The sequence below is a fragment of the Zosterops lateralis genome (genome assembly GCF_965231275.1).
Source record: "Zosterops lateralis genome assembly, chromosome: 8".
Taxonomy (NCBI): Eukaryota; Metazoa; Chordata; class Aves; order Passeriformes; family Zosteropidae; genus Zosterops; species Zosterops lateralis.
Window position 1 is genome coordinate 22,230,129 of NC_139768.1, and position 72,089 is coordinate 22,302,217.

At 38.2% G+C, this 72,089-nt stretch overlaps 1 protein-coding gene across 2 annotated transcripts; it reads right to left on the reverse strand.

Annotated features, from left to right (window-relative positions):
* Positions 1-24,079: 24,079 nt before the first annotated feature.
* Positions 24,080-56,553, reverse strand: RAB11FIP2 (RAB11 family interacting protein 2). Of its 2 annotated transcripts, XR_014590602.1 has the most exons (6): positions 56,040-56,553; positions 44,711-45,153; positions 43,583-44,042; positions 42,617-42,642; positions 32,292-32,337; positions 28,659-28,676 (listed from the first exon to the last, which is right to left on the reverse strand). XR_014590602.1 is itself a non-coding variant. In XM_083865992.1 (5 exons), the coding sequence occupies exons 1-5, from the start codon at positions 56,390-56,392 to the stop codon at positions 28,449-28,451; spliced, it is 1,530 nt and encodes a 509-aa protein (XP_083722118.1). In that variant the 5' UTR covers positions 56,393-56,553; the 3' UTR covers positions 24,080-28,448. The 2 variants fall into 2 exon arrangements, 1 of the variants encoding a protein (XP_083722118.1); XM_083865992.1 differs by lacking the exon at positions 42,617-42,642 and having other exon boundaries at positions 24,080-28,676.
* Positions 56,554-72,089: the final 15,536 nt, after the last annotated feature.

Here is a 72,089-nt window from a genome sequence, read left to right on the forward strand (position 1 = left end):
CATGGTTGTTCTGGCTGTGGATAGGTAGGATGGCTTTATGACAACACCAAAACCAAGTCTAAAAGTGGGATAAGGGCTTCAAGTGAGCTTAAAATATAAATTCTTTTAAATTGCTACTGGGAAAATTTTACACTAATATACATGTTTGCATAAACTCTGGAAGAAGAAAGAAAAAAACAAACCAAAAAGGAGGAGATATGGTGCATATTTAAATGCCAGTGAGGTTATAGAAGGATCATAAATATCTGTAAACATTTTGGTATACTATGAACCATAGCATCACAAATGCTCCTATTAATAGATTGGAGCTTTGATTCTGCCATAAATTGGAAACCAAATAAAAAGCCACATTCTTATACTTCCAGAAACAGCAATAAACAGGATTTCTGCTAAAAGTCAGAGCGGTGCCCTTTGCCTCAAGAGAAGGATGCAGCCTCCTCATGCCTTGCTGGGCTCAGGCTCTGTGTCCCTGTCTCTGTCTCTGCTCTCTGCTGGTTGTGTTGGGAAGGGCTGGGTGTTTGTCCCTCTGTTCCCCACCTGCTGCTGGGAGCTGTTGTCTCCCTGTGCCACGGGCAGCGAGGAGGGAAGAACCCAGCAGGGATTATAATCTGCCCTCTAGTGATCCATCCAGTTAACATTTGGCAACATTCAACGGTTTTTTATGCATTACATAATTACACGTTCATTACATAATCGTTTCATTATGCAACAGTGACTGTGCTCCTGCTTTACACCTTTCCAAGAGGCTCTTGAATGCAATCAATGGACTGAGCATCCAGCAGATTGCTGATAATGATGGGAAGTGATCATTAATAACTCCTTCTAGTGATAGGTTTATAGGCATATAAGACACAAATCATGCCTATCGTCCTGGGACAGCTACTGTTGCACAAAGCCATCTGCAAGCACAGACTGAGGTTGTGCAAAACAACTTCCAGTTGCTTCACTCCAGTGCCTGGGGCCAGTGTTTTCAGTGGTGCTGTTGAGCAATAATGCCCAGATCCTCTCCTGAGAGGCCGAGTAGAATTTTCTGACCAATTTAATGAAGCAGGGCTGAAACACACCTTGGCATCTTTGGCCACAAAGACATTTGTGGTTTGGAGGGAAGGGCATGGTGCCCAAGTTTTAGTCTTGTAAGTACTCTTTGATGAGTAAAAGGCTTTGTATGTGTTACTGTACCTCGATTTAGGACAGTCCTTGAGGTTCTTTATCAGGAATTAATTGCTTTGTGCCAGAAAAACCCAACAGTGCATCATGGCAGTGGTCTACTGCCCATGACAAGTTCTGCTGCAGGAATCATGAAGAGCTCCCACGGTGATCCTGCTGATTCAGCTGGGCAGAAACAGGAGGTAAAGGCTCAGGAGGGCCTTGGTCCTTCTTTCTATGGGGTACACAGGTCCATGAGTAGAAATAGGAGAACAAATCCCACAATGATGTGCCTCCAAGAACACAATCAAAAGGAACATTTTCCACTCCCACCTGAACCCAGAGGAGCTCTGTGTGCTTTGGCACCAGGTTCCATCTCTCCCAGTCAGCTCTGACTGCAGTCTCTCTCAGTACAGCTCTGCAAACCTCATTCAATAGTCACTTTATTCTTGCAAATAAAACACTTCTGGGCTGGCTTGATCATTTTATCTTCCCTATCATCTGGGAAATGCATTTGGATAAAGGGACATTTATTGAACTGTCTTTTATCACACAAGTATTTCTACCAAAGAAAGATTTCCGAGATTCAACTCTGTGTATTTAAAATGCAAAATTCAAAGAAGTTTTATTGCCAGACTTTCACTTCTCAATAATTATGTCTTAATTGTTCTGCAAGTTTGCATTACAATTTGTAATACGTTCAATGAATTAGCATTAGAAGTCCACCTTCCTTCTGCTTAATAAATCAAGAACTTGTATTTTAAATGCTGCTTTTTAAATGCAGCCATGCTCTTGCATTCTCCATAGGTTTTTAAGTAGGTAAATACTACACTGGGCTGTTTGCAAGAAGAAAAAAAAAAAGATTAAAGAGAGATGAGATTGTTGGGGGAAAGAAAAGTGTAATCTTTTCCACATAGCAAGTCAGATAGCAAATATAGTCAGCTAAGTAAAAGAAGATCAGACACTGAATTCAATTTTTATTGTATTATATTTGAAATACCACTTCACTTCATTCCCATGAGAGACTTTTATGCAATCTTTCACACTGTACTTCTGCAAGAGCCATTTGCAACCATGCTGCCTATGGCTTTTCAAGACCTAAATTTCCAGCGTAGGGAGGTAAATTTTTCCAGTATGTCATCAGTCAGAGTGCACCCACCCACTGAATCCTGAACATTTCCTGCAGCAGCTTTAAGATAAAGATTTCCTGATACCTGCAAGCCTTGTAAGAATAATAGTATTTACAAATGACAAATTCTGGTGCCTGATGCAAATGCAATGTGCAGGCAATGCAAAGTGTCAGATCTTCCATCTCCACATAATTCCATGTTTCCATGTGTTAAGTTTTTTCATTATTTAAGAGCAGGTAGGAAAGCAAGACAATAAATATTCATAAAATGTCAGACATTCTCCAAAGGGCTGTTTGAGTTAACACAGGCCATAAAGATCTCACTTTTATTAGGTTTGAAAATGATAGTTATTTGAAGGAAATTATGTCACCACTTAAAATATTTTACCAGAAGAAACTGCTTAGCACCATATCTTTAAACCACCAAGAAAGAAATTCCAGAGAGTTTCCACTACACCACAGCCTCTTGTCAACTCTTGTTAGTGTTGCAAGGCAATGCAGGTAAAATAAGGAGTTATCTTCCCATCCTGGGTCAAGAGTACCAAGGCCATCAACACTATTTTCGCTCAGGACCTGCTGCAGATGATGTGCTCCAAAGCTCCTTGGTGATTACCCATATTGCTGCTAGCCCTATTTATGAAGTCCTTTGCAACCCTTCATCTACTTTGAGGATTCTTTGGAGTACATGAGGAGAGCAGGGTCAGCTGAAGGTTAGCTCACTTCCAAACACAGAGCCAAGGTGAGTGCATGTGACAGGTGACTTGAGATTGAACAAAGAGCAAGGATCAGGAAGCAGAAATCATGTTAAATGTGTTCCTGCTCCTGGTAAGATGTGGGTGTAAAACCAGAATCAATCTCCCTGGGTTTGGATGCAGCATGGGCTCCCGTGCCTGCCAGAATTTTGGGTCTGTGACAAACACTTGCAGAGTGTATTTTTTTGAAGTCTGCAGATCAAAGTCAGTGCATAAACCACGCTGTCACTTATACCTTCACAAAATTCCCAAGCTACTGAAGAACCCACATGGCTGGTGCAAGAAGAAAAAAAATTCTCTGAAACCGCTGAAAACTCCCTGTACCTCTGGATTTCACAGTGACATAAATAGATGTAACTTACCTGTATAGCTTTACAACACCAGCAAGGACTGTTCACCTCTTGGTGGAGGATTCTTGCTATTTGTACAGGTGCATTTTAAAATAGGATGCACTGCTATCCATGTTTCTGACCTCTCAGCCTAGGGTCAGAAATCAGCTGCACCACATAGGGTATTAGCTAATTAAGAGGTGGAAAGGGACATCCATTCTGTGTGGTGTATTATATTTTTTTCTGAGCAGGGGCAATCTAACAAAACCTCTCTATCTGTTATTATAAAATATTCTGAATTAGCAAATAAATTCTGCAGCAGAGAATATTTGCAGCATGTTTGTTCAAGTATGCCATCAAAATTGTTGGTGACACACTGGTTGTGGTAAAGCTGACGGTTTGTCTTTCTGACTTTTGCTGGTTCCTTCAACACAGTCACTCTGAAGGCCCCAGATGTTCAGTCTAACAACTCACAGGCCTTATTTGTGTCACAAGCCCCTCACTCCTCAGGACGGCTGTGCTTATTCCTGTAACGACAAAGTAGGTATTTCTTTCAATAACATTCACTTGCCATTAGAAAAATGTCCTAATTATGAATTCAGAAGTGACAGATTGTGAGATTCAGTTTGCAAAGATGATGTCACTGGTGGGGAATTGGTGGGTAACCTCCAATTACCTCCTTGAATAAAGACATCAGTGTTGTATCTCGAGAAATAATGGCTAATGATATGTCTTCCAAAAGGAAATAGTGTTATTAATTACCTTACTGTGAACACACCACTTATTGACAGCTTTGAAGGCCATTCATCCAATTAAGTATAATGACTAAAAGCTTCATTTGGCCTTCATGGTTATACAGATGGGCTAAGAACAGAGAGCAAGATTCTGATTTCATTTATAACCTTCATAAATATTCAGAGAAAGTCACAAACACCCATGGAGCTCCCCTGGTTTCTATTGCTGTGATTAGAGTCAGACTGTGGCAGGTAATGATGGCATAGAAAGCGCTGTAAATTGATACCTCTAATACCTTGAAGACTTATTGTTGTGCAATAATACAATCTGTCATCTCTTCTGATTGTTACTAAGCACTTTGCTTCCAAGTACTTTCCTATCAACATTTAGAGGGTTTTTCTTTCCCCAGCTATCATCCAGGCCTGCTTACATTTCAGTGACAGATGATTTAGTTGCAAACACCTCCCTATATAAGTTACTAACAGCGATTTCCCTTTCTTCCCCTCCCTCAGGTTGATCTGACAATCATTCTAAAAATCATTCATTCACATTATACTTTCCCTCAGTTCTACAGATCTGCTTCTGATTGTATTCATAGGCTGTTGTTAAGAGTAATGCAACTGAAGCCAACAGAATTTCTTTGGAGAAGAGAATCTGGCCTCATGAATAAAGGATCATTTTCACGGACCCATCTAGGCAGCTCTAAAGTCCTCATTAATGTGGCATTTTGCTAATTATTTTAATGGGTGGCAGGAAAAATCCTAGTGCACAGCACAGCTCAGGTAATGTGTCTCTAGGACAGCAGTTCACATTGCTTCTGCCACCACTGACTTTTATCTTTGAGCAGCAACAGGTTGCTAATGACATGTGGTTATCATCTTCACATTTTGGAACATCAAAAATGCTGGCAGACTAAGGTGGCAACAGTTTGCAAGCACTCAGGTAGAACATCAAAGGCCTTACTAAAGGTTTAATACACACCAGCACCAGCAACAGTTTTAGATCTACCTGTACCACGGGTCTAATCGCTCAGAAATCTGATACTGATGCTCACATGACATCCAAGAATTGCTTTTTTTGTTAAATGGAAAGCAACATTACAGCCAAATGGCAAAGTGTCTGCAAGTGCTTTGTTTCTATGCAACACTGAGGAGCCAAGAGATTCACAACCTTGTAACAGCTGACATTGTAGAATAACTTAATGCTGCCAACAGGTCTTGGGAGAATGCAGAATTATATGTAAATATATCAAGTAAATGTTTTTAAGCGATAGGTCTTCACCTTGTGCAAACAAGTTGCAACAGCAGTATTTATCAAAAGGGTGCCTGATGCAAAGGAGTCAGATTAATTGTTTATGCAGAGAAGCATTCAGTCTGCATTGCAATGAGTACAAGCACAGAAAAAAAATGTTTCTAGAAACCACCTCCTTCATGGGAACAACTGTGAATGAAGTAAACATGGTGGCAGCAATTTTAAGCATGATTTTAATACCTTCTGCCACTTTGCATCGGCTGTGTTCATATGTATTGGGTGTATTTAGAGCTGACACGAAGAAGGGAGAAAAATTGCTACTAAGCAGGTCAGAAATGTGACCACTTTGTAGATAAGCCTCACACAGGAAGGTACCAAATTGTGGAAAAGCACACTCTGGCCTGAGGAGGCCTGGAAACCTGTCAACTCAGGGGCAAAATTCTTGTTTTGAGCTTGAAGCCAGTAGATATTAATCTGTTTCTGCTGTGTTAACTTATTTCTACTACTAATACTGTGTCAGACAATGCTACCTGCAAGATGGGCAAGGATCCCAGGGGTTGGCCCACTTTGCTATTCCTGTCTATACTTCAGAAGCTGCATCTGGCCCCAGAATTTCCAAGGCAGGGCAACTATTTCTGCTAGTAAGTAAACGAGATGTGGGGATGGATAATCAAAATACAAATGAAACACAAAGGAAGCAGATGGGCCCAAGTGATAATCTGGATGTTGGAGCCTTGCAGTGCTGCAGGGCTGGTTCCACAGCAGGGCTTTGCAACCTGGCCAGCATGGATGGAGATTCACACTCAGTTGTGGTGCCAGAATTCAGGGTTTGTTTGTCTGAGACATCTTCATTTATGAAAGCAGGAGAAAATGTCTACCCTGAAACCTTCTCTGAGATTTGAAACTAATTAAGCAACAGGCCTGTCAAGTGACTTCATTGCCACCACCCCATGTGCCAAACAACAACATGAAATTGAGACTGGTCAGAGCCAGAGAATAAAGTAGGGATTTATTGAAAGGCCTCCAGGATCCACCTTGGGCAGGACAGGCCTGACCAGGGCTACACCCAAGGTGGACTAAGAATGGTCACAAAATGGACAGCTGGTCACAAGATCTTACATTTTTATAAGTTTTGGTCCATTTGCATATTGGGGTTTAACTATCCAATTCCAGCTGCAGGTTGTGAGGTCCCATCCTTCTGGTTCCTCCCTTCAGCCACCCTTGTTTGTGCTTTTGGGCCTGAAAGTTGTCCTTGGTGTGCAGCAGGAAAAGGATTTGTTTTGTGTCCCTGCTCTGTGAGGAGAACTTACTGGCACTGAATGTGAGCTCAGAACTGCACCTCTGGGCAACACAGAATCTGAAATACATGAAAGCTAAAACTTAAGGCAGCGCAGTGACTGTCAACAGTGGGGAGACATCTTCTAGCCCTGTGTGGAGATCCATAATGGATCTTGGACACCAAAACCAGACAGAACAAATGAGACATCGCCTTACCTCAGCTGGTTGACACTGAAAGCTGAAAAACAAGTCTAATCAGCATGACTGGCCCCCCAGGGCAAACAGAAATGTCCTGACCTCTCCATGTGTTCACAGAATCACTGGGTTGGAAGAGATCTTCAAGATCATTGAGTCCAACCCAGCCCCAACACCTCAACTAAACCATGGCATTGAGTGCCACATCCAGTCTTTTCTCAAACACATCCAGGGATGGTGACTCCACCACATTCCCAAGCAGATAATTCCAGTACTTTATCACTCTTTCTGTAAAAAACTTTTTCCTATATCCAACCTATATTTCCCTTGGCACAGCTTGAGACTGTGTCCTCTCACTCTGTCAGCTGCTGCCTGGAGAAAGAGACTGACACACCTGAGCACAGCCACTTTTCAGGGAGTTGTAGAGAGTGATAAGGTCACTCGTGAGTCTCTTCTCCAGGCTAAACAACCCTAGTTCCCTCAGCCTTTTCTCACAGGGTTTGTGTTCCCAGCCCCTCACCAGCCTTGGTGTTATCCTGCTGCCCCAACTCTTTTCACTCAGGAATATCAGAGGAAACTGAGGAAAACACCAATGACATCATTTCATCAGCACTGTGCCACCTTCAGCATTCACTTCTCTGATTCTCTGTTTAACTCAGAGTAAAACAAAGCCAATGACACCATTCCTCATCTTAAATATCACAGGATGGCAAAGCTCACACCTGAGCTACAATAAGTTGGGAGATGCAAATTTTAATCATCCTGGAGAAAACTTGAAGAGGACAAGGTCACTGTGCTCCAGAACTTGTGCTCTAAGCAAAACTGTCTCTAGATCCTGAAACTGGTTATATGTCAGTAGCTACACATAATGAGGAAAAAGGTTTCAAAAGCCTCATAAAATCACTAGGAGAACCACTTTAAATGGACCATGTTCATAAAATGCAAATCAAAACTTATTCACAAAATGTAAACAAAAAAATATTTTCCAACAAGGTCTCTAATTATGACAGCTACCATGATGAGTAAAATAAAAGAACATTGCCAATTAAAATCTATTTTCTCTACAGTATCTTAATAAAGGGCCTCATTTTATAAGCCTTTTTAATATTGAAATAGTGGTGCCAATTTCACGTTTCCTTTTTTTGCTATTAAAGGTAATCATAAATACAAGCTTTTTTCAGGAGCAGAATTTAAAGCTAGCAAATACATGATAAAATTTAGGGCTGTCTCCACAGTACAAAGAGAAGAGTGTAATAACTCTTCACCTTCCACAGTCCACAATATTAAGGTAAGCTTTATGTAGGCTTTCAATTTCTTAAACCAAGTCACTATCAAAGTGCCTTTGTAGCAAAAAGGGATGGATTTGAAGAATATATTTTAAGTGCCAATGTGCATGAAAAGAAATCATTGATAACAGCAATGCTGCCAACCAAAAATTACTCAACTCAGTCTCTATGCACAAAGACCTCTATCTAAAAATAAAGTTAGAAGCAAAGCATAGGAGAAAGAATCACATTTCATGTTATACCAGTGCATGGCGTATTTATCTTCCATGGCAGGTGTTAAAGCGTGGCTGAAACAATAGTGTTGAAAATATATTCCAATAAATCATCTCTACTGCATCACTGAGGCAGAAATTAAAATGAAAAAAGAGAGACAAAATTAAAAAATTTGTCAGAAACACATTAAAAATAAAATAAAATCAGTGTTCTGTTTAATGTTTTTGCCCTGAGAAAATCTCCCAGTGGAGTCAATGAGAGATTATCTTGGGCAGGGAGTACTGAGCTGGCCTGAACACATTAAAAGATAAATCATATATAGCTGGTGCAAGTCGGGGGGGAAAATGTTACGGGAAATGTTTATCTTTTCCAAATCTTTCTTGAGGGCAGTGTTAAAAAAAGGTTGATGTGATTGAAGCACAATGTCATTGCTTGCCAGAGGAAATGCAGGATGTTAAGAGGCTGATTAACCTGCCTTCACAGCACAAGCATGTGGCCCTAAATTTGTATCATATTAACTTTTTGTCTTCTGAAGTTCTCCAACTGCAAATACAGGTAAACTCAAAAGGTGCAGCCACTGCAAGTAGATGGTGGGATAGGAGCTGTGGGACACATTAAAACTAGAGCTCAGCTGAATTTCTTGCTAACACAAGGAGGGTCAGCTCAAGAATTTCATTTAGCTCCATCCTTAGCTAAAGGTAACTGAGGGAAAATTATGGCCCCTTCAGCCAGAGAAACTTCAGAGCAATATTGCTTTTGTCAATATTGCTTGGGCAATATTGCTTGGGCTTGCACTGAACTTCTTGATGTGGAGAACAGAAGCTGATCTAAAACATGCACATTTATAATCTGCTCTCAATGAACTGTGTGTATAATTTTTTTATGTTCCAGGATAGACCTACTGCTAAATAACTCTTTTTCTGCTCTGTAACTAACACTTTTCCTTGGTTTACAAAACAAAGTTCTCATCCTTGGTTGTCAGGGCTTTCTATTTCAGGCTGGGGCAGCACTCCTGGATTGCAGCAGAGCACGATTGGGTGCTGCACCTTTGCTCCATGCAGGGAAGAGTTTCCCAGGAGCAGCACCCAGAGGTTTGAGGAGAGCCCGACTGCTCCAGCATGAAGCACCAGAGGCAAATACATGCTTGCCAGCTCATGCCTCTTAAAACTGTAAGAACAGGCTGTTCCAGACATATATCATGAGATTCTCAACCTTGCTGACACCTCAATGCTTGTTGGAACACCAATGAATAGCATTATTACTCTTAAATTCATTAATAAGGTCACTTACTCTAGGGTGACTGAAAAGGTGTGAGCTTACCAACCTGCATTAGAGAGTCCATAACTTCTCCCAGTGCCAGGGGGAAACAGCATTATGGCAAAATTACATCAAATTTTTGATCAATAGATGTTAAGAATATAAGTTTATAAAGTCAAATGCTCCAAAGCTGAGAAATAACAAAATTAGTGTTGTCTCATCATTCACATCTGACTTTTCCCACTAGATGTACTGTGAAAGCAAGAGCTGAAGTTACATTTCTTGCCCCACCTCTCTCAGTTGGCAGGAGGAGATGAGCTTTAAAGACTCATTTCTTAGAGACATTTATAGGCTCTCAGCTGTCTCAGTGTTTCATACTCCTTAACTATCTTACAACATCCACAAGAGTTGAAGTGGTGCCTGTGCCTCAGCAGTGGATGTGGAAGCTCAAACCCACAGTCTGTGTGGATGGATGGATGAGCAAACAGATTTTGTAGGGAAAGGAAAAAGGTGTGGCACATTTTTGGAGACTATCCCACTGGGAGAGCATGGGTCTTGAGCCAGGTGACTCAGACTGCAGAGCACATTTGAATTTTATTTTACTTCCCCCAGTCCCCATGGCTATAACCTCTCCAAGGCACCTGTCAGTGTCCCTACAGGCTTCTCTGCCCTTTGGACATGCAGATTCTCACCACACCCGTTTATAAACACTTGCTTGGGCACACCAGTGGGTCCTAATTAAGCCTTTTAATGTTCTCCATTACAGAGTCCCTGAGATCTGTAATGGAGAGGATAACTTACAAACAAACCTGATCCTCTTCACAGGGACCATCCAGAACAGAACAGCAGGGCCAGAGGATGATTTGCTAATTATGTCCCCAGCCTGAAAGATGATGGCTTTGACTCAGTTTTCCTTCTTCATTACCATTTTCTGCATGATTTGTGGCAAATCCCCAAAGCCATCGCCTGCCAAAGGATGCAAGTGCAAAAAGCAAGAGAAGAATAAAATGTAGGCACAGAAGTTTGACTCCTCAGGTCACACATGCAGCCATGTTTTCACAGAGAGAAATCTTCCATGTTTTCAGCCCAGCACCACCATCACCCTCTGAGGGTTCAGGGCCCAGCTCTAATACTGCTAAAACATGGGTGGCATTGCCTTTAGCACTGAACATTCAGCAGCAGCTCTTGCAGCTTGAAGGCATCAAATATCATCACTGCATTAGAGAACTGGGCCCCTGCCTCCTGCCTTTGCCAGCTCTGTACTTTGTGTGATTTCTGCAGTGCTGGAAAATCTTTTGCTACAAAGTGGAGAGTCCTTGTACCCAAGACTGCAACAGCCAGTGGCAAAAGCCTCTTCCTGGGAAGCAGATGGTTTGGACCCCAATATAGTCATGCAGAACAGGACAGAGAACCTGAATTTCTTACAGCTTGGCCAAGGCTTCTAATCACTAATGTGGTTTTTATCCTCCTCACATTTCCCTTTCCCTTCATTAAAATTAAGCTTTAAAAAGGCCAGTGTAACTTCCATATTTAAAAGGAAATACAGAACCATCTTAATTAGAGAAGAAAATCTAGCTGCATTAATTAATCTAGCTGCTTGGGTAATTATACACAAAATACTAATACACACACATACACATTATTTTGGCCAAATCAATCAAAATGCCAGCTTCAACATCTCATACTGTCTTTAGATTCATTTGCATCAATGAATAGTCTGCAGTGTATTGCAAAAGCACTTTTCCCCATAAGCCAGTGAATGTAAGAAAACTCAATAACCACAAACAAACTGTGTGGTGCCAATTAAATATTTTTAAAGTGAATCTAGAGAAACAGAACTGGTGTAATTTTCGTGCTACAGGGTACATTTATGTTACTTGATTATCAAACCCTTTATTCCATTTGCTGTAACAAAGGTTCCAAAATTGGAGTGCACCCATGGGAGCACCGTTTACAAGATTCATTCAGAGATGTATCAACAGTTCAAGTCCACGAGGTACAGGAGAACATTGTGGAACATTCACAGTTCATAAACCCTAATACAACAACTGCCAAGCCCTATAATATCTTGCTTTCAGAAGAACAATTCACTCCTTTATACATCAAACAGCAATTTTCCTAACTGCAGTAATTTTATATGCAATGATAAATTTGTGTGGAAATTAGCCCGATAGTTTCTCAGGAAATGTAATGCAAAGAAACTCCCTAAACTTACTGCACCTTTTTCAATATGCATGTATTATTTAAATACTTAACTATAATTGCATTTCTTTGGAAAGACTGGGTACTTGTGCTCTCGACACCAGCACAGGTCTTTTTCTCCCAGGATTAGTCTCAGTGTGGTTTGCAGGATTTACCATGACTACTTATAATCACTGGTTGAAAAATTGACAGGCAAAGTATTTTTCCAAGAAAAGTACTTTGTAGGGCTTAAGAAATAGATATCTTGGTAATCGAATTCAGAAAGGGAATGCTCATACACGTAAAGAAAGGTCATTGTTGGCTGAAGTGTGACAGACCCGGTCTGTATTAATTTATACTGACTTGATGAAAATCCATGACTTCCCCGAATTTTGGACTGACTCCTGACAATTGCAGATCCCAGCCAAATATAACAGGCTTTTAGCACGGTGACTTTCAGGTTGACCCGTTTGGGATAATAAGCTTCACAAAAAGTGAGAATGTAAAACTTACGAGTTCTTCCTGACTTAAACAGCTCCAAGGAACGGGACCAGTAGAAATTTGAGCCCTGGTTTTGCATGAGACTTTGTGATATCTTGCAGAATCAAAATAAATCCTCAAATTTTTTAATTACTGTAACCCTAAGTGCCCTAAGTCTTCCTTAGGAAAAAAAAAATTAGTCCATCAAACCCCAACTACATAGAGTCCATTTCAGAAGGAGCCCATTTTTATTGGACTCTAATGATTAAGGGAAGCCCCAAAAGCTGGATTAGGTATCTTAAATTTAATATTCTTTCTTTTGTTTTCCACTTACCCACTATAAGTTGGGATGAGTAATAAAAGTAATTTAAAAATGTTAGATTTTTAAAAAGTCTTTCAAAAATAATTACATTTACTAAACTCATAATATTTTTAAAATATAAAATTAGGAAATAGTCACACAAGTGTTATTTAAACTTTGAGAAAAAGTTAGGCTACTAAGTTATTTGAAGTCCTGGCTAAATATCTGTATCAGTTAGTCAAAGTCTAATCCACATTTTGACAACACTATGCTTTTCTATTGTATAAAAATGCCTTCCTTTTACCTCCATTTATTCCACTAGTTCTGATTAGCAATTAGCTCATCCACAGCTGAGAAAAAAAAAATCAAACAAGAATTGCAAAATGGAAGAGATATTATTTTCTTCTTTCTGTCTGTGTATAACAATACAGTGTAAGAGGGAGAGATTTATCATCTCTAAAATTATGACAGATAAGGATGAATGTAAGTAAATTGATTCCATTTTCTAATTAAATAAAATATTCCCTTTGTTTAATAATTGAATTTAGATGAATTTATATTGTTTTCTTATATATCTAGTATATCCAGGATAATTTATTTCAGTAGCATTAAGATTAATTCCTAGATTTTATATCCATTGGAATTATAATTTATACATAAATGAGGATATAAACATAATCCAGCCCATAATAAATGCAAATAGAAACAAATCTATACAAGAGCCTAAATAATAAATACAAGATAAAATATGGCCTATATATAAGCAAGTTACTGCAGCCTTAAAGCTTGTTTATCAATATTACTTAAATCAATTTCTTATTATTTTGGTTTAAATCGACTGAGCATGGCTTGGTCTTTCCAGGCTGCATTGCAAGCCTCTAATAGCACATCTCCATTCTTACCACAAGATTGGGCTGGAGGAGCCTCAGAGCTCCCAGTGTGCTGAACTCAACATTTTGCTTCTGTTCCCGTTGCAGAATTTTCCATTTTCCCCTCCTTAATCTCATTATCTATCATACTTTAACTATGCTATTCACACTTCTTTAACAGGCATTTGTGCATCAAATTTGGGGATTGGTTCATAAGAGTTTGATAATAATATTCCCATATAAATTTTATATGCTTATGATTTTTGCTAGTCTAAGGAATGCATTGCTTATCTCACACCCCATCCAGAGCTTTAGGGGATACCAGAATATGATTGTCCAACTTGCCTCCTGAATTTACTCATTCACTTGTGTTCAAATAGATTTTAGTTCCGTCAGCTCAGCTCCATTTGTATCCTCTGACTCTTGGGTGAACACCAATTACATGCAAACCTCATAACATTTTAAATTACTTCCCAAATTCCAGATTATTATAATTCCTATCTCTCTAATATCAGTAGGTCAATCAATCAATTGAATATTTCATGTTGTATTCTACAACTAAATCTATTTATAAGCCCTAGGTAACTTTCAATTTCTTGTCCATTATTGTTAATGAGAACTTCATTTGACAGTATACTTAAAGTTGTATCCTTTTTACAAGTTTCCCTTTCTAACCTGAACCTTGAAGAACACAGAATCCTACAGGATTGTGTTATTTTTTATAAACTTTTTATCTTTACTGCTATAGTAATAATTTTGGTGCTAATATTGCTTGACTATTTTTCATCAGAATAAAACGTAAAACTCAGTATTACCTGTTTTTAGAATCCATGTTAGCTTTTATTAAGGTTTGCTCTTAGATTTCTGGAAGTAGTAGTCACTTTTAACCTCAGCATAGAGACAATACCTACTTTTACACATACAAAGTTTGGTTTGAGTTCATTATTGAGTTCATTAGTATCAGCTTCCATTCCCATTCCTGGCAAACATAGTCCTGTTAACATAAATAGGTCATTATAAAAGTATAATGGATTGCAAGGGAATTTTTTTTTTTTGGTTGGTTGGTTTGTTTATTTGTTTTCAAATCTTAAAATACATTACGCAGTGCAATTCTGCATTTTGAGATTAAAAAACCATGAGAGCTGGTTATGTTCCTGTGAAGAAACTATTTAATTAGCACAGATTTCCTGGAAAGGTGATGTTGCCTGAGGGTATGGCAAGCTGGAATAGATGATCCAGTCTGAGGTCCCTTCCATCCTGAAGTATTCTGTGGTAGACATCCCATCACAGTGAGTCACCAGATATTTTTAAAACTGACTGGGAACTTCTTTACCCCGAGTGCTTTGGCCATGAAGAAATTCTTCAGCTCTCTTGGTTAGACTTGCTAATGGCCCTGTTGCACAAACTGTTTCTTCTACAGGGGACATGAAGAAGAGAGATGCTTAAATTCAGCTATTTCTCCTGTCTAGGGCTGGGTCCTTGTCTTCCCAGGGGCAACCTTCCCAAATGTCTCACCAGAGTGACTCCACACGAGGCACAGGGAGTAGAGGGAAGTGCTTTTGACATGAAGGAAAAGGAAAGAGGAAGGAAAAGCTGCTGATGTAGGAACAGCTTACACCAAAGTCCACTTGCAAGCTGTGGAAGGCAGAGGAGATGTCTCAGGGGCTAAACAACATCCAGAGATGAGAGAAGGTCTCAAAGGGTGACAGAAGGAGTCAGGGTTTGAATTTATTTCCTTTGCCAATGATTCAAAGGAATATAAGCAATATTTACAAATAGACTTTCCTTGCATAAGAAAAGGTAAGTGTTTGGTGAAGTAGAACTCTTGCAGGATTAACTGGACAGCAAATTCCCAGGCACTCAGCTGAATATACAGATGCACAAGTCTTTCCTTCCAGGTTTCTCAGCCCTGCTTGGTAGGAAGCATCACTGTCAAAAACACTTGAACAATTCCTGTAGCAAATTTGTCAGTTTTGAAACTCAGCTTCTGGCTTTTCTGAAAGAGAAATGCTCTGCAAAAGTAACACATCAGTTTTTTGATCTCATCCTTAAGATATTTACAATAATTTACTATTTGTTTAAATGGCAAAAATCCCTTTTAATTACATATATTTTCTGAAAAACTTCAGAGCTACACTAGTTTTATGAGTCATTTGTTAGAAAAGACTGAGGTTTTTAAGAGGATCCAGCTGTAACTTGCCCTGAGCACTGTATAAATTCTTCAGTAAGTACTTGTGTCTGAGTGATTGAAAAAAAATACCCAGTAGTTTTGTTTATCAATGCAAAAACTTGTTTAAACATATCTAGAAATGTGTTTCTGCTTTTGTTGAACATAATCTCTCTGTTTCTCTTTTTAAGGATGCTTTCATACAAACTATCAAAATTATGAAACCGTACCCCTCAGATTCACAGAGAACTGGAGAAAATGTAATGGTGTTAAATTTTGATGTCTTCTGAAGTAAGAGGACTACAATATCTCTCTACAGTGTTTTGCTTGGGGATAAGTTCTTTAAAAGCACAGCACATGATGTTCTTTCACTCAGACAAAAAAAGAGGTAAAATAGACATTTTTTGGCAAAATAATAACCATCCCAACTTCCACACAAATCATCCAAATAAACCAAGTCTGATCTCTTCATTCCCAGCCTTTCTGGGAGTCACCACTTGGCACCACTGTGTGCTTGTGCTTTCCAATTACTGGAAGGAAAAGATAAATTAAAAATGAGGGAAAGTTAAGATCTTCTTTTAAGATCTTCTAAAGAAACACCTAGCTGTGATGGTGCTTGGTTTAAATATCAAGAACACAAACAGTAAAATCTGCCCTGTTTTAGTGGGTCACTTGATGTGCCTCAACTGATTTATTTCTGGATTCACAGATGTCTCAATGCTCTGCCTGTGCAAACCAATAAAATGCAGCAAGGTGCTAAATGTCTCCCAAGCCTCATGCTAGGTTTGCTGCCCTCACTGAAATACACTTACTAAACATTCCTGGGATAAGAGCTTTCCTTTGCAGCTACTCACCTCAAAAGGAAAGCTGTTTGCATTGTTCTCTCTCAAGATAAAGAGAGAAACAAAAGAAAACCCCCCTGAAATTCCTCTGATATTTTTACCCAGGCAACCTCCCAGGTCCCAGTGGAGACTCGAGGCTGTAACTCAACACATGATTTTGCATAATTCGACCCATCTTAAATTGCTGTCTCCTCGTGTTGCTAACCCTGGAGTCTGACCTTGGCTTTAAATTTTAAAAGTTTACTTTGCTGACGCTTCTCCTTCTCAGCTTCAGTGATACTCAAAACAATGACAGAACAGCTAATAACTACAAAGTGGGCAAACAACAGAGCAATCATCAAACTTTTTTGTTCTCAGATCCCATTTTAGACACCAGAGATATTAGGAACAGAGCAGGATTTAAATGTGCTTTGACATGGGAGATGATACCGGGGAAGATAAATGTTTTAAATCAAACTCTGTTTAAGATAAGCACAGCATACAAAGTAGGTACTTGACTCTTGATTTAGAAGTGCAGTTATTCTGATACATACTTAAATATACAGAACTGTCTCTGGAAAATAACTCCAATGAGCTATTACATGAGTAATGAAAATACAACATGCTTGGGCTGAATGCCATTTTATTTATTATTATTCTTCAACTAATTTTTACAACTTGCCCAATTTCGTGCTCTGTACTTATTTGAAGCCAAATACAGGTACAGGTGCACCAATATGTACAAGTGTTATCAAATAGCTGAAGGAAAAGTTTATATTCACAACTGAAGCTGTGGCAAATCAACATCTTTGCCTGCTTAGCTGTGCGCCAGAAGAGGAAAAGACTCAGAAAGCAACAGACTGATGCTATTGCCAACTCATAGAAATCCTGGGCTATAAACACATTCTATTTTGTGCAATTTTAATATCAGACAAGCGAAAATATTTCATTCCCAAGGACCAGGATTTATGTTTAGCCCTAAACTTTCCTCTTTGTCAGCAAAGCTAATTGGTCCTTTGAAAACAGGTGGGGAAAGGGTCCAGCTTCCCTGGATCTAATATAGCCATTAAAACAGGCAAAGTGGGAAAAACTCTTAATATTGGGATTTAGTAGCCTTTTAAGCTCTTTTTGACCTGGTATAATGCCAAATTTGTGTACTAATGCCAAAGTTTGAAACAAAATAATTACATTTATTAAGGACTCCACAACTTTATACTTAGTGAGGGTCTGGAGACAAAAAAAAAAAAAAAAAAGAAATTTTGCACAGAACTGAGCCTCCTGAGTTTTGCTGCTCATGAGTAGTGGTCTGATAAAAAGAGATTCATGTTTTTCAGCAGATATGCTGCCAGCTTTTCTTGGAGGAAGCAACAGGCATTGTAACCTCCAGAGCCACATCAAAATAAACACATTTTATACCTGTGGGAAGCAGGGAGGTTCACAGTTCCAATAGCCTAAATAATTAATATCCAGTAGTTGAGGGAGTTGACAGATTAGGTATTAGGAAGAAATTGTTCCCTGTGAGGATGGTGAGGCGCTGGCACAGGTTGCCCAGAGCTGGGGCTGCCCCATCCCTGGAGGTGCTCGAGGCCAGTTGGTCTAGAGGAGGGTTGGAAGTAGAGGATCTTTGAGGTCCCTTCCAACCCAACCCATTCAGTGTTCCTGTAATAGAAGCTGTTCTAATGCACAGATAACAATAATCCAAGTGTCATGCTGAGATTCTCTGCTGTGCAAACTACAAGGGCTGCAAATTGCTTAAACGTTTTCAGACACTGAGTGTCCTAGGTTAGCAATGAGAAAAATATCAAATCCTGCATATTTTAAAACATGATTATGATCTTATCCCTCAGTAATTCTCAACGTGCTCTAATGAGAAAGCATTGCCTTCTAAAATACTTCAGGGAAAGCACCACTTTGTACCTGGGACTGCAGGGAGTGGTTATTCCAGCTGGCCAGCATCATGCCAGTAACTCTTCCAAAGCTAGAATGTCAGCTGCTGTGTATGGGGATGTATTGAGGGAAGGACAGTCCCTAGGCACTCCTGGCAGAAGACCAGCGTTGCACTGAAAGATTTTAATTGTAATAATAACAACTCTGCTAACCTGACATCTCCTCTTTAGAACTGCATTACCCTTTGCTTTTATGTCAGTCTTTGAATAACTCCTTTAGCATTTAGTCAGACTAAAATCCACTTTTTTTCTTTCCAAGTCAAAGGTAGAATCAAATAAAGAAGAAAATATTTAATTTTTTTTTTTTTGTATCTGCTATTGTCCAAGGGCTTGTGCTCGAAACAGTTTACTTTGGAAGAGAATTTGTGTGATTTTTTCCCAAGCACTAGGAAAATCTGAGAAACCTGTTACTGTTTGTGTTCACAGCATCCATCGCTCTCCTGAAGAGCGATACTTTACTGCAGCCAGCCAGTTATTGCCTCCTGGAAGGAAGCAGTTATTGCTTCTCATCCCCTGCCCCTGGAAAACTCAAGCTCATTCTCCACCTTTTATACTCTGAGAGAGCTGCTACAGCTACCTTATACATCAGCATTTGATCAATCTTTAACACAACCACCCAAACCCCTCCTTGCCCTCTAAAATTAACATTTCTCTTTCCAGCTCCCAATTGCTACAGACCACCGTTGCTGAATGGTTTTCTCCAGCTATTTCTAAACATCTTAAAGTCTTGTGACTTTGAGAGATGCCATGATTGTGAGAGAGGCTTAGGTTTCTCACAGAACTTTCTTTTTTCCAATGCCAGCTTTTTAAAACATGCTCTCAACCACAAAGCACAGCCTTCTACGCAGTTACAGCAGCTGTTTTTTTCAAGTCTGCATGTTTCTGTGAAGGATTCAGGGAAATTCTCCTTATTCAGGTCTCCTCTTTATTCACATGAACTGCCTAAAACTAATGAATCAGAGCTGAATGTTCTCACAGTTCTAAGTCAGCTGAGGAAGACACTGTGTGTATTTAACAGAACACTCCCTCAGACTTGGCAACTTTTCAAGCAAGTCAGTGATGTCCCACATGACACGATCAGCAATTACCTTTCATTTTGAATGCTCTCTGGCTAACACACTTCTGTGTAGTTAACCCAGACAGGAATTGCAAAGGTTTGTGGGCTTGCAGACAAAGAACATCCTGAGCAATGACGTTTGAAATTATTATCATCCTGACTGATATTTGAAATTTCAGCTGCTAATTTGCTTCCTTTCCCCCTAGGACTGAAGTGACTTTCTGGTCTTCAGGGGACACATACCTTATTCAAGAAATCTGTTCTCACCTTGCCGTTTATTTCACTGTGGTTTGCTCTGTTCAGAATGTGGCTTTGAGTCATCCTTCCAAAAGTTCAGGATAGTTTTCCAATGAGCTCCTCAGAAAGTTGCTTTGATCCCAGTTTTGGCAGTCAGCTCTCGTCACATATTTCATTTGTTACTTTAGACGTAAGTCCCCGTCCAAACCAGCCCAAGAGCAAAGAAGAGGAACAGCCTCCAAATATGGTCAGAGCTAAGCCAGTTTCTGGAGTAGTTTAACACATGGGCGTGGGTAAGAATGAAGAGAACTGGAACAAGTTTTAAATAATGCTCTAAATAGACTGCGGTGAAATGTTCAGCACTTAAAACTGAACAGAAAATCCTGAAACAGATAAAAGAATAACCATGAGCCTGTCAGCAAATGTAACTGTGGTGATCAACTCCAGCAATAAAACTCTGCTTAAACCCTCTGAAATCATATCCAAGGAAACAAAGGTTAAGCAAAAGACTCTTATTGAGTATTTGGTTTATAAAGAGCTAATAAAGTTTATACCACTAAATACAACAGATGCGTTTTTTCCAAAGCAATTATACCGGACAGTTATAATAAAAATACTTACCAGAAAAACTACTCTTTGGTATCCACCAACTGAATCTTAATTCAGATCACAAAATTATTTTGCTTTTAATTAGGAGTATTTGATTTCTCCCCACTTTTGATGGATGTTCTTTCATCGGTCTCTCAACTTCAAATTCACACTCTTTACAGTACTCTCTCCGTGGATTATGAGGCCAATTACAAGAGGGTCTCAAATAGCAGCCACATTAATCAAGTGAAATGTTACATGCATTGTAGCCAAATATAATCTGGCCACTAAAAAAAAATTCATAGAAGTTTTTAAATCTGAAAATATAAGAAAGTGGGAAGTTTTCTATCTGATCCTGGAAACATAAACAAGCCTGATACTCATGTGCCAAGGGTAAAAACACCAAAAAGCCAATTCCACACCTCACAAAGCATCCATGTTTTGTTACTTGGTCCTTACAAGTACCCAGCACCTGCAGCAAACAGATTCCCACTCTCCTCCTTGAGTTATTAAGGAAAAAAAGGAAATTTGATGTTATCCTGTTGGATAAAGGAGTGCCTGAAGCTACATCCCCAAATCAAGCTGCACTACAGTTCAACACAAAGGCTTGTGCAAATTTTGAGGAAAACCTTACTTTTCCTAGAGCTCACTTTTAACTTTTACAAAAGAGTCTATCAGATACTCTGGCTTTGTGTACTTTGAAAAATAATAATTTGAAGTCTAACAATATATCCTTACCATTTAAAATATGTAACTGTGGTAGTTTTGAATCATAACTATAAAATATTGGAGCACATATCTATAAAGGAATTAAACTATAAATTGCATGAACACTTCAAATTGTTTCTTGTTATAGAAATTTAATTATTTAGTTTAAAATAGCATGTAAAAACTCCTTAAAATAGCATATTTAAAATGCTTATTCAAATGTAATTGCTATGCACAAGGCAAGACTTTTCTTTTAAAAAAACCAACTCTGACATTTTGTATTTTGTGCTTCAGTGTTCCTTAAAAATAAGAACTAAGTAATCTACAATTAGCAAAATATAAGCATATTTAAGCTATGAATTATAAGTTAATGAAATAAGCTGCTTTAATAGGAAAACATTTTATTAGGAAATGGAAAATACTCATAGCTGGAGAGTCAGCAGTTGCTTTTAAAGGATGCAATTAAGCTGCCATTATTTTGGCAAAGCTCTGGTCTCAAAGAGGCAGATTTTCCTAATGCATTGTAGAAGTCCTTGGCAAATTACACAATATTCATTAAATTTAAATGGAGACCCTTGATGTCTCCTGTAAAGATGTCCCAGGGAGTCAATTTTCAAGGAATTCATAATGTGAGCAGCAAGTTATCGGAGAAGGAGACATTCAGCACCTCGGAAGGCCCCAGATGAATGATTTAGAGGAGGTGATACGACACATTTTGGCCACTCCACAATACCCTGAGCCAGACACCCACTTCAAGTAACAGCAGAGGAAACCTGGCCAGCCACATGCTGCATACCCCAGATTTCCTCAGACACTTCCTAACTTTCCTAGGAATGTGGTTTGTTCAATCCCTGAATTAAATACCAAGTGTCGGCAGGGCTGAAGAAGCAGAAGTGGCAGCGCTGCTTCTGCCCAACACCTGTCCCACACCTACAACTTTGAGAATCCATCCCTGTTAAACTCCCACTTTTAGGGGGTTTTCAGCCTGCCAATAATCTTGTTAGCAAGGGATGCTGTGTTACCTCTTCCTGTTACAAACAGAACCAGCCACATGCTGCCAAATAGATCCCTTAAAATCAGACTCCTAACCCTACTAAGCTTTTCTTCTTGTTGGGTTTTTTGGATCCCAGCAATGGAATCTCTCCAGTGCTGTTTCTACTCATTCCCTGCATGTCACACAGCAGACACTGTTTGGGCTGAAACAGACAAAATACATCCCACAAAGTTTCTCCCCTTTTTAGTATTCAGCTTAATTTAAACGTTGCATGGCCCTAAAACCTTTCTAAGCTGCTTACTTTTAAAGTATAAACACGTCAGTGTTTAGCCACGGAGGGTACTTTTCTGTCCTAAATCATCATCCACTTATCAAAGACCAATCTACATTACTAAATGCTGTAAAAACACATTATAAATACATTGCAATAATCCCCATGTAATAGCCACTGGCTTCCAGCACTGAAAATACTGATATTTATATAAACATTACACAATCAATGCCACAGTTTCCAGGTTGGGCTGCACTCAGTGTGGTAGCCTTCTCTCATAATTACTCAATAAGTAGCACAGAAAAGAGAAAACAGATTCCTTTTAGTAGATAGTCCTATTCCAATATCTTATAAAATGGCACTATTGCAAAACAATCCAACAAAATAATCCAACTTTTAATTCATTAATCCAGAAGAAGAGATGTGGTTTTTTATCATCATTATTTATAACTTTACAAACATGCCCAGTGTTACACAAAAGGGCAACATATCCCAAGTGAGCTGCAGCCAGAACTTGCACAACACACCCATAAAAACAAATTAAAATAGGGAAATGAAATCCTGATTTTTACTCTCTGTGGTTCCATAAAAAAATAACTTCAGTAAGTGCAACTGGGGAGAGAATTGTCCTAACTGGCCTTCTAGTTTATATCTAATTTCAATGGTTCTTTAACTGCAAAACTATACTTAAAATATCCTTGAAAACCTTTATTAGAGGGTTGAGATAGTTAATAATGAAAACTCCACAGACAACTTCATGCTAGGGAAACTGGAAGCTGTTTAATTGAGTTGGGTTCCCGTATCATCAATAGGATTGCAGCTGGTATCAGCTAACAAACATTATGCCTCTGAGGGAGGGAAATGGTGTGGGTCCCTTTTCGAATGGGCACAGGAGCTGAGATTAGTTACCAGATGTGAATTACAGATGGAAACTGGTATTTAACAGGCAATGTGGTGCTTTCTGAAACATGCCTTCCCCTCTGGTCCCCATTCCTCAGCTCTCACACGCCAGAATAGCTGCAAAATCCGTGAGCCGTGGGGAGACACAGCTGATGGAATCCACATAACAACACGTGTGGAAGTCCATGGTCAGCTCACAAACTGGCTGTGATTTCCCACAACCACATTTCATGGACACCTCTAAGAGAAGAACCCTTTCTAAGCTTTGTAAGTCCACAGATGTATTGACAAAGGACCTGCTCACAGAGCAAATTAACTGCAAGGGAAGGAATCACATCCCTGTGGAATTCAAACCTCCAAGAAACTGGGTGGAAGAGTCACAATATTCTTCTCTCAAACCAGGACTGTTCTCTATGCCTCCTCACCATCCAGAAAACCTGCTGTTGTCAGGGGACAGATTTTGCTGTTTTGCTGCTTCATGGAAGAGGAGAAAAACTTGTGGGAGCATTGAAAAAAATACTTCTGGGCGATGGGGGAGGATGCTCCAGATTTCTGTCATTCTGGTTGGGTTTTTATTCTGTCAAGTATTAAGAGAAATACTTGTCATATTTTCCATATCAGAATTTGCACAGTGTTTGTTCTCATGCTAAATGCTGTTCTAGCCTGCAGTGCCAAAGATCTCCTGGTAATATTTACACAGCCATGGCATCAGAGGAATAGTGCATTTAAAGGGATTGTAGATACCACACTAAAAAAACCCATACAGATTAGGACATTTATGAATACATCATTTTTTTCACTAATTCTAAGTTTTAGACACTACTGAAGAGATTTCCCTTAATGGCTACCCTGCAAACATCTGGGATACTCATTTAGAACTGTCCCTGAGGAAATTCCCCTCTCTGTGGTCTGAGAGCCTTAACACCACTGGAGTTTAGGAGTCACAGGCTTTGCATAACACAGATTAATGTCACAATTCAATAAATACTGCGGTACTGCATTGTGGTGCTTTATTAGTGTTAAACATGCAATATTTATTTAATGAACAGAAATTAAAATATTAAGATAACATTTTAATAAAATTAAAGGATCTGAAGTTGCAATAATGGAACAAAAATAAAGCTTTTCATGCATTCTAAGTTTATAGTTCTCACAAGTGCATATAGTTATGATCTGTACCATATTAAATGTAGACAAACTACCATTGATTGCACAAGACAAAATAAAACCTTTAAGTTATAAGTAATGTTCCTATCTTTTACAAACTTCCTATACAACCTGGATCTTCAGCTTTTTTATAATACATTTTAATACAAGACATCTGGAAGCTTCTAAGATGAATAGGAATGGCTGGACCACTTGTAACATACAGTGGCTTCTTCAATGTAGAAATTATAAAAGATAAAGCAAATGCCCACCATGCTTTAGGAGACTGTGACCTTTTCAACAGAAACAAATCTTAAACCCCTTCATAAACAGATTAAAGTGCTACCTATTGCATATTAAATACTTCCAGTGACTGTATGGAAATTTTTAAATTATAAATCCCTGAAAATAGGGTTTCCTATCGAAAGTGCTGACAGATCCTTAAACGTGGCATCAGGAATATAGCAGTGCTATAATCCTTCAGCAAGTACTTCAAAGAAGGGAAAGTTAGTCAACATGCTCTAAAGCCACCATTGTAAAAGCCCAGCTAATGCCTCTATCCTATCTACAACAGCAATGGTACATAAAGAGCAGAAAAGCTTGAGCTCACTTTGCATACTTGATCTAGGACAACAATCTTTCTTTAAAGCTGGAAGTGTAAATAAACCCCCAGTGCAGCAGTAAACACATTAAGACAGCAGTTCTGTTTGTTTTAAGATGCATCTAAGAAAGGGCATCCTGTACAGAAAGAAATGCCGGCTAGTATCTAATGAGCATGATTTTCATCAGGTCCCCAAGTCATGAAGCCTTTCCAAATACAAGGCAACGTTTCCACAGCTGGAAAATTACAAATAGTTCTTGACACAGAGCCAACAGCAATAAATGCAGTTTGTAATCTAGGGAGAATGCTACATTCATTAGGAGGTGGAAAACCAAGCTAAACGTAAAATACAGCAGCAAGAGGTAACATATATAAATATTAAACATCCTTCTTGAATGGCAGAAAGTTTACATTTCTGACTTACAACATTAAAGTATGGCCTTCATATTTGTCCTTTTAAGTAAGCAAAATACATGGCTATGAGCAGAGCTGTTTCAAAGGATAATTTCAAAGTATTGTACATGCATGGATGAACTCTTATGCTAATCTATGAGAGAAAATATCAAAATAATATGGAGATTTTCAAAAATTTCATCCCTATATTTTAAAGGGCAAGAAAGACTGACCACAAGTGGCAAGTTTTTATGGGTTTAAAATGAACTTCAAGAAAGTCTACAATTTTATCCTATGGGGGAAAAAAAACAACTTTCTTTGTTTTCAACATTAACTACTCTGCAGGAAACGTTTTCGTTTGAAAGTTGTATGGTTCAACAAACACATGTGGGGTGAAGATGCTTTTTAAATATAATCTCAGAATATAGGAAAATGCTAAAATTGTCTTTCTAAGCAGAAAAGGATGTGCATGTAATTTTTCAAGAATTGCTCCAAAAGCAGCATGTATTTTTATCCATAAAGTATAAAAATTATCTTCATAGTTGTTAATGTCCCATTCTGCCTCTCTCAGTAACTTTACCTTTTCCTAAATCGCATTTGTTGTTCTCCCCTCTTTCTTGACAAATTGTTAGAAACAAAAGGTGCTTTTATTCACTTAGAGATCAGATAAAGACTAGATAGCACATTCAAAGCTTCACTAAATTTCTTCACTAATGCACAAAAATTGATCTTTTCGCTACCTTTAATCTGCTTATCATTCTCGGTATGCAAATATGTCAAATGATCTGCTTTTAGTCAATTATGCAGTTTGATATTCTACATTTACATTCTAAAAGAAGTGATTTCAGAGGTGCTAAATATAGTTGAGTTTCATTTTAATAATTATAAGTTGGCTTGCATGTGAGAAGTCATTGGAGCACATTCTCTGGTTAGTGCAGTTGTTAATCCTCACTGGTGTGGATGATTTAAGCACTGTGGATACTAGAGATGGTCTCATACCAGTTAGCTGAAAATGAGTGTGGAATTCAAAACAATTGCAGAACTTTTCCCCATCAACGACATGAGAAAACCGCTGGCTTCGGCCAAGCATTTGAAAATGTTTAAGAACTTTTATGGAAATACTGAGTAACTGAAATACATCTTGGTGTAATTAAAAAATGAAAATCTAATTGAGTGTAAACCCCAACTTCCAACAGCAAATGTACCATAAACTAGTACAGAACCTTTGGCACTTTGAATGTATTACAACAAATCTACAGTCATCGAGACCTTCAGTGGGTCAAAAGAACATTCACGTGGTTTCTGAGGTACCAAACTTGATACATCCTTAGGCTGACAACAGAGAGACTGCCTGGTGTGGGATGGATTTCTGCACTGCAAAACACAAATGCAGAGCTCTACAGCTGGGCAAGGTTGGAGCTTTCAGGATCCATACAGGCACAGGGATCCACACTAAGGGATCCCACTGGTGGGTTGGGAACTCTGGCTGCACACATTTTAGGGACAGTGCTAAATGGGGATGGGAGGTAGTTGCTAAATAAAAGAATAAAGGAGAAAAAGCCACAAATAAGTAAATGAAATCTGAGAATATTTGTACAAAGAAGTTTTTTTGTAACTAGAATAATTCTGTGCTGTCCTGCCATACTAGTGATGTCAAAAGCAGTCAGACAGAACTTTCTCAACCTTTCCACATATAAGTATTCAAGATATTACCAATTTCTGCAGTTTTAAAAATGAAAATATATTAAAATATTTTACAAAAACAACAAAAAAAAATTGGAACTTAATTTCAAGCTTTTTTGGTCACCTCAGCAGCAGCCATGTCATGGTGCTGTAAAAAACCCCAACAGATCAGGTGCAGAAAGAGAGGAAAAGACAGTTATCTAAAATCTAAATCAAAAATATTCTCTGTACATGTTTTAATTAACATTTTACTGTCTCAGAGTAACAGAAAATCCAAGTAAGACTCTTATTAAGGAAATTAAAATAAATTCATGTAAATATTGAGTGTTTTCCTACAGTATTTTCCCATTATACCTTCATCACTAGATTTTTCCAATTCATTGAATAACAGATAACTTTTTCATACATCATTTTACAAACAATTATTAAATGACCAGGAAGATATTTACTACATTCTTCTTTCATTTGCCTCAATGAAAACTGACTTTTAGAACTATTTACATGGAATAAGGATATTTTTAATGAAAAGCCTAAGTACTCTATATGTGTTTATGCAACATGGCCTATTTCTAAAGGCATATACTTTGTTGTCATAAGATTAAAAAAGTTAAGACACATATATCATGTAAAACTCAACCTTAAATTGATTTATGGTGTCTATTTAAGTCAGCCTCTCCATTTCTGCTACATTTTCATCGCAGTAGACTTGGACTGAACAAAAGTATTCATTTCTTTATTCCATACTTGAGTTCTGCAGTTGTTCTTCTGACTCTGTGAACACTGTTCAAAGTACTTTTAACACATAAAAAGGCATGCAGTAACTTATACAAAAAGATCCTCAAAACAACCTTATGTCATGAGCTCACTACCAAAGTTCGCTCATCGTACACAAAATTCAGCATTTCAGTGTAAAATAACTGGTTCCAGCATGTGCCATGACAGAAATGGCACGGGGAGTTTTTTACATTGTGATATAAAAAGCACATTGTATAGAATACAGCATTTACTCTGCAAGGATTGTGCATCACTGTTTTCCTCTAATATGTGCAGAACTACATTCCATTGCAATAGACCACACTCAGGTTTAGCAGAGTGCTACACTGGATTGAAAACAGTGGTCTTGATGGCATGCTGTAAAAAAAGAATCAATATATTTGCCTAATACCAATAATCATTCAAGAAAACATTCATAACAGCACAGGCTTCCCAGCTGAAACTGCCACATGGTGAACACTTAAGCTATTATATAAACTGCATGGACATATTTATTATGTATTATTAACTCTATTTAAGTATTCTGTACCTCAAGGTGTTTTCAAAAAGAAAAAGTTACTTAGGTAATCTAACAGAAAACAACTTTTGGCAGCCCCTGCTAGTGTTTGGATTAAAAAAAAAAAGGAAAAAAACCCACGCCATTGTCTTTCCTCCCCATTTTCCTGGGATTTCTTAGGAGAAAAGGAATGAAGAGAAGTCAAAGTATTAAAGTGTGATCTCCTTCTACTAGTGCACTCAGCAGGAAGTACCCTCGAGTATCTCAGCTTTTGGAAAACTTGCCAGCTTTGCGAGAAGGTTCATATGGCACTCTGAGGATACTGGGGGTTTCCTCCATCACCCGCACCAGGAGATTGTCAATGTAATCCTCCAGCTCACGGATGTGGCTGTCCTTCTTCTTCAGCTGCTCCTTGTGTTTCACCAGCTCCTGCAGAACCTCCTCGTAAGTGAGGTTTCGGTATCCTGCAGTGGCATCAAAAGGATTTCCTTCCTGCAGGTAAAATGTAGAAAAACACCTGATTTTATTAAGCAGTTCGGTGTTCCCAGAAAATTGGTTGGTTGTTGCTTTTTATGTTTCTCATGTGCATCTCTTGACATGAAAAGCAATTTCTTTCAGCAACACCTCTGTTTGCTGCAGTGCTTTTCCCTCCCACACCCCCACTGGAGCAGACAACTGGAGATGGGCTGCCCATGGATGAACATTTTTCCCACTGTCATCTCAGGAAAAAATCTCAGTGAGGTGGACACACAGTCAGTGTGTCAGAGTCAGTGACCACAGGAACAGCTGGCATTTTGGGAAACCAACCACCTTAATTATAGAATAACAAGGGAAGAGCCCTGAGAATTCAATTCCTACTGTAACTTCTCTGAGTCTTTGCCTCTGGAGAACATCACAGCAAAGCATTTACTCAGCTCTAAATGACATCAGCCCTCATCTGTCTTTCATATTCATATTTTTAGTTACCGCTGGTTCTCCAAGCCTTGGCTTCTGAATCACATAATAAAACTTTCAATTTTAAATTGCAAGTGAAGGTAAAAGGTTGCATCTTACTTGCACCAGAGCTTAAGGCAGAAATAAATATGCACTTATAAAAGACCTTGCTTTTTTTTAAAGCAGGAAAGGCCCAGAATTAAGCAGTAGGGAGAACAGAATTGTTTCTTTAATGACTTCTGATGATTCACTAAGTGCAGGTAATAGCAGAGATGGACAAATTAGTCATCTTAAAAAGGACAACATGTGAACCAAAAGACTGTAAACTTCAATGTCTTCTTTTGTGTTGGTTTATAAAAGTATCAGCACTGTTAGACATGTTAAGGAGTAAGCTTCAAATAATTCAGAAATTAAAACATTTAGAAGGAACATAAAAAATCCTGCACTTCTAACAGGGCACACAAAATAGCTTTTGTTTACAGCCAAAGCATGTCATTAAAAATTATAAAGCTTGCACAGCTAAGAAGCACACCACATAATAGTCACACTCATTTCTTTTCCATGGCCCGTTCTTTTCTCTCCACACAGCTCCATATTTGCACATTGGCACATGTCGAGCCATTAAAATATGCAGCTGGCAAAAGTTTTCAAAGGAACTTGACTAAAAGTGATGGTGCCCTGCAAAGAGGCTGAAGTGTGACAGATCAGGCTCTCTCCATCAATTATCTCCTAACAGTAGTTCTCAAAAATACGTGCTTTTAAGGGTTTCTCTCTGCACTTGAGACACTTAATGTCACATTTATGGATGCATATTCAGTGTTTTAAAAGTACCAAGTAAAGAGATTGTAAGAAATCAGTAACTCCCACTATATTAAAATGGCTAACCAATGAAATTTATAAATTGGTTAGTAATCGATTTTCAAAAAGTACAGAAGAGAAAATAACTTCACTTTGTGGTCATATTTTTAGCACATTTTCTTCTACAAGAAGGAAGTAAACTTTCTCTTTATTAAATTTTATTCTCTTTACTAAATTTTTGTACACACTGGAGAAAATATCATTAACACTTACATGCCTGAAATATAGGGTTTGCCTAATTTTCTGAATTGGGAAAAGAGCAGGAATTAAGGTGCAATGATGACTTTAATTATTCAATCAAGTTTACTAGAAAATTTTGTGTAATATATATGCTTTAAAGATGTTCTATCATATACACACTCCACACATCTTGGGGGGAGATAACCTATCATATTAATTATGCAAGAAAATTCTAGCTGAAGTATGCCAGTATTTAGAAATTAATATTAGGAAAATTTTAAATTAGGAAGATTGGTATGTTCAGCTTGAGACAATAGGTGATATTTAAACATATAAGGAATACTTATTTATTTACAAAAATAGATACCACAGTTTTAATGCATAACAATAATCTCAATGAATTATTAAGGAGAAAAAAAGATTCTAAACAAGCCATGCAAAGAATGATTGTCTCAGCTACAAAACCCTGCTGGAGTACACACTGCCAGCCAGAGGAAACAACATTAGATAAAATGAAGGGCTGGCAATCCCTGATCATCTCTTCATTGTTCTAATGAGGAATTCTGCTCTGGGAATATCATCTAAGCTACTTTCACATCTTTTGTCCTACTTACTTCATCTTCCTTTCAGTTCTTAATTAGGCCTTAAAGAGCTCATGCTGCCCTTTCAACTGGCTACTGCTCCCATTTAAACACTGCTTTCAGAGACAGGTGTTGGCATCAGAGGAGAAGACATACAAACATAATTACTAAATAATATGCACAAGGAAGAAATATAATAACTTGGTGAGGGCTATTATTACAGAATCTAATAATAAATTACTTCAAACACCTTAGAAAGCAATCCTGAATATTTAAAAAGAAATTCAAATGGTTTCATTCAAAACTATGGTTGAGATATAGTTTCTTCCCCACCTAATTTGTATTTTGCATTAAATAAGCACCACCTCATAATCCTACAACTGACATTTAGGCTGGCTGGTATTCCAAAAGAAAAATCATCAAGGATTTCTTTTATCACCTTTAAATCCTTTAAATAAAACAATTCACATCTTATTTCTTAAAAGAATTAAACCGATGCTTTTACCAGCAATAAATTACATGATTTGCAGTAGTACATTTGCAAGCACATAGAAACTGTAATTATGGTTACTTTACAGACAATGGCTGCTAAGTTAAATCAATTTTTTGATGTCTCTTTTTGTCAGAGATTAAGTAACTGCCTGGTAGAATTCAGTTTACTATCTGATCAAAGGCAGCCTTCAAATACTCTGACATCTCCCACCAGCTACTTACATTATAAAAACTTGGGCATTTACAATAACATCAAATGTTATTACAAATCATTTACATAAACCAGCAGAAAACAAACAGTACAAAGTCGTATTTGCTTGTGAAACTTGTTTTCTATATATTTTAGATTGAAAACAAACCCACTTTTAAAGATGACATCTATTCATAGCACAAATTCTAGTAAGACCACATTTTCCTTCAAACAAAGACACTGCCCAGGCAATCTGTGCATTATTTTTTTTTTACTTAGTACACAATTCATTCTCAGTACTTTTAGAAACAAGAGCATTTTGAATAACACCTTCTAGTATCTCTATTTTCTAGTGTTTTCATCTGTTCATTTATTATGTGTGTTATTAATCCCACCATATATCAGGTCATAATTTTACTTTTTATCTGCCTTCTGAAGTCTGATATTCTCTAATTATAGTGATGGTAAACTCCTGTCTGGTCAATTAATACATCACTGCTTAATGTAGAGTTCCTCATCTGACCATAACTTCTCTAGAGTCATCTAAACCACTCCCAAAATTTCAGGTTGTTTTTTTTTTTTACTTTTTTTTGCAAATAACTAAATATTTCCTTCTTCATCATATCATAGCTAATCTCCATACTGAGTGCAAAACTCTTCTTTATTTCCACATTTACATTAAGCCTGTGCTTTTCTCTTTAGGTTTTCTGGATATGTCAAATTAAAAAAAAAAAAAAAGAAAAAAAAAAAGAAAAAAGAAAACCCTCAACATTTCCATATAAGAGGTAAAAAAAGAATAAAAGCTTATAAGCTTATACAAGTGCCAATTAGTTGGCATTTATTGATGGCTTTCCATAACATTTCATAACTCACCGTTTTTTTCCTGAGATCCTCAATGCCAGAAGGATTCACATTAAAACTGTGGGGAAAAAATACATACCAAACAAATATTAGCAGTGTACACTTATTTGACCAAAACATCTGCTAGAATACAGTACTGAATTAGACACACAGCTACAAAATATTTAATATGGTTTATTTTCTTGATTTGTTAAATTTAGTAAAAGAAAATATTAGAAATTAAAGGAAATTTTAATATATTCTTTGTTTACAATTCTTCGCATTTTTCATATTCTTTTTGTCATAAAATTTGAATAACTAATTAAGAAAGGCAAGAAAGGCTCTTAAGGATTTGGCTTCCTTATCTCTCCTCTTATCTCTAGACTTAGCTTGAGCTTCTAAGCATGGAGTGCTACTTTAAATGAAATATCCTAGAAACAGGTCCCTGGGATGAGACTGATAAAAAACAACAACCAAACCCTACAGACTAATGTGTATTCCCAGCTTTCATGGCAGCTCCTAGAGGACAAAGTTCCTGCAGAAATTCCAGTGAGATCACCAGTTTAGGGCTAAAAGGCCATCTTCTGTCAGCTACATTTATTTTGTACTTCAAATTGAGTAAATAATCTCTTATTTTATAAACCTAGTGATTATTATGCATATCCAGAAAGCAAAGTTCTTTCTTAATGTTGTTGACACTGATAAAAACTGCCACTGTCTAAATGTCAGGCTTAAGAAACTGTCCACTCAGGCTGGTGCAAGTATTAGCAAGTATCTTCAAAATTCAGCAATGCTGTGTTCTTATGTACTTGCTACAATAAGCAAGCTTGGAGAGAAAACATTCTCCGAAAATGTGTTCAGAATCTGGATATAGCTCATAAATATTATTTAATTGGTAGCACCACAGCAGACACGTTCTTTCACATCACAGAATCTGTTTTGTTAGACTGCAAATACTGGCTTTGAGGGTGATGTGTGACCGAGAGCTACAAATTTTTATTTATTTTTTTAATTTTAAAGATTTTTTTACATTAGGGAACATGTATTTTGTGACTGTTTGCCACTCTGTTATCTGAATTTATAAGCCACATATTTCACAGTGTAAAAGGAGAAGGGTAAAAATTCATGAACTAAAAATATGTAAAATAAAAATGATGACATTCTTCTGTAAAGAATTTTTTAAAAAAAATTAAAATTTCTTTTTTTTTACATTTTTTTTCCCAGTCTATACATGATTTTTAATTTCCAAAGCAGGCAAACTTCTGCTCACACAAGAAGTCCTGTAAACCATCTGTGGGCTGAGAGTATTTGACAGAGACTGGACTGGAGGAACAGTCAGAACCAGAAACTCAGAGGTGTGTGAGGAATCAAGTCTGGCTAATTCCCATTTTACCTGTTTGTCACAGTGATCCCCAGCAGTCTGCCCCCGTTTCCCTGAGACCCCTTTTGACTGAGGGGCCTTTTTTGTGGGGTATTGTCCAGCCAGCCAAAGGCTGGGTCCCTCCCTCCCAGCCTCCTTTCAGCCGCTCACTGATGTGTCAAACACATGATGAACTCGCTCCATTCACGGCTGCCTTCCGTGATCCCAGTACAAAAAAACTGAGTTAACTGAACTGGATCGAATTAGCTCGGTGAAAACCAAGAATGTCTCTATTTAACCAAGTGTGGCGTTAATTTGGGATATCTTTCTTTTGGGACTGTTTCCTCATGTTAGACAAGATATAGAATAATACGGCCTGACTGCTCAACTGGGCGACTTTCTGAAAGGTTAAAAAAGCAGGATCTTTCACTGCCTTGAGTGACTTTATAGTTTCTGGGAAATAAGTTCTGGGACTCTTTTTCGTAGTGGCAGCTTAAAATGAAAGCAGCAGTTCTGACTCTGAGAAGCTGCGTTTCAAAATTAAAAGTATAAATCACTGGCAATATGGACTAGTTGTTTGGGGGTTTTTTAAGCAGTAAAAAACCTGCAATCGTTTCTGTAAAATTGTGGACATCATAACTGCAATTACAAAAGAGAACATCTGCAGATTTTGCAAGAAGAAATTTGAATACACTTGCAAAAAAAAAAAAAAAAAAAAAAAAAAAAAAGCTATTAAAATATTCCCCAATAAAAATCCAAATGCCACGAAGACTCATACTTTCAGGAGATTTGTAGAAAATATACTGCTTCTCGAGGAAGAAACAGGTGCTGAGATTGAATATAATAACATTTTTCTAAATCAGAGTGTCTGCTGAATAAGGTGGGAGCTCGTCAGCCTTGCTGAGCCCTGCAAGGTTTCCTGCCAGCGCTCCCAGCCCGAGGTGAGTGTGAGCAGATGCAGACTCCCACCACTGCACCCCTATTTCACTGCCTGAGGAGCAGGCAACACCTCAAAAGAAAATCCTGTAAAATTATGAATGCAAACAGTTGGTGGGATTGTCTGTTTGGTGCATTGAAATTTCTGAGAGCATTTATTTTTTCGTTTACATTTCATCACAGTAACAGACCCCTAAAGTTACCACCTCACTTGATTACTGGCAATAATTATATAAAACAGGCCTCTGTACAAGCATCACAGGCTTCCTCTGAGCAGCCATTCTCTTGACTTCCTAAAAGCATTCTGAAATCATTGACCTAAACAATTATAAAAAATAACATTGTTTTCTCCTGTGTTATAGTCAGTTCATAGTGATAGTTTTAGTTATAATCCAGTCTCTGGGGTTTTTCCCAGGGTTTGATAAACTGGCAGGAAACTCCTGCTATGGAAGGAGTTCACATGTTCACAGCTTGCAAAAAAGTATCTTTTTGGATTTTTGTACGGGTTTTTTGAGTGAGGCTTACTGTGAACAGTGATTGTGAAAAACCGGCACCACGGGATTCTATAATTATTATTTGTCAATTATGCCCAAAATAAATTTGCTCAGTTTACAAGTAAAAAAGATATTTCTTTTCTAACAAATGGACTTTTCATGTGCCTCGTGTGCCTCCAGATGAAGTCTCACACTGATTTTTAACAGTTTGTCTCTTACAAGTAATAAACTTTCATCCTCTCACATCACCTTCAAGACAGGAGCTACTCAAAGGGAGGCAAATCCTACCAGCACAGATTGAAAACCAGCTGCAGTAGGATCATGGAAGTGACACAAAGCCATCCAAGTTGCACATCTACCCTTCTCTGGGTAGAACAGACTTCTCCAAGCCAGTACAACAATTAATCCTGTCCCCCATTTCACTCATCAAAATTCAATAGGAATTCAATTTGTGTCCTTGACAGTTACTTTATAGAACAGACATTTTTACCAGATTAAATCATATCCATCGTTTTATGGGTCCATATTATTTTACAGCTTTGGATATAACTTTCTTTTCTACATTTTTCTTGAATAGTAAAGTTTGTTTGAATTTCTGGCAGTTTATTAGCTTAGATTTCGATTTTAGCTCATCTGAGATGAGAATCCTTTCCTATCACCCTGCTCCTGAGGGGAGAAAGTGATGAGAAATAAAAATAGTATAAACTAATAATGGAGACAGATGTACTGCAGTGCTGATTCTGTAGAGTGTTTTGGGTTACTATTTCACAATCATAGCAAGCATAATATTTTGTACTTTATTGTTATTCTCTCTATTTAAAAACATTTCATTAGAACTACATGAAACTTTTTTTTTGAGAGCGCTTTATTATGGTAATTAAATATTCCTTTGCACATTGATAATTTACAATTTGTATAGGAAGAATACAGTGGAGTTGAGTTCAGGATGTGTCACAAGCTCAAGTTTGTGACTGCATTTTATAATTTTGTCTGTCAAAGTTTAATAGTAGTTAAAAATCCAAACATCAGGTCTAGTGGCTGCTTAAATATTTAGCTTCTGAATGCCTAGAAATTAAAACAATCTTCATCAAATCTTTTCTATAACTGATTTAAACATTTTAGTGCCATTTAGTCTGACAACATAATGAATGGGGATCAGACTCCTAAATTATGCTCCATGGAAAGAGTATTTTCTTAAGGAGAAAAAGCTTTTTACTTATCTTTTGCTATCTGTATTAGTTACATGATAGTAGTGTATACTGTTAGAAATTAAAATGAGCATGTTTACATTAATCATTACTATTCAAAAGTATTAAAATTTATGTTACTTAACATTCTGTAAAATATCCATTACACCAATGTGCTTTTAGTTTCTTTCCTTTAGTAAGGAATGTCTGCATACAGGTAATTAGCAAAGCTCTGCCATATTCATTTTTCATTGGAGTTGAAATTCCTATTCCTATCCCACCTCTTGGTCTTCACACTGATTCTTAATACAGTGCTTATTCATTTTTCTTTGGATTCTCACAACATATATCAACATCTTGAAATATCAGGATGCCATTTAGGTTATTACTATTGCATTAGGAAAAAAAATAAATAAAAGAAATTAATAAAATCAGATACAGTTAATGAAATTCAGAAACTTAGCCTTCCATAGAATATTGTCAGCCTGCTGTGCCTGGCAATGCAGAGCTCCCTTTATATTCTGAGAAGGAATGACTGTCTTTTTCTGGCAGCTAAAACAAGTACAGAATAAGAATATTACCATTTATTTTGCAATTAGATTCTGGGGAACATCACTTAAGACACTTCACTGTATAAATTGTTCTGATGTCAAGCCATGTTCTGTGGCCTTTGCAGCTTGGGTAACTCCAGGAGGAAACAAAAAGAAGATCAGGTTTTGTGGCTATCACTGCCTTTTCTTAATTAGTTAGAGTTTTAAGTACATAAACATTTCTCCTTTTACGAGAAGATGTGCTACAGCAAAAAAGTTCTCTTCTCAAGAGACCACTAAAGAACTCTTAGACTAAAAGTTGTGCCAGCATCTCCACTGGAAGACCCTATTATTAGAGATCTCTAAGTCAACAACAAACAAACGAACAAATCAAACAATCCTAAAATTACATTTTACACTGAAACTTACAGATCCATTTTTGAATAATTAAAAGAGTAGAACTAATCCTTAGCTCTTATAATGAAGGAGAAAAAAAACCTTCTTTGCTTCTACATAGTTTCTGAATTTATTAATAAAGAAACAATAGAACAAATTATTCTTTTTTTAAATAAAATAGAACAGGCAGTGCATTTTCCCTTGGGAAAGATAATATGCCTTATGTATCCTCTCAAAAAAGCTTTCACATGCCCTAATGTGCACCAAGAGACAGTGAAAGCTTGAAACAATCTTGTCACGCAGCCAGCAGGATGAACTTTCCTAACAGTATTCCTAAAACAGTCAGCTAATTAGGAGTGACTGATTGCTGGTGAAGAGCCTGCAAAAGTCAAGATTAATACCAAGTATTTCTACAATATCCCTCAAAGAACTGACTGCTCCAGCCCACTTTAGTTATGTCCCAAATGCTGTGGCCACTGCTTTGTAGGAGCTTTGCAAAGGATTTCATTGTTCTCTTATCACATGCAGTGATCTTTTAAATCAGATGATAACAGTCCTGGCAGGACAGACTAAAAATCTCTGCATGACTTCTGCTTGTTTTGTAATTTCTCTTTACATCTCATGTACCAGCAATGTATTTCTCTTGTTGAAGTAATGTCCCACTGACAACTCTACCACACCGAATTAACAAATATTAACAGTCTAGAGTACAATTAAAGCACTGTCATAGTCCATCAATATTCTAACTAGACTGTAGATCACAGTTGACTAAAGTTTAGTCAAATTTCAGTACAGAGCTGAAAAAAATTTATGCAAATCAAGAAAAGCAATGCACAAGTACATTGTTCTTAAAATAAGACATGCTAACGCTGACAGAGGAAACAAAATTCTGAAAATACCATAGTTCACCTGATGTCATTTTTTAACTAAATGAGAAATAAATGTGCTAAAATGTCTTAACAGACAGACCTTATTGCTTTAGCAAGCACAGCAATATCTAGAGAGAAACATTTCTGAAAAAGGCATGTGTAAGTAGAAAGAGTGAATTGCATTGAACACTGGATTTCCTATTTGGCAGAGAAATACACAACGACTACAATCCTTTGCTCCCATCAGGCAACTTTTGGGGTTCATTCCAATGGAGCTGTTGCCAGCAACTCTGCAAGATTGAAACCATTTAACAGCGACTGATTATTGCAAATAATTGAAGCTATTGCACTAATAACTAACCCTCAGTGTGGTTTGGGATAACAGGTTTTACTTTAGAGCTTCAGCTGACTCGAGACAGCCACCTGCTCTACTGTCACAGCTCAAGTGACAAGCAGGAACCCAGTGGAACACAAGGATGTTACAAAAGCTTCTTTAACCACCTGACTATCACACATTCAAAACGTTAATGTTTGCTGAAATGTTGCAGACATCAGCTGGTCTTCAGATCTAACAATTTAATACGATCCAAACATATCACTGTTACCAAAAACTTCCTATTTTCATGGCACCTCACCCATTTTCTAACAAATCCAATAATGACCACATCAAAATGCAGAGGCATTGCTTATTTCAAACACTGCCTCCAATGGGAAAAACAAAACTGCAGCCTCTGATTTGTTTAGAACACGTGACATTGAGGCAGCTCCAACAGCCACATGTGATGAAGGCGAGAGAGGCTGAAGAAAACCATCACATTCAGAAATTAGAGGCAGAAAGATATAAAAGAGTTGAAGGATTGGGTTGGTGTTTGTTTTCTTTTTGAGTTGCAAATTTGAAAAAATGCTGAAGCAGTAAGAGAACAGAAAAGAAAAATTCAGTAATATTTTCGTAATTTATGCTCCAGTTCACCAGTGATTGGTATTATAAATATGAGCATTATTCGTAATTGTTAGAGTGAATCCAAGTAAGACACAAGTTTCTTTCTCCACTATTCCATCTTCCCTGTTGCTTGGAACAACTTATTGCCACAACTTGAGATAAAGCGTAATCCCTATGTAGACACAAGCTTTATCTTCTTTTCTCTGAAGTATAACAATAGTTAGGTCAAGGAAATGCCACTTTAGAAGGAGTTTTTTTATTGCCTCTCTCTATTCATGTATACATACATGTGTACATACAGACATAGAAATTATTTGTGTATTATGTGTGTGTATATATATATTATTGTGTGTATATATATATATATATATATATATATATATAATGTTTAGTAGAAAGCTCTCAAACACTTACCAATCCAGTTTCCCAGATCTGGAATTCGATCTGACTAGTTACAACCTGTCAGCTTTAAATATTGGACTATTTGTCTCCCTGTGTCCAGTGCCTAAGATCTTGTTAATTACCTAAGCTCCCTTTCTGTAGGTCTTGTTAATTACCCGTCTCCTGTCTCAGAGGACCTTGTTAATAACTTGTACAATCTCTCTAAAAAGGTCCTAATAACACATTAAAATTAAAGATGCTTTTCTTTTAGCACTTGTCAAGTGGTGTAAATTGAGAAATTTTCACATCCGTTTATTAGCCTGTAGTGTAGTGTCATGTATTTTCCTAAACAAAAACAATTTCAGAAAAACGATGCACAAGCTTTGGTTATGGCACAAAACAATCTTTGTTTTCCAGGAGCACCCTCAGTTTCTTTAACTGTGTTCAACACAAAAGCCACGTGGCTTCTGACTGCAAATTAACCTCCTGAGAGCCACGACAATAGCAGTAATTGTAAGAATGAGTGCAATTTAAGGCAATATTAGGTAAAAGTTTCAAAACAGTGCATTAAGAAATACAAAACCAAAATTATTATTGGTAAATGCTGGCTTAGAGCACTAGACATTGTTTGCTTAAAAATTCTCTATTGGCTAGATGATACAAAACCTCTGGAATGAACAGATTTTGTAGTATTTGCAAAACCAGCATTTTTTGTTTCACTGTGAGACTCCTGCATTTTTAAATCGTCAAGGAATCAGCCCATAAATATCTCTACTATGCCTACAACAGACAATGGAGCACCCAATCTTAACACTCACATAACACTGCAATATCACGTCTATAAAAAACACCTTAAAAATACTCATTTATCCACTCAGCATTTGCAGAAGGTAAAGTATCATCCCTATTTTACAGATTTAGGCAAAGCCAGGGAACAAGCCTTTGCCAGATCAGAGATTAATAGAAATTAGGGCTCCATATTTTGTGATTTCCTCTCAGTAAGTATTATATATAAACCATAAAAGTTTTGTTTTGCTTTTCCAAAATACTTCTAAAACCTTCTTGAAAAAACAATAATAAATAATATCAATAAAAGTAAATAATAATTTTCAAATAATCCTGGCATTCTTGCTTTTGGAAAAAAAGAATCCTACAAGTGTTGCTGAGCCACTTCTACAATTTTTGGATCAGCAGCCAAGCAACATGTGGAAAATGTACTTATCTTCATTTGTTTAATTAATAAGTAAGAGTAATTAGTGACAGAGCATGCAGACAGCCAGCTAAGCACTCAAGGATGGGCTGGTTATTCAGCAGCTCATTCAGCTGATGGTATGAGCTGTTGTTCTCCACATTGTTACTGCTCAGTCAACACTAACAACCACAATTAATTAGGATGGACTTAAGCCTGACCCAAAGTTCACCAAAGTCACTGAAAAGCCGCACTAAGGTTACAGATGTGGCTTTATCAGCACTGAGAACTTGACATTCACACTACAGACATGAAGGAGATGGGTTTGGTGGATTTTTTTTGCGGGTTGGGAAAGAGGGTTGTTATAGGTTGGGTTTTTTCCCTTCCACTTTGCTCTATGTCCTGCCTGGTCCCACAGACAGGATGTTTTATGGCTACAGTGTGCTCCTGGAATACATCCTCCAGTGGGATTTCATCAGACAGGAATCCAGCTCAGGATGTTCCATCACCTAAACCAAGGCTCAGCTAAGTGGGGTTAAGTGGGAGATCCACCTGCAGAGCAAATGCCTGATCCACAACACAACACTAAATTTGGACACACCTTAATAAAAAATATACTGCCTGGTTTACTTGAAGAAATGGGATTTATCCAAAAAAGCTTAATAGCACGTTGAGTAAATAAGAAACAACCCAGAGACTAAATTCCCTGTCTACACTTTCTGCATATGGAATTTGTTATCCAGCCTCATTTATTTTGTGCCCACATATTCATACATATTCTTTCTTCAGTATTATTAGCTCAAAGTAAAAACAAAAAAAAAAAAAAAAAAGAAAAAGGTAAGAAATTTAAAAATTTTAAAAAAGTAAAAAATTAAAAATGGATTCTATTCAAGAAATCATCCACAGATAAAAAGTAAACTTAAACTGTAAACTTATTAAATATGCACATTATGTATTAGTTTCTACTTCAAAAGAAAATAATTGTATAAGATACATTTGCAAGTAAGTAAACTAAGTCTAAAAGGTTCAGGCAAAACATCATAATGGAACATAAAAAAATCAAGAGCTTCTAATTTAACTTATTGCAGGCTAGATATTATGCCATAATAGCTGTCTCACAAAAAAGGTCAGAATGTTTACTATTTGTGGCTTCTTGAAAATAAAATAATATCTATTTGTCTTATCAAAAGTTTATGTTTACATAAAAGTCAAGAACTAGTAAAAAGGACTTTCATACAAAGACAGTAACAAATGACTGGAGTCCTTCTGAATGGGCACTGTGATGAGCTTTTTAATTACAAAACAAAGAAAAAAAATTCCATCATGATTACCATTAAGTTTTATATTTATCAAGATCTGCTGCATCCAAGAACTTCAAAAGATTTCACTACTTATATCTAGCATCTGCCTGAATACAGTGTTTCATTTAAAAAAAAAATCAAATGCTATGCAGTTTTAATTGTTATTGAATTATTTTTCTTTAAAGGAGCTTATTTAAATGGAAGTTTAATTTCTGACAAATCAAGCTACAACCTAAACTTATGCTAATCCAGAGAAATACTTCATTAAATAAAAAATATTCTAAGATTGTCTATAAACATGTTATTTAAGACAATAGGAACTGACTGGAATCATAGAAGGCACTAAGAAGAAAGATAATTTGTTGAGGTCAGATGAGCTTCTAGCAACAAATTCTTTTCTACAGCAGTTCCATTTCAGTTCATTTCCCTGATTCACATCTATGATTAGTTTTGTTAAGAAAATGATTCTAAGTTTAAATCAGGAGTGCATGCATTCTAACCTATGAAAAAAACTTAGCTGACTTAGCTGAGACACAATAAGATCCCTCTGTTCTAAGAGAACAAGATAACAAAAAACTTCATTTTAAAAAACAGAAACTACTCTCGTGTCATTAATTAAGGAATTAATACATAGGAAAAGGTGAATTTTTTAGAACCATGTTTTCCATTTAAAACAGTGATTGATTTTACAGCCTTTAGATTCCATTTTGAAGCATTTTAATTTCAAATGCATTTTGTACCAAATTTAAGTCATTACATAGAAATGAATCATTACCTTGAAAAAGCAAGGACTGCTAATTTCTGGTATTTAAATCCAAAGAAAAAAGAATGCAAAGGAATGAAAGTTAATTAACTTCTTAAACATTTATCTATTGTGAACCATATACGTGGGTGAGAGTGTACATAAATATATATATATATTTATGCATGTATAAAGAGAGACAGCCTCTGTCTCTCTTTATACATGTGTAAACATATATATTTTTTCAGCCTCTTTTTCACTAGTGAACAAAACCCAGGAAGGAAACTAACTGTGGGTTACACTTTTTCTTAAGAAAAACAAGTAAAGCATTGATAGACAAACAAAGATTAAAATGGATTATTTAAATGAAAGTTTGTTATCAGCCCTATAACTTAATTCATTCTGCTCAAGACATAAACTGCTGCCTCGTTCAACAATTCCAATCCATAGAACTCAGCAAAGCTGCAGCGAGCCAAAAATTCAAGGGAGATAAGAGTTCATGTGAGTGCTCCCACCGAGAAACAAAATGTTCTTTAATTCTTGTATTCTAACATACGGAACCTAAATATTCTTTTTTTTTCCCCCAAATAGTGACAGGATTTCTTTTCAGTACTCCCATTTCCACTACTCTTTTAGTTGTTCAGTTTCTTCTTCCCCTTACACTTGAAACATTTCCCTCTCAAAACTGACTTAGGGCAATGCAATAAATTAGCAATAAATGTTCTGTGAAAGCAGAAGACTACAGGGAGAGCCCATTCTGAAGCACAAACAAGGTCTTCCACAAACACAGGCACCCAACAACCTTCACAGCACATCTTAGTAATAAAAAAGTCACTTTACGAAATGATCAAATTATATAAAAAGTTTGTAACATACTTAGAAAAGGACAAGCACTGATACAAACGTGTATAAAGCACAAAGATTGTGTTCCTCAACACTTCACATTTTCATTTATATAACATGTTCAAGATATCAGATTGAAATCCAGCAAAAACCTACCTTGAAGATGGCAACATGCTTGTAGGCTTGAAGTTTGCCATGAACGGATTAGTCGAATCATAATCAAAACTCTCCTGATGAGCTTCCCCAAATGCACTCAGTGATTTCAAGTCAGTAGAACTCTCTGATCCCCCATTGCTAAGTTTATCTGACCTCTTGCTATCTTTTTTTCCAGTCACTCTTTCAAAAAGACTAACTTTCTCTTTTTTCTCTTTTTTAATGTCTTTTCTGATCTCGACAGGTTTGGAAAACAGACTTATGTTTTGATCCCACGTTGCTGGGCTTTCTTCAAATGGATTCTTCTGTCTTGGCAGTGTAGCAAATTTTTGGGGTAACGAAGCACTCACATTAAATGGGTCATTTTGTGCTTCAAGTGCAGTTTCATCAACTGTGCTGTCAAGTTGGCTCATTTTAGAAGTATCAACACTTAATGTCCTTCTGTGTGGAGATTTTAGACTCCCTGCAAACAATCTGTCATTAGTATATTATCAATGAGACACTATATCACAGTTTATGACATGCAGAAAACCCATTTTAGCTTAGATCTAGAAGCTTTGCAATTGAGCCTCAGTTCAGAACACTGGTGAGTAACTAAGCTATTAAAAAAAAACCAAATTAACAGCTGTGGCATCGATTTCATGTTTCAGAAATGTTTATGGATAGGCACCACGGGAAATTTTTGTTTTCTGCATGAAAACCAAGTTCTACAGAAGAGACAGCTATGACTGGAGTGCCATTCCAGAAAGAGACAATAATATGTTACTGCATAGTAACTTTGAGCAACGCAAAGTATTTTCAGTTCTTTGTATAAATCAGGTTTAAATTTTGGTGATAAAAAAGTTTTTGACTTTTTAATTAGACTTATTTCTCACAAGAAGCTGTTTTGCCTAGAGTCCCCTCTGGAATGCAATACACCCTCAGATGAGGACATAGTAAGAGAAAATGCTAAGTTATCATACATCATGAGAATGTAAGTTCCTTCTTATGCTCAGAAACAGCAATTACGAGTTACCAGCAATAGGCCAGCAATATCTCAACATTTTGGCCTTGTAAGTGCTTCATAAACTAAAGCAACAGATTCTGAATGCTCTAATAATGAACTGTAATTATAATGGTCGTTTCACTTACCCCCTTCATCAACGGAACCAAAGGACTCCAGCTGACGTCTGAAAAGATGGGTGTAGCCAACAGTGCTGGATTTCATTTTCTCTGAGGAGACGTGTGGTCCTGTTAGATCTGACATGGAGTGAGCTGAGGACAGCCGCTGAGGTCCCAAGAGGAAAGGTTTTTTTGGTTTTGATTTCATTTGCACTTCACCACTACACACCTCTAGATTTGTATCAGGTATGTGAGTGCTTGGGATGATTGCAGAGGATGTATCTGAAAACGTCCCATCGTTTTTCCGACCCTTCATTTTGTCCTTTAGTTTAGCAAATGGGGATTTGGTTTTGTCCTTCATTGACAAATCAAACATACTTGCTGTCATGTTATTCCTCATAAACTGAATGTTGACATTTATTTCTCCTCTGTCTTTAGTTCTCTTCCCTTGTCTGGATTCTAGGGGAAACCACCTAAAAGGAGAAAGAGAGCAAATTAAGCTGTGTTTTCTGAAGGCTAACAGTACACTCAGGTGTTAGTTGGTTAATGCATCTGGTTAGCACAATTTACAGTAGAAAAACCCAAATCCTATCTCAAAGACTCTACCATTCCTGTACAGAAAAACTTCCTTGTTTATATTTGTTTTCAAGGAGAAATCTTAACACCTAAGCAAGAGGAAGCTCTTTAGTGTTCACCTGCTTCAAAATCAAAATCAACTTTAGAAGCTGACCAAACATCATCAAAGTTAAGGGCTTCCATCTGCTTATGAAGAAGAATCTGTACTTAATCATGAATACAGATACATTTTCTTTTCTTTTTTTATAGTTTTCAAATGTCCTTCACTTAGCAGTGATGTATATTAAAGTATTCTATGCAGCAACTACCTGATCTAGTAACCTTTTCTCCTTGGATTTCGCTCAGATTTACACACTAGCAAACGTTTTCCACTTTTTCCTTCCTTCTAAGTACTGGTCAAGATTTATGAAACTGTGGCAATGGTGGCTAAGAAATATCTGAGAGTCAGCTACCATTTTAATTCTGCAACTGCCTCCCCTCTGGATGCTGACAGTAACTCCACAAGCACAGCTGTGAGCACAAAGGTGTATCCAACAGCATCCTCTCTTTTGCAGGTCACCAGCAGGATTAACTTCAGAAATATTTCCTTTGGAACCATGACATAAATCCCCACTCCTTGAAAAGAGATCAAAGGTGTGATCGTCTGTTTCAAAAAGCCAAGTGTGCTTCTTTGCCAGGTCCAGCAAAAGCTTTATCATTATCCAAGTGTCTTATTCATTCCCTGTTGTGCTCCATTGTCCCATGGAAGCATCTGCAGAATTATGGCTCAATCTTCCCTCCACAGCTTCACCTAAATGAATGACCAACACACAATCCCTTCTCCACAACCATCACCAAGAGCCTTTCCCTATTTCAAGAGGTCACAAGGGCATATTTCAGATCCACTAGCTCCAAAGAAGTGCTCTAAACCCACTGTCAGGAGAAATCCATGTGCATAAACTCCCACAACAGTGCCTTACCACCAGTAAGTTTTCAATTGGAAAGACTAAAAAATTAATTTGCCTATTAACACCAGTAAAAAATGGATTATACAGTTATAGATATATTATTCAATCCTGCCAAACATAGAAAAAAAGGTCAGGTCAGAAAAGGAGAAATATAACCCTCCATTTGTTTTCAGTTTTAGGAATATATTTTAAAGGTGACAGTTGTAATCAAGTTTTCAGGTTTACATGTTTCGAGTTGAGAAAATACTTCCAAAAATTGACATACCAAAGACATAATAAAAGGATAAAAGTATTATGACTTTTGTTGTTGTTGTTGCTTGTGATATTCACAAGATTTTATATTTCATACTAAAGCAAAATAATTTCTCCTCTGTTCTCACAATGAACAACACGAATCCAGACCAGTAGATCTGGAAGCTCAAACCAGTAGAAGGATAATTAAATCTTTAGGAAAGAAGCTTTTCTTCTGTTGTGAGGTAACTTCATTCATATACTTTAAATGAAATACAAAACCTGGAATATGTGTCTGAAGAAGATGGATTGTTTTTCCTTTTAGTTAATAATGCTTCACTTCTTTGGTAACTGATTCCAGAAACACTTTAGTCATCTATAGAGTTGTTACAGAAAACAAAAACAGAACCAGAAGTCAATTGCCTTTGTGCTACACAATATCACAAAAACTGGAAGACATGATAGGCTACTTTCATTAAAACTCTTCTTTAAAAGAAAATATGTTCACATATTCCCTTAAAAAAATACAAACAGTACACAACCATAGTGAGCAAGCCTTGCTCAGATAGCTCCTGCGCAGGTAAAAAACCCTGAACAAAACCATCTAGGACCTGAGAAAGTCCTTTGGCTCCCCAGCCACACACACCACCACAAATAAGGCTCATGAGTGTTTTAAGGAATACTTAAAGGCAGAAAGGACTTCATTTTTTGACATTCAAATTTAATGGCTCAGCCAACCCTGTAACAAAACATTCCCTTTTTCCCTCTACTCAAAGGGTTCAAACATTAATACTCTCTCTCTGATAAAACTGGTGAATTTTTCTATATTTCTGCTTCTAAACGATCAAAACCTTAAATTGATCCACAACACTTAACTTGTTTTAGAACAAGAAAACATAAATTCTTAAGCTTTAGCTATGGGGAAGAACATCTTTTATCCTAAAAATTCATTTAATTCAATTATTTTCATTCTTATCACCAACCAACAACAACGGGTCATTACCAGCACTCACCTGCTAAGGGTAAACGCCATGTACTATTTTGACATTTACCTCTTCTGAAAGAGAAGCTCACAACTAATGCCTTGCCTTCATAGCTTCTACATTTCTTTTCAAAGTATATATTGAAGAACTTGACACTAAAAATAAGTTCAGCTGGGCAAATAAAGAAACTCTCCTTTCCCTCAGAAGACAACAGAAGGTCCTGCTGGAATCAGGTTCAACACCGCTACTGATTCCAACAGAATTTAATCATAAACTCTTTTACTCCAGCAAAATTCCTCTGCTCTTCAGTGGAATTTCTACTTGAATAATGATTGCTGGATCAAATCTTTGTATGAAAGACAGATATTTAATTTTCATAGGCATTTCAAGGAGGTTTCTTTGTTACCTTGGAGAGTTTATCTTGTTTTACTCATAATGAAGGTTCCATATGCCTCAGCTTATAACAAGACAATATGAGAAGCAGACTCAAATCATGATTTTATTCAAAATTCAAAGGCAACTAATTACTTTTTTAAACAGATGAGAACAAACGCAGGCAAATGCATTTATGTGGAGCTGCACGTGAATGAGCAACCAAGGCTGTAAATGTTTCTTATTAGAATCTGTTTCGACAACACATGGGCGTGAGCAGCAAATAGAAAAACCAGCTCTGTACAGGAGAGAAAAAAGAATCGGGAAATGAAGTCCGCTGTTTTCAGATAACAACATTTGGGTCCTAAAACACTAAATTCCACTATACTACTGCCAATTTTAAAAATTGAAATGTATTATAAAAGCCAATAAAACTTGCTATTTTGGTTTTGTTTACAGTACTTTTAGCCACAATAAATGCTCCATTTGTCAGGCTGCCATGAGCTTATTCTATAGAAAGCCTGTACAAAGTAGGAAAATAGCCAATAACATACATGAACAAAACAGGGTGGCTGTTATGAGAGCAGATGCCCTTTTACTTAATAACCAAATATTACATCCAGTCTTGCAGACAGTCTTTATTTAAACAGACCTTGTACAAAGTCTGGCAAATTTTCCCAACTTCAAAGGGAGCCCTATTGCTTTGGAATCACATTCATTCTTCTTGCTCCCACCTTCAAATGTTCTGTAGGGCAATGTCCTCCATACACCCTCTAATTCTGACTTTTTCCCTATGGCTTCCATCAGAACAACTCTTGCTTCTTTCCCTCATCTGTTTTTCAGCATACTAATGGGCTCTGCCTGTCTTGCACAGGTTTCTGTTAATTTTTACTTTTAAGTTTTCTATAAATTGCCGCTCTGCATGTTGACAATTTTCTTGAATGTGCAAAGAGAAGCTCAACGTGCAAGGCTAAATAGGAAAAATCCTGCTGACCAGGCAGCCAGAAAAGCTAAATCCCTATGTGAAGCAGCATGGTTACATTCTACCCATGACAAAATTAGTTGACTTTGGCCATACTTACAATTAGGGGTGGAAAAAGCAAACTCTGGTAACTTGTGTAGTCTTACCAGTAATGAACCCCTCACCTTAGGGAAGACAGACAGGAAGGGTGAAGGAGAAAACTGAAATAAGCTACTATAAATGAGCAAGTTACAAAACCCTGGCCTGTCTATTTCATTTAAATAGCTACTGACCTACAGACTTTCAGCTGTTTTTTTCTTCCTCTTTTCTGATTCTATTTGTCCTCCAAATTTGCCACAGAATCTGACATTTCCAAGTCTTATCCCCCTCTCCCCTTTGAGGAAGCATCACTCAGCCTGTTCTGCTCACCATGTAACAGTGAGCAGGATGGGCTGACAGCACGGGTAAGAAAAAGCACTACCTAATTTCAATTACATTTTAATTATATACTTTGACAGCCTCCAAAACCACTGGGTAACTTATCTACCAATTTCAACAGGAATTAAGTGTTCCAGCCAGCACATTTATCCTGTGGATGACAGATGATCTTCCGACTCTGTCTTCTGGACAGTACCAAAGATGGAAAGTATTGAAGGAATTTCCCATCTTTCTGCTTCTCAAAGACACTCACTCTGCCTTCACTCTACCAGTAATTATCTGTTGAGCTGATGTAGTTTTGCTTTGCTGAAAAACCCAAAGAATTTTGCAAAATCTTTATTTCAATTCACAAATTACTGAAGAAATTTTGCAAAAAGCCACATAATTATCACAGCATTGACCAAGGCTTCTGACCTTGATTTTACAGGCAAAAATCAGCATCATGGTCTGCTACACATCAATGAGAATTTTCTATACAGGCAGATACTCTAAACCCACCCCAATAAAAGACCATCAGAATCTCAATGATAGAACATGTCCACCAGCTGTCCCAAAAACGAAGTTGATGACTACTGTCAAGCTACATAAACTGAAGAAACTTGCTTCACAAAAGCCCACTAACACAAATGTCCACAGCTAATTGATAAAAAACAACATCCAAAGCCCAGAACTGTCTGACATTTGCATTTAGCAGCGTATGCACTTTAAAAAATGCAGAAGTATGTTTTGTGATAAATCATTCCGATACCATACTGAGAGGGTGCCCCAAAAGTCAGCAAGTAAGAAAATTAAGGCAAGGGGTTGAGCACAGACTACATCATGTATGAAGGGAAATTAAGAAGAAAACAAATTATTCATTAAAATAAGTGATGACACTCACAAAGACGAATACTCTTACTTACTGGAAGCCAACTGAAATGAGAAATTCAAAGCAGTTTAAAATAAATACTACAGAGTGACATTGTAACACCACAAAACATATGGGAACTGACAGCTATCACAACACCCTCACTATGGGGTTTGCTAACATCAACTGGAATCAAAGTCATTAAAGTGGTCTTAGTTTACTTATTATTTTGGCTAAAGACTATGTGTGAATACTTCTATATTAGAAACAAACTAACTGAAGGTATGAGAATTAAGGCCAGTTATTTGAGTGTGTGTGCAAGCATGTGTATGTGTGCACAGAAAATGGAGAAGCATTTCAATCCAGATGGCACTTTGACTCAGAGTTATGACTTGCTAAGAAGATGTGCGTGGATTTGTTGTCAAAATGCAAATGCTGGGAATCTTACTAAATAATTTCAAAATAACACTATAAGTCCATAAGGCTATAGTTGGGCAAAACTTTGTTTTCTTCCATAACCATTTTTCTCTTCTGTTCTTCACTACTCACATTCTCTCTTTTTTTTTTTTTTTTTTTTTTTTCCATTTAATGAGTGGTACCACAAGACAACCTGTATGGAATCTCCAGCCTGCTCTTTATTTCTGTGCCATAACAAATTTCTCAGTTACTACTCTTCCCACTTTTGGCTTGAGTGGAACAAGGCTTTTCTCTTGCTTTAACCACAATAAAGACATTTTCCATTACACCCTGTCATTTCCACTATTATTAAAGTTCATCCCTTAAAATGCATTTTTTTTTTGTTTAAACTAAATATAAGACTAAAAATGAGTAAATAATAGTGTGTTATACTTTATAGAAATATTATTAAAATGGCTCCCACTCATTAACAAGCACTGACCCCACAAATTATTTATTTACTAGTTGTTACTTGTCCAAAATTCCAGATGTATTTGAAGCCTCCCTCTTGCTTATGCTGCTACAGATGAGAGGACAGAGCAGAGGCAGTTGAAGAGTGAGTTTATATCCAAGACAGAGGCTGCCAAGAAAGAATTCACATTAATTTGGAAAAAGTCACACCATTTGCATATCTTCCAGGAAGCTCAGCAGCACTAAAGTCAATGCCTACAACACAGGGGTACTGATCGTGGTCAGCCATGAGGTTTTTTTTGTTTGGTTGCTGAGAAGCTGGTTTTGACTCTTTTTTTATGATCAGTATAAGATATATCAAGAAGTATCCTTAGAAAAGGCCAAGATTCCTTCACTATATTATGCTCAAGCAAGCATTTTTTTAACAAGTGCTGCAATTTGTGTTTATGTGTGGAGGGGAGTGTTGTGGAGGTATTACAGACTCCAGGGAGAAGAGGAACTAAATCACAAATAAAAGATGTCTCCTCCAACATTTCCATAAGAAATAATAACTCTACATCACCTGCCTCTACAAATTTATAGCATTCCAAACAAGTGTTACATCTTAAATCAGCTGAACATACAATAAAATGAGCCATCCAGGAAAGCTCATAAAGGAATGGACAATAAACAGAGTGGAATTAGAGAGTAACAAGGATGAAGCAAAAGCTGAGGACATAAGTAACATTGGGAAAGTTAACAGCAATTTGTTCTTCTAATGCTGTGTTCATTTAGCCCACAGGAGGAAAAAAATCTAAGCTCAGTCATTGTAAAAACCAACTGAAAAATGCTTCAGTAAATTAAGCTATGCCAGCAAATGAGTATTTTTTACTCCACAGTAAAATTTGTTTTGATGCTATGCAATCAGATTATTAGCAGCATTAAGGCAACTCTAAGTTATAACTGAATTGAAATTACTACAAAAAAGCATATATGCTTTAAAACAATACATTCATTGATCATAACTTATATTTCAAATGGAAGAGTAGAAGAGGTATATTTATTTTGCAAGAGCAGACGGAAAAAATTGTCATGTACTTCTTAGGATGAATTAAAAAAACCCACGCGATGTTATTGCAAAAAATAAAAGCCATGTCAGAAATGTAACATTTGAAAACTTATGCTAAATACATTTCTATTAAAGCAGTTTTTCCAAAGCTTTTTGAACTGTTAAAAAAACTCAGTAAAATCTTTCAGCATCTGGAGCCTAGTTTTCAGCTCTAGAAAAAAGAGCAGAAGTAAAAAGTCCCTGTCCATTTCAGGGATGTCAGAGACACAAATTTATGAACTTTCACAGTACAATGGGCACTTCTGCACTAAGACAGAAAGAAAATGAACTGGGATCCTGCAGATGCTTTGGATGAAGTCTCTGGAAGAGATCTAGTGAGGGACCATCTGAGCCACAGCTGGATCTAACTGTTCCAAGAATTTTTACTTTTAAGAATTTGAAAAATCATCAGTTTCAGAAAGGAAAAGGACATTCCATGATGCCGTGTACAAAATTTTCCCTATCAAGCTATAGTAAATAGACTACACTGTTTCATTAAGTCTTGAGCCAGAGCAAGTTTCTTAGAACACAAGACAAATCCTATCATGAGGCCTCTGCCTGAAAACTTTACTGCAGGGAGTATTTGTCTTAAGATGTGACAAGTAACAAAAAAAAAGCTCCACAGAAAAAAAAAAAAAAAAAAAAAAAGATTATTTTTTCCCTAACATAATGCTCCTGAGTCTGCAATGATTTTTGAAATTTATTTCTTCCAAATTATAAAATATTAAATTAGAAAAATATGTAAAAAGTCAAATGTCACACACCCCACGGCCTTCCTAGGAATTGAGAATCAGCTGGTAGCCTTCACTTCTCATACCTCCTTACTAAAAAAGCACTAGGGAATTGCTGACAGGGTTCAGCATTGTGCAGAATATTAAATATCTTTTTTGCAATACCCTGGTGACTCTTGAGTCTGTCTCTTACAGCACCATATGTAGAGCTGTGTTGGAAAGAGGAAGCTATTAAATATATTAAAAAGTAGAAATATTACCAATAGACACTTCATCAAATAACTGGATCTCATTCATCCCCAAACAAAGCAAGAAATGTTAAGGTTACATCAACATAAGAAAATAACTCTGGATTTAATAAGAGCACAAGCCTGTTGAACATATTTGAAAGTAGAAACATTGCTTAATAAAACAGATTAGTGTTTCTGAAACAATGAATATAGCTTTCAACCATCAGAATGGTTTGGTAACAAAGACATTGGATTGGTTTTGAAAGGTGCTGGGTGTCTCAGTTCCCACACCATAGTCACAGTTAGGAGGTCTTTAGGTCCAAATATATTACCCTTAGTTTACTGCCAACACAGGACTGGGAATATTTTCTATTAAAAAGGATTTAATAAAGAGGAGGGGAAAAAATAGCATTTTGTTTCAGATTGCATTCGTAAATCTATTCTTGAAAGTTTGCCCTTGTCCCACACACACGTACGAATCTTGCATCCACATCTCCAAGGAACTCTTGAAGGAGACGGCCACGACACACCCGCATGGCACGGGGGCACACAACCACCAAACCCAAAAACATCTCAACTTAGGGATTCAGCGTTACTTTTTTCCAAAAGTGAGTTTTTGAAAGAACATTTCTGATGTTTCTAAGCACCTAAAGATGCCAAGGGGAAAACTGGACTTTCAGTGGCTCCTTCCTTGTAAGAATTTAAACCGGCATTAAGCGAGAACGCGCTGCCAAAAATCCCACTTGCTGCTCAGCTGCACTTTTACACTTACATAAGACTTTTACAAGTACGGCTGTTCGGCCCTAGAAGCCTAACACCCATCAACTTTTAATAAGATTTGCAATCTTAAATGCTCAAGTAACTTCTGAAGAAAGGACTTAGGCTGTTTGTAAAACTTTCCCCACAGGCCCCCATCTCACGCGGCAGAGCTCGCAGGCAGCGCGCGGCGTTCCCGGGGAGCCATGGTGACTTCAGCTCTGGGGGGAACTGCTTCATAGCTACATAACAGGAGTTCCTCTCTCACACTTCAGACAGAAATGAGAAAATAAAGAACACCTATGGAGCCCTGCTAAGCATAACTTCCTATGAAAACACTGCAGATCTGAATGTTTGTTTAACTATCATGAGGACTGTGTTACTTACCCCACTTAAAAATTTCTGGAATAATTTTGCAAGACTCCAGTGCTACTTTGCTAAAACTGGTACAGGAGCCTATGTTTCTTCTTCTAGGGAAAAGAAGTTTTGTTCTTCACAGTAATAATGGAATAATGTACATATTTTACTCCAGTTTCTGAACACATATTTCTATGTAGATTTGCGGTCTACTTTTAGTAGCATTCCTCCCTCATTCATTCACCTTGTTTTTCACCTTGTTGCTAGGTGTTGCAACTAAGGCAATTGACTACTGACTTGCAAGATAATTACAACTAATGATTCAAGATTTTTTAAGATAAGTGTCTCAAGAGCAGTGAAACTTCTTGAATCAAGTGTTAACAGAAATTGAAACCCTAAGGCTACAGGCATTACCATGCATGGCATGAAGATAACTGGTTTGTCCCTAAAAAAGTAAGCAATTAAAAAGTGTAGTACTCCAGACAGTGAACCCACAAGAGATACTGCACAGACTTCTTTGCTATCATATGGCTTGTGAACATACTGCTCTGCAAAAAGTTCCATTTACAAAAACAAACACCAGGGCAAAGAGAGCTTTGACTTGTCTTTGGTGCTCTTCAACCTCAAGTAGGTTTTGAGGTGGTTTCAGCAGGAACAGTTGTCTGACCAAGGAGCCCTGCCTGGTGTTAACCATGTGGATTTCCACCTCCAACTGCCAACGCTGCCTGAGGTTAAACCCCAGCACAGAAACAGACAAGCAACGCCAGTCTTTCAGTGGCTTGGATGCAAAGTCCAGCACCTCACCACAGACCCACCATCACTATGGATACCAGACTTCAGTTTTAACAGCTGAGATTTGGGCACAGCAGCCTTTGTACTCTACTGAAGAGACTCTAGAGGTGGAAAGGCACCTGGAGCAGGAACTTCTTAACCGCTGCAGAAAGATCTGTCAGCGTTCATATGTCACTGCCAACACAGAGCTCACTTGGAGGTCTCCATGCTGCTCATGATTCAACTTCTGTGGGACAAACGTATCTAAACCAAAGCCAAAGCATGGAGTCATAGGCATGCCTGCAGGACTCTCATACCTACTGTCTGAGTTACATGTACACATGGAGGATAAATTACGCTGGCACCAAACACGTTTGTGCAACCATGTCCTCTCTAGGAATTATAACAACTTTACTCATTTAGTTGAAAAACTCCGAGAATTAGATAAGTACAGTTCAACTTAATAAAATGTTATAATGCCTTTTTTTTTATTCCTTTTTTTTTTTTTTGCATTCCAGTGCCTGAACTTCCTGGCAAACACAATTTTATTTGACAAAGGCTTATGTAGGTAGTGATGGAAGCTACCACAAGAGCTGCAATTTCTCTTCAGTCTTTTCAACTGAGGCCTGCTGTACAGCGTGGCCTGCGGGATCATGGCCTAAGATTAATCAGGACCAGCAAAGCACTCTGCTTTTGTGGTAAGCCTTCATTAAATCACAGTTCATTGACCACTAAAACATAAATATAAAATATTTAAAGACACATGGTTGAAGCAAGTGAAGGAAAACAATTTTCAAGAGAACCACACCAGGTTTCAGGGCATCTGAGTCTCTCACAGGGTTCAGACTGAGGTAGGACATGAATGGGGTTATGGCCCTGTGCAGAACAAAAAAAAAAAAAATGCTTGGAAAAACAGACTGTAATGAATTCATGTTATACACAAGAGTTTGTCAGAAAAGTTAATGTTATTGGCAGTCCCTGTTCACAGTAAGCACTTTGATTACAGTAAACTTCTCTGGAAGAGGTCAGTCCACAATGACATAACTGTATAGATTAAGAGATTTGAGCACAGAATCAATGACAGAAGCGTACTAATTTCATTTCAATGTACGTACATTCATAGTAAGGCTACTATTTCCCACCCTCCTCAAGTGCAACTGTCCAAGGAATACAACTCATAATGAAAAAAACCAACCATCACTTACTCTGTTTTCCGCCTTTGCTTGTCTTCAAATATATCGTTCAGACTTATGGCCACCTGTCCCAAAAACCTGTCCAGCCCCACCAGCGACCTGTGCATGACAATCAGGTACAGGATGTATTTTTCTGGATTCTCCTGCATGAGTAGTCCAGGGAGCTCGAAGGAGGCCTCTTCTTTCCAGATGGGATCCAGCGTCTTCTCGGCCACCGAGGTGGAGTACTTCTCCTTGCCCAGCTGTATGATGGTGTAGGCATCATTGCTGCCATTTTTACCTTTTGGCTTCAGACCTTTGGCTTGAAGGACCGTAACTTGCACGTGAGTTGGGAACCACTTCTGGGCTTGCTCTGCCAACATCATCTTTGAGGATCGCAGCAGCAGCAATAACAAACGCAAAGTCTGTCAGTCCTCGAGTGACTGCGTAAGGGCACTTACGGCGGAGACACCTGTCAGGGGCTCGGCTGGTCCTTCCTCTAGCGCTCCCGGCCGCGGGTGGCCCTCAGCGGCCCGCGGGTCCCCCCCTTCCCCGGCAGCCCCACCTGCGGCTCCATGGCCGGGGGCCGCAGGTCCCGCCGCAGCCCCGGCCCCGCCGCTCCCCCGCGCCCGGCCTGGCCCTGCCCGCCGCTGCCGCTGCCGCCGGCCCGGCCCCGCGCCGCCCCCAGGGCATCCCCCGGGCAGGGCCGCTCCGCCAAGGGGGGGCCTCTCCCTGCTGGTGCCGGCCCGGTGCCGGCGGCGGTTCGGTGCCGGCGGGGGCTCGGTGCCGGGCCCTCCCCGCCTCCGTCAGTCCGCCCGGCCCCACCGCGGCCGCCTCAGCCTCTCGGCGCGCTGCCCCCCCGCCGCCGCCCGGCCTGACGGGCCGGCTCCGCCGCTTCCGCCTTCCCCATGCTGCGGGCGGCGGCGGCGGGCAGAGGGCAGAGGGCAGGGTTCGCCGCCTCCCTCTCTTCCCTTCCCGCCGTTCCCCGGCCGCCGCTGCCCAGCGCACCGAGCGCCGCCGCTGCCCGCGGGCAGGGCCGGAGAGGCCGCGGCTCCCCGGGCGTGACGGAGCGCTGCCTCCCGGGGCCCCCTCCCGGCTGAGATCCCCGTCCCGTTAATTAATTCATCGCTATTTTTGTTTCTAGAGCGGGCAGAGAGCTCTGCAGGAGCTGTGGAGAGGAGGGAGCTGGGCTAAAAGCGTCAGTTGTTGTTATTATTATTCAATATTCGGGGCTCGGGGGCGGCCATGGAGGCACCGGGAGTGGTGCTGCTCTGGAGCCCATCCTGCTGCCTGCCCACCGCTTCGGGAACTTCTTTGTTTTTCAGCCCCATCCATCCGCCCTGGAAAATCCGTTGGATTTAAATGAGAGAGTGAAAATTACAAAATGTAAGAATATTAATAAAAGCAATATTATATAAGATGTTTTGAGGACATGCAATTTTGCTGGTGCGTACACCTGGAGACTGCACGTATTTACGTGCACACCTGTAAGTGGAATCACAGGTATGAATGTTGTTTCTAAAAAAAAAAAATAAAAAAAATTAGGGTTGCAAGGCTGTGTATCCCATCCCTGCAAACCATAAAAAGCAGGGAAACCAGCAGCCAGGTCAGATAATACTTCACCCACCACCTCTCACTCGTGAATGCCCAGTTCATCCATGGCTCACAAGTCAGTGAGCAAAGAAACCTTGGGAGACCTTCTCATACAGCTGAGACCTGCAGGAAATTAAAAACTTAAAGCTGAAGGCCATTCGGGACAGTAAAGTATGATGCTTCCCACAATACCTAATGCCAAGCAAGTTGTCATCCAGGGTCTGAAAAGCTGGGATCACCAGTCTACACACAGTCATTACTAGCCTGAGTCCCAGCTCATGTCAGTTCTGTACACAATTTTCATAAATACTTCATTGATGCTCAATTTTTGGCTGGCAATGATAGCTGTCTGCATGCTGTGATAGTTAACTTTTCTCCTCTTCCACATTGGATCTGATTTTTCTTGATAGGAGAATAGATGGTCCAGTTGGAAATGGCAACTTCAATGCATGTCCTGGGATAATATTTAGGCCAATATTTGTTAACGGATTATCTAGGATAGTAGTGTCTGAAAGCATTATAAATGCTAGGATTGTCTGCCTTGGTTTGTGATGCTGAGATACCAATGGTCAATTAAGGCTGCAGGTCAACTCTTTGGGTTAGATCACCATCCCCCTTGCTTGAAAACCCCTTCCCCTACTCTGCAGCTGTCATCCTTCCACATCCTCAGGTATCTTTCCCAAATGTTTTACAATGAAGCTCCCAGGAGGAGCTGCTGTGCTGGGGAAAGAGTCGCAGTATTTCGGGCTGGAAGAGCCAGAAGGGATTATGGTGCCAGTGTTCTGCAGGAGACTTAGGCCATGGAAGAAAGCCACAGGGTTCTTCTTGGAAACCAGAGACACTTATCAGAATATTTCTAAAATTAATTTTACCACATACAAAATCTGTTTTAGTAAAATAATCTTCATTGCACTAAATAGAAACCAAGCATGATGAACTCATCAAAACAAGAAATTAATTTTAGGTAGGCAGAATGTATTTATTTAATAGAAATTTAAGTCAAACATCATGTCTTGCATGATGCATCCTAGGAAAACTTTTACGAGTTTTTACAACAGTCAGATTTTGTGCTTTTTTCTTGCCTTTTATTGGTATTCTCTAATTTCTTATTATTGTCTCTTTCTAAACAGGAGCTGACTGGAATACATGTGCACACAGCTGAAGAGGGGAAGGTGGAAGAACTTTTGTACTGTTGCAGACTATATATCAATGCAATACCCAATCTGCCTTTCCTGCTTTCAAAAATAAACAGATTATTAGTCCTCTATTCCTTATGTGCAATCTGGCATGTGAAAAGAGGAGTGTGGAACCTTTCCCCTTTCTCATGTTTCTCCTCTCTGCTCAGCTGGTGGAGAAGGCACTGGGGAGATGCCTCCTCAACTCCTCCACCCCTGTGCTTGAAGAGAATTCTGCTCAAGAGTGCACCAGATATATTTTATTCCCTCTTACACCCCTCAAGGGTCAAGCTGAAACCTGGCCTTTTGATTTTGTCCTCATTGGAATAGAGTAATTGTCATCTTTTGGAATGCAATGTGGGATATAAATGACAAAATATCTCAGAGAAATAATGATATCTCCAGCAACACAGTGTCCCCTGGCACTGTGTTAGAGCATTAATCCAGAAATGACTCAGATTTTCATTCACTAAGCCACCACAACTGCTCAGTGCCTGTATGCACTGTAGATTTTGCTCATCACTGTCCATGATTTAGTGAATGTTACATTAGAAAATCTATTTTATTTCTTATACAGCATTTTGGTTACAGGACTGTACCATTCCTTCAGTGCACCATAGATAGCCACTGTTCTTCTGTAATAATAATCTTTTAAACTCACTGCTGTATTATGTTTTCTCTCCAAATCCACTCACTCTGAGGATGTCTCATCACAAATTTTCTAGTCCTTAGTTTCTTTTAGAGGATTTTGAGCTCAGAGCATTTTATTTGGAGCTTGCATTCAGATGTAGCACCTTTGTATGCTACACTGTGGTAAAAAGGATTTCTCCCTGTGGGTGGTAGGTGGCTCCTGTAGTATTCTGTGCTGTGCCCCTTTTCCCTCTTCTGCCACTCTCTGTGTAGCATTGGAGAAAGCTGAGAAAAGCAAGCCCAGAATTCTTGGTGATGAAGAAAAAGCCATCAAAGCTGGAATATGTGGCCTCAGGAATTTTTTTCTGCATTTCTAATTTGCAATAGCTGTCCTGTATTCCTGGTGGCTCCTCCAACACCCCATCTCCTTGTAGATAGTGATGAGAGAGAGTTTAAAAAACAATTGTTAATCACAGAACAACAGAGGATATCTATGGTATATTTAATACAGAACCCTAAGGCTCATGTGTGCTATCTATCTCTATTACACATTCTTCCAGTCATTTCTGACCCAGGAGCTCAACACTGTTTTCTTTTTTAAAGAGGGAATTCCAAGAACTATGGTGGATTTTTTTCAATTTCAGTAGTTTGTAATTCTCTCTCATTTCTCCCTCCTGAGCCTACAGTACATCTGATTAAACATAAGCCTTGATATTCTGGCTGCCCTTTCAAAAGAAAATGCATGAAAATCTTTTTGCCTGAGCCATTGAGACAGTTTCGTGTTCTGCCTCTCATTTCCAGTTGTGTACTTGCTAAAGAGGATCAGAACAGTTGTGCTTACACTGGTAAACTGTAGCAGGTAATTTGGTGATTTAATTTCTCCCTGATTCCTGTTTATGAAGTAGGAAACATTTTGTTATTTTTTAATGAAAATGTTATCTCCTCTTTGAAATTATTTGCTGAATAATTCTGAGTTGGCAGATTGCGGGCGGTGTGTTTGCTTTGAACGTTACATTGCTGTGAGGAACAGGCTGGTTTTGTCTCGACATGTGACAAGCTTCTGCTTTCTGCCTTGCTGAATATCTTTCAGTAGCTGTTGCAACTGTCCAGACTGTTTTCTGGAAAGGCTGTGCAATTTTTGAAACTGAACATTGTTGCCTTTTAGCTTTATCTTAGCTGTTGTTATTTTTTCAATTAGTGACTTCTTGATGAATTCACTAGAATTAATTGACTGCAGAAATCAAATAGCTGGGCTCAAACTACTGTGAATTGGAAGGTTTTTCTCAAGCTACTGGTTTTGTCTACTCTCTTGGTTTGAGAAGAATTCATCATGCTGGAAGTATTTTGATGTAGTTATTAAAAGCTAGAAGAATATTAATGAAATTTCTGTTCTGACCCCAAATTTTGCAACCCAGAATGTTCAAGGTTTGCTGAGGCTGGGTCAGTCAGGCCACTGTCCTTCTCTATGTGCTTTCTTTTACCTTTCACTTTCACTCTTGTGGAACATCTGCCCAGAGACCTTTGGCCTCAACACTAGGGCTGAATTTTCTCTGGTAGGTTTTGAAAGCCCTACAGACACCTCAGTGGCCCTGAGCTCTCAGATGCTGCCATTGTGGTTTCTTCTGTGCTGTTCTCTCTAGCCTGCTGTGGGGTTGTCTGCTTGGGATGCAGTTTGTGTCTGCCCTGCCTCACTCTTCACCTGTCTTTCTTGCAAGGGACGGGATCATACAAGAAACAGCAAAGGAAAAGTGTCTCTGAAAAGGGGAGTGGGGGCTTGAATTCAGGCAAATGCCATAGAATTGTCCATTGTTCTGACAGAAATCCAGCACTTTCAACCGGAAACCTGGAGTCAGGGTTGTGGAAGTCCTGTGTGCAATAGCAGACTTCAAATAAATGCCAGGTACCACTAAGAGTGTTGGAAGCATCATCTTTTTTGTTCATTTTTAGCTGAACATGTTTCACAGCCTTTCAACACTCTCATCCATTGCAAAGTTCAAAGAGGCTTAAATGCTGTAAAACAGTCATCAAATACTATAATTAAACTTGCCAGTCACCCAGATTTGACCCAAACTGCTTGTGTCTCAAGATGTTAGTCAGCTGTCTGGGTTAGATTTCAGTTCAGCCTTTTAAAAACATGAAAACACCTCATTCTCAGCAGCTTCTGCACAAACCATTGTGCTCTTCTGTCAAAGCCTCCCCCTCATGCAAACTCCTCCAGCACTTCCAACCTGACACAGCCATGGGGTGCACCCTGCCCCACACCTGGTAGAATTCACACTGTCATCCACAATACTTGCACAGGGGACAGCACCAGTGGCACAAAACTCTTCTAAAACTAACCTCTAAGGGCTAAATTCAGATTTGCCCTTGGCTCACCTGAAACTTCGTGGAAACCTCCAAATTGGAGAAGTACCTTTTCAAAAATCACAGAAACACAAACTGAGGCTCAAATTGAAGAGTTAAATTAGAAATGGAAATTGGCTATATGACATCTATTTTTAGACTTATAAACATTTTTTTGTTTTCAGTACATGTCCAATGATTGAACATCTTAAAGAACTTTTATGCATTGGAAATGGAAATAAGTAATATAGGGAGAATCAAGGATAATTTTGTCATCTTTGCAGAGAATAATATTTTTTTTTGAGCTTGACAGAACCTAAGAAACATTAACTGTAGAAAAAAACAACTTCAAAATTATGACCTTTCTGTTTTTTTAATGAACCAGGAGAAGAAAAAAAAGAAAGAATTTTATCATTGTTTGAGTATGAGGCTTCTTCAGAGGTATTTTTCCTGTGTTTAAATAACTCCTGCATTTATTTTCTAGGTCATTTATTCTTTATGGGTCTCCAAGGATCTTAGAGACCATTACCTTACAAATTTTCCAAAGTTATCAACTCCCTTAAGGAGAATCTTGGCAAATACCAGAAAATTATGTTCTAAAAAGAGTTCTTTGTGAGATAACTTCTGAACTTCTCTAATTGTCTTCCCTCTCTAGGAATTCAAAAGGCTTTACAGGACCCACACATTCAACATCATTAGGTTCCCATATGAGGACAGACTAAATGGAATTATTTGCACAAACATTAAATTGTTATATTTACACCACTTGTCTGTGCACCAAGTAAGCAGTCACATCAAGTGGGTAAAACACGTACCCACCTTGAAAAATGGTGTACCCCTTTAAATGAGTGAGTAAATGGGTCCTCATTGAAGTATGGCCTTAGCTAAAACAACACACTTAAACTTCCTGCTCATTCCCAAGGCGTTTTCCCAGGCTTAGCTGCCCCTAAAATCTCTTCCCAGGGATTTTGTTCTACCAGAGGACTATCCTATGTCTCTTCTGTTGTTGAAGGGTCTAATGGAATTCACCTGCAGCACTGAGGCAGACATGATTAATCTGCATTTAACCACAGCTCTCAACACTTCCTGAATATTCATAACAGGAGAATTCTTCTTCCCTGATGATACAAAAACACCCACACCCCAACCAACCAACCAGCCAACCAGCCAACCAGCCAACCAACCGACCAGCCAACCAACCAACTAACCAGTTAAGTAACTTAACATAAAAGATGGATGGATGGATGGATGGATGGATGGATGGATGGATGGATGGATGGATGGATGGATGGATGGATGGATGGAAGAGAAGGAAGAGAAGGAAGGAAGGAAGAGAAGGAAGAGAAGGAAGGAAGGCAGGAAGGCAGGAAGGCAGGAAGGCAGGAAGGAAGGAAGGAAGGAAGGAAGGAAGGAAGGAAGGTGTGTTAGTTACACTTACACCTAACAGTCCAAGGTACAGCAGAACATGGATTTTCTAACTCTTCACAGGCCACATTGCAGTGCTCATACAAAGCCCAGAACAATACTTGGTATTTTGGCAGATTTTTTTTTTCTTGTTGAGCTGGTGAATAATTCAGATTTGTATACCATCTTTCCTCCTAGCAATATCAATTTCAATTTGGCTTCAGCAAGGTCTTAGATAAATATGTGATTAGAAAAGGAATCTAACTTAAATTGCTGTAGTTAAGTTTTATATGTGTTAAATGTATATACTCCAAGCACTCTTCTCCAATGTCACTTAAAACCCTCATATCTTTCAAGTGTGGTTTATTCTTAGAAAACTCAAGCTGCTCCTAGAATTCTGCTCCCAGTAAGAGACAAATTAGATAAAAACAACTTCTTGAGAGGAGAGAGCTTGCAGAGCTCTTGCAAGTAGACATGGAATGCTGCTTAACAGCCTTCTATGCCCTTTTGGTAAGAATTATCCAATAACTATTATATAGCAGATAGAATTTCACTTTTCAAAAAATGTGTGTAGTGCATCTTCTTTCCAACCCCAGAAGTTGGAAGGATTGTGAGGGCTCTGGGAATACTGCAGATTTATTTTGGCACTGCATAGTGCTTTAAGCATCCTGGAAATCAGCACTGGATATGTTCTCATAGTCTGGATGTAAATTAGCCATATGTGCATTAGAGGCATTATTTACAGATTGAATTGTGCAACTGACTATACTTAGGGCCTTAAATAAATTATTTCTATATTGGGTCCAATTTTTGCTGTCATTTGCAGTAATATAAATATAGGATCACTACACTGAAGTCAGTGGGGTAATTACTTTGAATTTTCTCCAGTGTGATAGAGAGCAGAATTTAGTCTCTGGTTATTATTTGCAGCTCTAAAGGCCCTTCCCCTACACGAGGCATCAACTGAGGCTCTTCTGTCACTTTGTTCACTCTCCCTTTGGAATTATGCTCAGTAAGTGTACCTGGAAGTGGAAACAAAGTGACACAGGCAGAGTTAGTTTGTTTTGGAGTCTGAGTAAATAAAAATAAGAACAGTTGCCTGGTGTTAAAATATCTTGCTGCTTTGCTCTTCTTATTCCTTTGTCTTTGCTTCCAAAAGTTTGCAACCAGAGTTCTTTCTGGTTAAACTCCACTAAAAAAGTCACCCCTAACTATGTTAGTATATAGACATCACCCTCTGAATCTCTTCACCACCACTTTAAAAGGTGCTTTAGCAAAAGCGATTTGTCATTACCTCAGAGTTTTCACTGTATCTTCACAGTTTAAACCAATGATACATCTTCATTTTCGGTTGACGTTTGACAGCGTTGCCTATCTAAATGTGAAAAAGCAGTAAGTAACAGTAAAAGCTCCCTACAGCAGCTCTTTTGAAATTCCCATCAGCTAGAAGATTATGAAGTCAAAGATGAAGCATACTAATCTCAATAGAAATATAGAAACCATGCTAACACATCAGCAATTGTTCTCTAGAAACACTCTCGCTGATGCTGGGGTAATGTGATTGTCCATATAAGAACACAGATGTCTCATCATCCAGCAACATCTGATATTGAGGCATATCAATGTTGGATGCAACTTCGTAGCTTCGTGGTTCAAAATCTCATGTTAGGGGAACACACTGGGATACTGGTTATATCTTTTTCAACTCAGTGTTTCTAATGAGAAGAAGATGTCTGAATGTATTTTCTGTAAGTCATAATCATTTGAAAAAATGCATTAGCAGGCGCAGGTCTCATAAGTGATTTTAAATCATCTCCATATTTTGTTTTCCTTCAGCTTTTCCTTTGTTTCTTTGCTGCTGCTGCTCAATCTCATTTCTTCTCTCTCCATATTACTGTAACAGCAGTCAGCCTTAATTTCCAGTGATAGAGAAGCCTATGTGATTAAATGCTTCACTTTGGCAATCAGATATTCTTGGTGTTTATTTATTGAAGGGTCTTTTGTGCAGCATCCTGTCACTGCCTGGGTCCTTCCATTGCTAGTGACAGTATCAAGAGGTCACAGAAGGTGATAATTGCACCACTGCTGAGTTTGAGCATCATGGTAAGGGCTGGACAGTGCTGAGTAAAGAGGCACAGGATTAATATTACTGTTCAAATAACCTTTACTCAGCAAAACTCACAGGCAGTTGTAAATACTAACTTAAATATCATCCCAGCCAAAATACAACTTCTCAGGGTCACCCCCGGAATTACTTAAATTGCAGAAACAGATTCTTCAACATTTAGGTATCCAGCATATGTTCCCAAAGAAGACTTTTTTATCCAGTGGCAAGCCTGAAATTTTAAATGTGAGAAAAAAAGAGGCAAAGAGGTAAAAGAAAGATTAGAGCAGTTGGTTTGTGCATGGCACCAGGGGGATTGCACAAAGCAGATTACCTGGGTCCGTTGATATGTTTTCTACAGGAAAGCACAGTTAGGGAGGGAATCAGGGTGGAAAGAGGGGGCAGTTCACCAAGCCAAGCACAGGTGACATGGCTTCCCAGAGCACCAGCATTGGGTGCAGAGGGAACTCTTCAGGTAGGTTTTACCTTTGTCCATATACTGATGTTGACTTTGCCAGTTAGTTCAGCTGAAGAACACTGACCTGCCCCATCACATCCTTGGTCATAGGGACCATCACATTTGTCATAGGGTCAACACATTTGCCCTGGCCAGAATGCCTCACATGGGAAACCTGCACCCTGCCCACTTCCCAGCTCTCCTTAGTCCAAGAGCCATCCAGTCCTGACTGAAAAGTTTCTGGGGTAAAGAACCCACAATCCCTTTGTAAAAGTTTACCTGATAACTAACCAACTTCTCTGTTAATAATCCTATATGTTTTATCTATAATCAGAATTTGACCATTTCCAGCTTCTAGGTCTTGATTCATTTTTATATTTTAAATTATGGAGCCATTACAAATTTTCTCCACATGTAGGTATTAATATATTGATCAAGTCTTTTAGCCTTTCTTCTGATAAAGTAAACAGATTAGGCTGCAAACATCTATCCCTACAAGGCAGATATTCCAGATCTTGAAATCATTCTTTTCTGATCTATTTTCAATTTTCCGTGGCTTCTTTGAAGTGTGAACACCAAGACTAGTCATGATATTCCGATAGTTTTCCCACCAGCTCACACACAGCTGTACTTCTTGTGCCAGAATTCCTGGCCCAGTAATTCTGCTGCTAGCTTAGGTTTAGGAAATTCAATCTAGGGTATTAAAACACTTGCTATATATTTTCCCTGCATAATTGGAAAGCAGTGAGAGATCAAGCAATGGATCGAATCTGCGGGGGGAGAAAAAAAAAATTCCAATTCTCAAGTTAATTGTCCTGAAAAGTTTGGAGATATTTACTGCAGAGATACTCTCCCATAGAGCAATCAAGTGCTGACTGTAAGTCTGTTTATGCTTTGGACACATCTGTATGGCAGCAGCATAAAGAGTGTGGCATGCTGTTTAATATCTGTCAGGCTTCTTTTTTAAACCACTTAATAAGCATGTATGTAAATTCTACGCAATAAAAAAGTTCTAACAACTAGAACAAGAATAACCTTTTATGTGGTGGCTCCCACCCTTAATCCCAGCTTCTACATGCCAGTTCCTCCCCCCACTTTCACATCCCCATTTCTTGACAGGTGCCAGAATGTTTCAGAATTTTCCTGCGGCTTCACCATGGGAACTGCCATTTCACCAGGAATGAATTTGACCCGCTGAGCAATAAAGCTGAGGCAGAACACTTACACTCCAGCCAGGATGGGGGGAATTGCTTGTTTTTCTGTTGGCATGTTCTCCTCTGGCAATTTTTTTTCACCAAGGAGCGTTCCATGTTCATTCAACCTTCCTCTAACTTCACCTTGAGAAAGAAACAGGGCTTTGAAAGTGTCGTTTTCCCAGCAACAGCTGCTGCTTTTAGCATCCAACAGTCTTTAAATCCAAAGAAAGCTAGTTTATATGGACAGGGAAGCATTAAATGCTAGGAAATGAGGGTCTTTAGGTAACTATTCCAGATCTGCTATATCTGCAGTTACAGCAATTGGTGGTGTAGGTGGTGTTCTTTTACTGGCTTTTAATGAGACACATTTATTACTGCCTTGCGATAAACCAAAGTACAGCCATAAAAGTGACTTTCATTGAACATTTGTTTGAGTTCTGCCTGGGTCTTATAAAGCTTCATTTGTTCAAGACTTCGGTTTTTCTTTTACATGCCCGCCACCTTTTTTGGTAACAGCTGTTATCTCCTTCCCTAGCTGAGCACAATAGGCTTCCCTTCCACAACACAACAGGAACTTGTTTCATGACCTGTGTGAGACAGAGTTGGGATTTGATCCTTCATAATCTGCTAAATCAGCAGAGTATCCCAACCCCTCCATACAACCAGGCAGAATGTGGGTTTGAAACTGCTCATGTTTATTTGTTAAAATTTCACAACAGTTTAAAACGGTCACTGTGCAGGTTGGTAACAGAACTGAAATTTTAGAACAGCATCTAATCCAGCAGTCTTTGTTCAGAGGACTGAAGACCCATTGACTTGAGAGATCCTTGATAGACCCAAACCTTCAGCCACAGCATGGTGATAAAAATAAATGTGCTTTTTTTAGGTCCAGCAGTGAATTTAAAGCTTATGCATTTTCTTCATCTACTGGGCTAGTTCACATTTCACTAAATATAAGTTCCAATATTGCAGCTAAACTCTCTGGAAATATTCTGCAAGAAATGTTCTTAACAATTCACCTCCGTAAGTTAATACCTATTAAAACCTAAAAATGAATTAGATTTGGAATTTCCTGGATTCTTGTGTTTGTCATGCAAATTTTCAGTGCTGTTCTTTTTATGATAATATGAAATAAAGTAGTTTCTTATAGTAACATTGTAAATCATTTGCTTTCTATTACATGCAGCTGGTTTTGTTACAGTAATGATTTTGTATGGGTGCACACTGCAGTGCGTATTAAAGGCAATGAAACATTCTTTTTTCAGGGCTCACATGCAATTGATGTTTGTGCAAATAAAACCAGATAATGACAAAACAGTAATTTATTATAATATATTAACGAGGTTGTTTTTTCTCTCTTCTCCCAAAATGCACCTTCTTCTAAGCTCCCCTTCCCCCCATAGCAAATCCTTTTATTTTTCTTGTTTACAAAAATGGCTCCCCACCCTTGCAGATGCAGATTAGAGTTTTTCAGCTCACTAGAGATCCAGAATCAAAATCTAAACCAGCTGGTGCTTTTACGCGGGTGTCTTACTTCAGCTTACTCAAAAGAACACAAGATGAACGGTAAGAATTAAATAAACCACAAATTATTTTGGGGACTGTCTGGTTTATATTAGAAGTAAACTTTTCACTGCTGGCTGTTGTTTCAAAACTATTGCCTCTATTTTTGATATTCATCCTTGGGATCTAACACAAACTATGTCTTACTAGTTTAATCCATTGTTAGGCCATGTTTAAATATCTTTTATTATAGTCATGTGCTATAAAATAGTTCTCACTGGAGTTTGCTGGCTCGAAGCCAAAGGGTAATACAGCTTCAAGTGGCACAGCGCAGTATTAAAGGAATTTTTTTCCTTTGGTGTTGGTACTTACCAATTTCACACCTTGAAAAGAGCCTAACTACATCAAAATGTGATGTATCTACTTTGAGTGCAGGGACTAGAAAAATATTATAGCACGAAAGGAGAGCAAAGAAAACATTTCAACTGTATCAACAGTATATTCATTTTGGTGCCTGATTAGCAATTTGTGTAATTCCTTGCTGCAGAGCCTAGAAATTATATACATTGGTTTTTCAAGCTTCTGCTTTTAGAAGTAACTTTGTTTTTAACTTCCTGCAGCAGGACCACTTACAGAATTACAATGACTATTATTTAGCTCATAGTTAACATTAAATTAAGTCATTTGTATTTAGAAAGATTTTTTTTCCTCCTCTGAAATGATAATTGAACAAACATCTCCAGTTCAGCCTCTGACAGTATTCTTTTTCCTCATGGAGAGCCATAATCATGCAAACACTACCAATAAAGTGAATAAAGAATGATAATAATGCTTAATAATGTGGACCTTCAATTCTGAAAGCATTTTGGCAAGAGTAGATTACTTCCCTGACAAGTTTCAGAATATTTCCAGGTACGGACCAGGTTCCACTGGTGTGACAAAGGATTAGAACAAAAAAAATTGCCACCATTATTTCATCACTGTGGTCTGTACCAGCACCTTCATTCTAGGGTATTATGACATTTAGTTCTGTTGTTTCAAATATTCATGGGGAAAACATTCCCAGAAAGGGAGGAAAGAGGCTGTTAGGAGCAGTTAACCTCTGCAGCTTCCAGGGAGAGCGCTAACATTCAATATATGCCAAACCCAGCCCATTAGGTTGAATAATGAGTGAGTATATCTGAAGCTTTGTACCAGACAAGATGAAAACAGATTGGGCAGGCTATTGTACCACACTTTATTACCTAGTGAAATGTAATTTGATCCATTTGCAGGAGGAAGAACCAGAGATGCTTGTTTCAGAATTCAATTGTTCCAGAAAGATGTAAGTACCCCGGTGTTGTTGTTTTTATATCGATTTTTATGAAACACGTGTAGTTACATTTTTACAAGGCAGGAGGTTCTCTTAATGATGGCAGCAAGACAAGCAGTGCAAATGTTAGGGGGCTGAGTACATTCCTCTGTCAGATGACAGAGGGCAAGAATATATGGTTTAACTTCAGTCCTACAGGAGTAAAACCAGAACCAGACACTCAACACCAGACAAGTTGCAGTCAGGTTGGTTCCTGGAGAGGTGACTTTCTGCTATTGCTTCAATCTCCCACTCCCCAGGTGGGGATATTTGGAAAAATTAATTTAGAGACAAAAGCTTGGGCTGGATTCACCATACAGAACTTTTAGTGGTGGAATTTCAGCTTTGTATATGAATTAGACTATTGATTTCAAGGTATGGTGCTCTCTGCTGTGATACAGAGATTTTTACATATTGATTTTATTTTTGAAAGTGAGAATAATTTTGAATTTTCATCCTGCCTGTCTGAATTTGCAATAAGCATGTTAGCTAAAGATTCTGCTTGTATCTTTAAAAGGGAAATAGAATTTCATTAGCATAATTTCCTTTCCTTTTTGTTTTCCCTGAGACCCTCTTGAGTTGAAATTAAAAAGAAAAAAAGAAAGATACTGTCAGAAAAAAAAAAAAAAAATGTTCCTGAACTTGGCTCTTACATAAATCACAGTAGAAATGCTGTTGAGCCAGGCATTGTTGTGTTTGGGAAAGTAGCCATTTAGCCAATATCAAATGAGACATATATATTTGGATATAAAACTCAGCTTGCTGCATACCTTTGGGAAGAAAAAAAAACCCAGATGTCACACTCCATTATTATTATAGAAATATTTAATGTGAAACAATAGACTATAAATAAATAAACCCAAGAAATCACACAGGTACCCAGGTGTCTTAGACTGTCATTTTATATTGAAGGTGTATATGCAAATGGACAGTTTTTGGATTTCCAGTCATAGCTACTGGTGCTTTTCTTTTGTATTTCTCTATCAACATCAGAGGACATTCTGCTTTTTTAGGAAGTCCCTTCTGAGTGGGTGGAAAGTGTCAGCAGCTTCACAGACTGAAGTTGATTCACTCACTTTTCTGTCTTGGTTTCTTTTTCTTTTGTTTAAAAGCTGTGGCTCTTTTTTGTTTGTTTGTTTGTTTTGTTTTGTTTTGTGGTTTTTTGTTTGGGTTTTTTTGGGTTTTTTTTTGTTTTGTTCCATACAGACTCTACAGCGACTCCTGAAATGTCTAAACTCATATTAACTGATATGCCTTTTTTTATTTTATTTCTTTTTCAACAACACGATATCTGTACCATCTTTTGTAGCAACTGTTTCAAAAAGTGATCTCATATTGTTAGCAGCAACCCTGTCCCTCCAGTAGGTTTAACCTCTTCTCAGTATTTCTGATTTTGTATTGTCCTGTCTTGTCCCTGGAAGAAAAATCCCCCTCTGAATTTCTTCAGCTCTACTTGGACATTGTTCTGTCTGGTGCTCCTTCCATCATTTTCTCCATTCCTTCTGACAGAAGACCTCTTTCTTTCATCCAGCCGTTTTTACCTTTGTGTTCACAACAGACAGTGCCACCCTTTCTCTCTGGTCCCAGCTGCTGCAGCAACCTGGGCATGAAAGCCAAACACCTCCTGCATTTTTACTCAAACTTTTTTTGCTGGGTTTTGTCTCAGTACAGAGACAAAGAGAGCTCTTCTCAAGCCAAGAGCAATCCCATTTTGCAGTACATGTCAAGCAATGCTGCAGTTTGCACTGGGAGTTGCTGGAAACATCATCTGCCCCTACAGCCCAGTCTCCAAGAACCAGCCTGAAAGCTGCAGCTGAAGGTTGGCATCCCTTCCTCCACCACTGCAGCTCTCAGAGATCACTGATATAATTTCATTACTTGAAATGGTGCCTTACAAGGGTTACAAGAATATTCAAACCTGGACATAACAGGGGGTCACCACATCTGCAAAATTCAGGTAGGGATGCAGAGCCACAGACTCAGGTGGGGATGCAGAGGAATACCCAGAGTAGGGCTTTGGTTCACACCCATTCCCAATGCACAACGTGTGTGTGAAGGAAGACTCTTCAAAGCTCTTTGGAATGTGTCTGAATGCATGAAGAGATTCCAGCGGTTTAAAAATGTTTGAAAATCCCAGATGCAAAGCAATTGCCGTGCATTACACCTATCACTTCCCCATTTCCTTGTTTTTTCAGTCTGCTTTAAATGAAGAAGCATCTGAAATACATAAATTTTATTTCTTTATCCTCATTTGGACACTACTGTAGATGCCATTAAAATACCCATACATTGGAAACCTCAGGAAACATATCTGTATAATATGCTTA

Coding starts and splice junctions, on each gene's coding strand:
- RAB11FIP2 (XM_083865992.1), bottom strand. CDS start 56,392: ATGATGTTGGCAGAGCAAGCCCAGAAGTGGTTCCCAACTCACGTGCAA. Junction 32,338..43,582: donor AGCATGTTGCCATCTTCAAG/GTAGGTTTTTGC, acceptor TTTTCCCCACAG/TTTTAATGTGAATCCTTCTG. Junction 28,677..32,291: donor AGGATCTCAGGAAAAAAACG/GTGAGTTATGAA, acceptor TTTTACCTGCAG/GAAGGAAATCCTTTTGATGC.